Below are 67,924 nucleotides of genomic sequence, written 5' to 3'. Positions count from 1 at the left end.
TCACAAATGACTTCTCAAATCTAACGAACTTAATGAGCTACCAAAACCTAAAAGATCATGTTCATACCTCACCATATATACCATGTATTGTGAGACATCAGATAAGGGGTTTTGATAAAATGTTGTATATAAAGGTTTGACACATCTGAATGTACTTTTCTGATTATTTTTTTTCCTAAACAAAAAATAAAGTGAAGAACAAGAACAGAACACCATGTGAACCAACATTGTTGGCATCAGACGTTTGCAATTTAGCTTGGAGAAAGCTTCAGAAGCTTGGTAACTCCCTTTGTCCTAAATTATGTGCTGGGGTTGGCAAAGAGAAAAGCACTTGCAAAACTCTTTAATTTCCTTTTTATGACTATCAATTACCAAATTTGGGGCAAATCGCTGTTTAAGATAAGACCAAATCAATCACTGTAGCATACACTTTCCTGAAGAGCAAAGATATGGAGGAGAAGGAAAAAGGCAAAAGAAGCACTCCTTAAAAAAAAAATAAAATTATAACAATCTCATCCCTTCAGTTCCCCATTCCCATAACATACAGAACTTCAGGGATATCTGATTTCATAGGAGATTGTACAGAAAACACTGCCTTCCTTTTCTATTCCAACTCACAGCAAATAAGCAGAAGCTGAAGGTTTCACTTTATATCAATCCCTATCGAGAACTGAAGAACCTAAATAAACTAACACTTCTCCCATCTGTTAGCACAGACCTGTGAAAATCCAATCTCTCCTGTAGTAACACCCTTATTTAAAAATATTAGTACAGACATGAAAGTTCAGTAGACTTTTACAAACATAGCTTCCTATATTCATGATTTTTTTTTTCTTTCAATACCTATGGTACTAAACAGCAAAATCCAAATAAATTTTAGCCATTTTTAATGATGTGCAGTGCATAAAAAGCCAAATCAAAGAAAAATCCACATATTAATTGTGTTTCCGTTTCTCTTTAGTCTCACTGCATTTTGTAAGTGGTAGATGTTTTTCTTGCTAAGCTTGTCCAGCTTTCCTAGGAATAAAATTGTGGCATGTAAACAGTGTTAAGCTGTCCATTATGCAAAGTAGAAATTAATCCTTCAACTCTGATCTTGTAACACAAATATACTCTATTATCAAAGTACATTACACTCTTACAACTCCCAGAAGCCTTCTGCAACTGAAAAATGAATGACATTGCAGCATCTTCCATTCTTGAGACTATTTTTGCCCGGATAATAAGATATATATGAATGCACTGGCAAAAAAAGAAACTGATGTACTGTGCAGAAGACCTTGTCTCAGACATTCTGCCAGTATGAAAAATAATTAAGGAAATATATTTTTTTAAATAATAATAAAGAAACCCAGGTAATCTGACACTCAAAACAATTCAGCACATTTTAATCTTTTTCATCCTCACCTTCGAACCTTTGGGAAAAGATGAACAGAAATACAGGTGTGCCTCTAGTCCAGGAAGAAATGAAGATAAATTAGCAACTTGCATGCCCTGGAGCTTAAAAGAAGGTAAATAATAGCTCTCTCTGAATTGCAAATGAAGACCATACATCTCATAAAGAGAGGGCCCTGAACAACACAGAATCTCACAAATGCTGCAGGAGAACAATATCTTCTAAAGGTGAGGTAAATATCAGCCTAGCAAAGATGACAGTTGGTTGTTTGCCCTAGCAGGAATGCTTCTCAGTACAGATAACCAAAAGTCAAACCACAACCTCTCCCATCTAATTTTGTAACACCTAAGGAATCTTCTTCAATGATTCTACGATTCTACAGGCGTGGGAAAGCAGAGGTTCCACCCATGAACAGGTTGTTCTTATTCCTGCCTGCACACCTCCAGAAGTAGGGAGTGTCTGTATATGGGAACCCTGCTGCTTCTCTCCTCTACTTACTGTCCTTCTGTCTGAGGTTGTCAGAGCTGCAGAAGCTACCATGAACAAATGCCTTGTTTTCTAAAGTAGTTTGGCTGTATTTTTACCTTCCATTCCTGAAATCTGGTATCTTGTCTCTCCCATCTCCATGATCCAAAATTTTGCAATTCATCGTTATTATCTTCTTGAAAATTGGCAACAGATGTGCTACCCGAAACTGCACACTGAGCCTTGTGCAGTGTCATACACAGCACACTAGTCCTGGCAGAGCTCTATGGGAGATGAAGGCAGGAACAATTTGAAGAAGCATGAGGAAGTCTTGGTACACGTGGGTCTGCAACATGAGGCAGCTGTAGTCACAATGTGTTTGGAAGTTACACCTTCAACTTTACTCCTGAGGACACAGTTCTTGACACTGAATTACAAACGTACTATTTTTCCCAGCCTCTCAATTAAAAGGGGCAACAGGCTATACGAATTAGCTAGTGTATGTCAAATTATTTTTATTTTGATGTATCAGTTAAAGTACATGCAAAACTATCATTTACCTAGGCTGAAACAGAACTTGGAGGATTTCTACTGTTACGACATATATTGCCCTCTCTGTCCTGTTTATCTTCAAGTCCACCTTTCCCCACAGACACTGTTTTACTTGCATCACAATTGATGCCAAGGGCACTCCAATAATAAAGCACTTCACCACTGTTTCAGAATATACCATCTCTTCACTAGTTAGTGTTCAGATCCCCTGCTGACTTCAAGCATACTTGTATACTCTGAAGGACATTAACCTCCAGTGCTGAGAATCACAGAATGTCTCAGGAAGCACTTCATTGACTTTATGGGAGAATTTGCATATAATCAGGCTTCTGAACTGAAAAACTAACTGAAAATAAATGGTGTTATTAGTAAGTCAGCACCAAAGCAAACAGATATAACAATTACAAATTGTTAGAAAACCTCTCTTCAGGAGTGTCAGTACCAAAAGCGTGTCTGCCTGCAATTACACACACCACAACCATCAAATTGGAAAGAACCAGTACCCAAAGTCGCAAGCACTTGAAAATTAAACCCACTAGATGCAAAACATACAGACAGGATTGTGACAATGTCCCTCCATCCTCTAAATGAGCAGGACCTGAAGGCAAACCCCACGATTTTCTGTGATGAAGAGAAAACTGAGTTTTCCCTGTGACAGTATCTATCTACCAATCCCACCATCAATAACATCAATGTAAACAAACAGAACTAGTACTGTGATGGATGACTACTAGGACAGTAAACCTACCACCAGAAGTGGTCAATGGGTTTTATGAATCTACGAGAGCTCTAGCCACTGCTATTGAAATACAACACTACAGCAGCTGTTGATCTCGTAACACTCAGAGTACTGTAAAGGGTTTTAAGAAAAGAGAGCTACCTTGCATCTCTAGCAAACATTTAAACAACAGATTCTCTCACAACAGACCACTTCAGAGGCATCTGAAGGACTATTTGAATGTTGTTCCAGCAAGAGGTGCAATCAGCAAAGGACTCCACTTGAGATTAAATTTTCCAAAATAAAGACTACACAGAACCAAACCTGAACCAAATCATCTTAAGAGTTTGTTGCCTGAGACACCAGAATCAACCACATTCACTCACAATCTCTGAATCTTACAAACATCTGTTGGGAAATGTTGAAAGCTTGAAAGTTTCTAGATGGATTGAACAAGTTTATTTGGATGTAGACAAGATTGTATGACAAATTTGCTGGGAAAAAGTATTAGCTGGGCTTGCCATAAGAATTATCTTAAAAATCAGTTCAATCCCCTTTTACTTGCTCTGAGCAGCATGTTGGGAAAACACCCATTATCACCAGCCACAGTGGTAACTGCCTATCTGAAAGAGTTCAAGCCAGGAGACTTCACACCTTCCTCCAATTAATTTTCTTTGTTCCTGAGCCTAGGGCAAATCCCTCAGTTCAGTTTTTGCCTTAAGGTAAGAGCAACAGTCTTTTGGAGAGCTCTAAACATTACTGGAGCAGCAAGTCATCATTACTCAGTTGACAGACTGGCAGTTTTAACTGCCCATAAAACTCTCAGAGTCCCCACGCACCACACTTGGGTAACACACTTAAACTTACAGCACCCATCTGAAACTCCCAATTGGCAAAACAATTCTAAACCCAGGGCCTACAAGAAATGAATTCACATCTTACCTGTATTTTTACGTTTTGGCATCATGCAGAAAAGAGAAGACACAAGGCTCTCTAAATGAAGAAAAAAATACATTAAGTGTTTCAGAACACCAGTGGAAGGATTTCATGCAATGTATGGCTATTATTAGAGTCCTATTTTGCTTAGTAGATCAGAGGATATAATCAGCAGACGATGCAGCCATGATTTGCTAAGCACAGCCTTATTAAAGGCTAATGAGATAAACGAGTTAAAATTTACATTTTGCTCCACTGATAAGGTTCATTGGCATACTTAACTCCAACACCATGGTTTGACTATTAAACCTGCTTATTAATTCCTGGTATAGATAATTATAATGCTGAGTGGCGTTAAACAGCAATAACTAAGCAGCATGTTAGAATTGCATCCTATAGTATCACTGTGGCTCTGAAGTGTTCTGCACCTGGAAATAAACACCTGTTGAGCTCATGCTCAAGAAGGCACCAATCTTCAGTGCCTTTTTCCTGACCCTTCTGAAAGCCCAATGCCACATTCCAACAAGGCAACGGGCAAGTAAACATTGCTTGTTACTATGATTTCAACAGTGTCTGTCTGTCTGTCTTGTTGCAGTAACGCTAAGGATTAAGTGACAAGTGTTTTGGTATCAATAATGTATTACATTACACTTGGCATATACCCTCTAATCCCCAACAGAAAAAAACATTAAGGTACTGACAAAAATCAACAACAAAAGCCTGGAGATAGTATTTGGTTTTATTCCCCTTTTTCATCACCTTCTGTCAAAACAACACATTACTATAAAACACCATTTACTGAAAAGGATAAGGAAAATAGAGTTTAAACCTTACACTATCCTATATATTTTTATGCCACATCTATCTAATGTAAGCACTTAAATGAACAACAATTTTTTAAGGATAACGTAAGAGGACAAGAGCCATAAACATTCTTTCCATTTTAACCTCTCCAGTGTACCTGCCCTGTGACAGCAGTGGAAAGAAAGGAAGACAGGGGATTATTCAATGCCAGCTATTAGTGAACCCAAAGAAACCAGTGGTAGAATTCACACATGCTTATCAAAAAAGAATTTCTGGTAAAGTACAAACTTAAGATGCATAGTTCCTCTGGGAGCTCTCCATCCCATCACAAGAACACCAGATCTCCCAGCATGAGGAGAGCCACAGAAGGTACAGGACTGCACAGCAGCCATCATTATCTTTTCAAAGTAAAATAGAAAAAAAAGAGGGGGGAGGGGGGGGGAAGACAACAAAAGCATAAAAACACTACAGATGAAATAACTTCACTTCTTATTTGTAAAGTAATACTCAAGAATTCATTACATGTACAAAAAAGGCACTGCACAACTACCAGAATTTTTTCTTCTGTGGGGAAAAGTGGAAAGACACAGTGTGACAATAAAAGAAATTAGTTGAGCAAATCATGTGTGAAGCATTAAATGCAACTGCTTTTTAGAATGTACTTTTGTTCCTTTCAATTTATCACCCAATTTAAATGTTCAGCTTGTAATACAATCCATTCCACTTCCTCCAGCCCAGCTTTAAAATACAGACATGCTGTCTTTCTGCAGTCAAAGCAAAGAGATGCAGTGGAGCTCAGAAATGGAAGATTTGGCACAAGGCTTGATGTGAAGCATTCTGATGCATTTCTGGTTGTAGGAATCCATGGATACATCCTGGTGTCTGTGCTGTAGCCAGGCACAAATGAGAACAGTTCAGAGGTAGGTTCTAGTGTCGCAAGACCACCAAGCCAGATGATCTCCACTATACCCTTTCAGCTACTTATAGCACAAGTTACATCAAAAGAAACATCTATGATCTTCATGTGGTTCCCATGCAATGCATTAGGTCCTAAAGCCAAACCTGGAAAGGAGTGCTTGAGAACTTAGAGGATCTCTTCCAACAATGTCTTGAAAATGGATACTTGTGACTTTAGAAAAGCAGAACCATCAAGCCTCTTTCTCCAAGGGAAAAACCTGTCAGGCTGATCCCAAAGAAGCTCCTCTCTCCACAGAGATTCTTGCCACAGAAGAGAAAGTGGCTTTTTCCTTCAACATATTGCAGTAGATGTGGTTTTTCCCAAGCCATTTTACAAGTATGGTTTGTTTACTAAAAGAATAATCAGAGAATCTGCTCCTATTACTCTTTCAACTGTGCTCATTCTTGGTAGGTATTCTGAATCTAAATGCTTCAATACTTCCCTGCAACTATAGACAACAGATGCATCTAAAGCATATTTTATTTTTAAAAGAAAGACAGCCTGGAGCACAGTATTCCCACAGGCAGCCTTGTCAGGAAAAGGTGTAAGTAGTAAATAATTAATTTTCCTAGGTGAACTTGAATTCCAGACTAGCATTTGTGAGTAACAGTGCTGTGGAAAGGCAACTAGCAACTCTAGTTTGTATTCCTGTCCAGTAGGGAGCTTTACTTTACTTGCAAGCACTGACAACAAAATTTTCTTGCAGAGGTTAGGAGAAATAGAGAATGAGGCAAACCCAGTAGACTTTTCTGTGAAATACAAAGAACTCAGAACTCCACGCTTGGCTATTGCTGTTTGGTATTTTGGTGGTGTTGGGGTTTTTTGTTTTGGTTTGGTCTGGAGTTTTTGACAATTAATGGGCCAAACATGGACAGCTGCTGAGCACTGATGTCAGACTGCAGCACACAGAACTCTCCAGCATCATCCACCCTACAAATAATCGAAGGTATCATTCACTGTTTCCTATGCTTTTCCCTCTTGTTTCTTGGATGTTTGGCAGGAAGGCTGGGGATAATTCTGAACAGATCAGGGTGGAGCCAAATCTTTTCAACGCTGCTCTTAAGCTCAGCAGTTTAACAAGTAAAGGTTCAAAACAGTACATAAAATGATGCAAACATTACCGGTGGTTTGAAGTGACTGAAGTTTTATATATACTATTGATTGATGAGTATCATACTTAGAAAAAGTGAGTGATCTAATTACTTTCCCACCTCTATTTCTTGCCTCAAAAGTGCTGACAGGTTATAACAGTTCGTACACAGTTCATACAATCAGACAAGACTTTGCAGAAGGCAATTCCTTTTCCTTGGAAATGGTCCACAAAAATGGACTAGAAAACCATCTACATAAACATTTAAGAAACAAACCTCAATAACACATTATTTATGCATTAATTTTCTGGCAAACAAGGGATTTCTTAATTAATTCTACTCCTGATGGTATCATAAATGACATAGAAGAGCTTAGCTTCATTTTCACACCATGGAACTTCCAAATCTGATTTTATTTCTTGTACTTCTAGAACTGCCTGAACTCTGACCAAGACCAAAGCTGATGTACCTCAAGATCCTATTCCCTTTCATTTCAGCCAGATGAATTTTTAAAGGATCAGAATAGAGTTATATATTTCTTTATAACAAAGCTGTGTTACAACCATGATAAAGAAATGGGAGAAATGTTCTGCTGTATTCATGACATTCAATAGATTATGTAGCTCAGTCAGAAAGCAGAAGGAATTAAAAAACAAAACAAAACCACAAGACCACACAAAGTAATCTTTAAGCTATTCATATTTCCAGAACAACTTTTCTTTTAGATACAGATTCCCACCTCACAACGACAGTTAATAATGTCAGAAACCCTGAGTTTCATATGGTCACAATGACTAATATTTACATTAAGCAAATACACTGCCATAGAAACACAGACACCGCAGAGCTATCTACCTGCCACAGCTCACTAAATTATTTAGCATGCCAATACTACAGTGACACTGTGTAAATGATCACATTCATTAAGAGCAGAGTATGCGCTGAAAAACTGAATGTTAGACAGCTACATTTACTGCTGTGAAAAAAAGGCAACAGCACAAGTAAGGAAGAAAAAAAAAAATCAGAAAAACAAGAGCAGAGAAGCATAGAGAAGGGCAATCTTTGAAAAGTTTCACTTAAAACATATTCCCACATCTCCATGCCTGTGCAAAGCAGCACAAACTACAATCTCACTTACAGGATATAAGGCTGTGGCCAGAACAGAGATAGTAGTTACTTTTTGGGATAGTCGTGCATCTTATACTTCCCAAAACAGTATTCAACATTGCAGGATTACAAGAGCTAGTGCACATGAAATATTCAGAACCAACTATGACACACTCTCAGAAACCTGTAGTTCAGCTGTCAACATATTTACAGTTAGAAGAGCTGTGCAGTAGTCTGTGTGACAGTCTGCCACATCTCCCAGTGGGTAGATGCCAATAGGGACCTGAGTGGTTTGTGCAAGTTTCTGTCTTCAACCCAAGTTAAAGCAGTTTGGAAACCTCAAGCACTTCCTGTGCTGTGGATATTTTCTCCTGATCATATGCAATGGTAGAACCTACAACAGGTCAAGAAAATGAAGAGATGGCTCAGGTCAGACATTTTGACCAGCTGGACTTTTTTCCTTATTTTTGGCAGCTGTAACCCTTCTTTGGTTGGGCACAAATCATGGTTTTTTTCACATCTCTCTTTAAACTCAGAACAACCAAGAGGAAACCTAACAGTCATAGCACAAAGTTCCAGGTGCAAAACTAAGCCAGCCCAGCTCAAAAACACTCCTGTTCACTGTGATCTTTGTCATTCTTCAGAGACTCAATGTATAGAATTTCAACACAAGAGAAAGCTTTAACTACTTTTTTCAATTAAATTTTTATGAAAAATAAGCCTGGCATACACTATTTGCTCCTGTCACATGGAAATGCCACAAAGTCTCACTTAAAGACACTTCTATAGTACTAGCAGTAATCAAATCCTGCCTCTAAACAACATATTACCATAACACAAACTCACCTAGAATTTGATCTTGAGAGACAAGCTTTTCAAAATATTGAAGTGTTTGGGCCATGCTTTTCTCCAGGGAAAATACTGCTACAATAACAAGAGTCCACTTTCCATAAACAAGTTGTTTTAATTAAGAATTATTCGAGAGCTGACTTGAACCACCACAAAAGACCATCGGGAAAGTATGGAGAAGAGCATCATAGCTTGAAGCAGTTTTAGAAAGTAGCCTCATGGGACCTACAGATAAAATCCAGATTACTTTCCACTTTCTGCTAAGTATTTTAGATCCTCGAATATATTTCATAGTATATGACAATGTGACACACAGAAGCTCTTGGTTTTAACTTACTGAAACAACAGGTCACATAGCCTACCTCACATGGATACAATTCTGCCTAAATGCTCCATCTGTAGAGCCTCAATCTTCTCCACTCACCAGCTGAATCTTACTTCCCAGACAAAATAAAGATCCTCAAACCAGAGCAATACTGAGACGACTACTTCTTTGCCAAATTAAGGATTTAAACACAGCCACCACAACAAAACACCACAAATTTTTCATTTCATTGTCTTTAGAAGATGACATCAATAAAATCATTATTTTGGCTGCTGCTGTTGAAAATTAGCTTCCTTCTGCTTTTCATCTCAAAGATCCTCTCTCCTACTACAATCTGCTAAAGATACATTTAAGATATATTTTTTTTTCTCATTATACAATATAAATGGTTAGGGCAGTTATTTAGTGACTTCTTTATACCTAGGAAATAGACAGAACGATAGCTAGTAGAATGTCATACTAGGCCAATCTGTGCTTACAATTTTCCTGAAATCCTCACAATTCTTACAGCTGAGAACATAAGATTGGCACTTCAAATAAGTACAGTGCTTTCTAATGCCATCTAGAATATCAGCCTTACTGTTACTAGTAATTTTAGCCAAGCTTCTTGCTACCCTAGATTTATTACAGGAGCTTAATTTGCAAGTTTTCTATAATGATAATAGCAGCTGACAGCTGTTCTCTACTATGAAAACAATGTGTGAAAAGGCTACCTTTACCTGTGTTCTGTCCATTCTTCTGAAGCAATGCTACAGAAACGTAATGTAGAATCAAAACCAAATTCTGAAAGCTAAGCACAGTACAACTACAGAAAGTCAAAAGAATCCATAAAAAGGCATACTTAGCTATGACCATACAGGCAGCTTCCCAATATTCAGACTCTAGTGCCTATAGAGTAGAAGTGCCTCAGATACTGGTACTGGAAAGCACGGGTGTGGGGAAAAAAAAAAAGCCCAAAACGTCGGCTGTTTACAGGATTTGGTTCATCTTCCAAAAGTACTTGGGCAGTACAACTTTTAAACAGTCTCCACTCAGCATGCCACTTGAGATCATGAGGGTAACAGAATATCTGCTGGGTTTAGAGGAATCTTAACCTGTGAAAGATTAAAATTGCTGATAGAACTGTCAAAATAAATTGATCAGATTAGAAGCAATTTATTAGTGGACTAATTAGCAGCAAGGAATAGAATTATGCAAAGCTTCTGAAGTCTAGGAAGAGGTATCAATTACATGTACATGTTACAAATCACCTTGCTGATACAGTGCAAGCTAGAAACAGGAAGTCACCTTCCAAGTACTCAGCATATTAAAGTACATTTTTAACGGATCTAGTGAAGATACCTCCTCAGTACACTGCAATAAATTAACATGCGTGCTAATACTTGAAATGTTTCTATGACAACTGAGCACCCAGCTAAAGTGCCCAAGATAAGTCTGACTACTCCACACAAGAAATACTAAGCAATTAAGAGACTTACCCAAACATTAACCTTAAATTCTACTTAGGTTAAATTTTCTCCTTCAGCTTCCATCATTCAAGCTTTTAAGTTAAACCACTAGAAAAGTCAGTCCTGCAACATAAATCACAATTAATTCTAAGCACAAAACCTGTGTGTTTTGTTTTCAAGCCAACAGGGAGTGGATAAACCCAAAAAGTAACAACAGTCCACAGGAATACTGGCTTAATTTTACCAGATTTGGCTCACCACCACTACTACTGGATACAAACTGTCTCCTGCAGAACAATTTAAGTAACAGCAACACCAAACATTTTGCTCCAACAGGAGTGCTTTATATATCAGTTGTGGTACCATTTCCAAATCAAGTCCACAGTTTTGCCTAGTGCTGTATTACGCACAACCATTTTCCCCCAAATGTAATACTAAGCAAGCTTTAAATGGCATCAGCTTGCATATAGCAGAACCAGAGCTTATAGTGACTGCAGATGAAGCTCAGTTAACTTCAGGCAGAACGGATGTTTCTGTCCTGAGCCTCCCAGTGCTTCCTGTTCAAGGAATGTACATCCAAGGTGATTCTGTACAGAAAGCACTTACTAATTTTGGTTCTGTGTCAGGCAAAACTTGATGCACCATTACCAGAGATGAACTAACTTCTGAAACATTAAAGATGGATTTTCTGTAGTGCTGTGAGATGCTATGCCAACCTCAACACACCTAAGTTATTTTTGCACTTACAGTACGATTAGTCCATGGCCCAGATAATCTGGCAACATATAATTGTGAGCTGACATTAAACATGTACAGTCAATATAGACGAGGAGAATTTTGCACATTATAAATTATGAAATTATATAAGCAGGCATAAAGCACACTGCACAATAAGGAAGATTTCTTTTCAGCTGTCCCAGTGATCAAATAACTGCTGCTTGAACTCACTTAACCAGTACACAGAGTAGCAGGTTCAGAAAAATAAGTATGACATTTCAGTATCGCTTACCTTTAGAAGACTACTTCACAGCAAAATGCTTTTACTGTGGAAGGATTATTCAAATCATAACATTTTTTCATTCTATAAACACAACAGAATCTGACCTGCTTTAAGGGGGTTTGCATCTGATCGCAAATAGACCTGTCATGCACGTCCACAATTAAACTGGATAGCTCAAAACTCAAATGTGTACTCAATTTTAATATCCAAACGACCAAACATATCTTGTGTTAGCAAGGCAAATTAAAGCCTGTTGTGCATTACTGAGTAGTCCTCTACTACAGTTGTTTATGCAAGCATGTGCATGTGCGTGCTAACTGCAGCACATTTGGTCAGCTCATTAAGTATCCTACGAAAAAGAACCAAATAATCAAGATATACTCTTGCTCTGGCTTAGTTGAAAGTTAGACTAAAGCAGGTATAGGAACTGAACAGCAGCTCTACTGCAGTCTCATATATTAAGGTTAGCACACAGCAAGTAGGCTAGCTGCCAGGGATATCACTGGCATTAATTTCTAGTGCTACAGTCACTATTTCACATCAGTGTTTTTACTTTTAACACAGTCATGAATCCTGCATAATCCTTATGCATTATTCTGATATGAGACATAGTCTCACCTAGTAACACCCTGTTCAGTTTAATGGCAACTCAATTCCCCTTTCTTAAAGCAAATTAAATATTTTTTTTTTTAACTACAAAATATTAAATGGTTATTTGTCACTACTGACCTTCCTTACAGGCTACCTTTTTTAACCCATTTTTTCACACACTTACACTAGTGCTTCAAAGCCCTGCACCCTGACAAGCCTACAAAGAAAGGGCATAACATATGCCTCTTAGTGTCATCAAAGTGACATAGAACCTCCATGCCTGAAGAAGTAAACATGTTTAAATGCCTTGCTGAACCAAGGCCAACTCAGTGGTTTGCAGGACCAAGCCCCAAAAGAGCAAGAAGTCTGGAAAGAGGAATCAATTACAAGGCTTAAATTACATGGTTTAAAAGCATTAACTGACACAGGATTAGCCTATATTTGATCAAATAATAATTTGTTTGAGCCAAAGCAGTAGCTCCAGAGATTTCTTTGTTAGTGGTTCAGAACCCAAAACCACAGAGAGGGCACAGAAGACCCCAAAATTCAAATATCTCTCATCCTTTTTTACATCTTAGTCCTCCAAACACTTAATTTTAATGAAAGTGTCCAACTCCTCGTTCCACAGAACACTTTGCCAAAGAACAAAATCACTTCAGACAAAACACAGTTAGGAGCTAATGTTGAGGGCTTTGAGTTGTTTTCATTTGGTTGGGGGGTTTTGAGATGTTGTAGTACCTGGCTAAGTGCAACATCCTAAATATCCAAAAGACTCATAAAAATCCACAGGAAACAGTCAGAGCAAAGAATGTGTAGTTATGGCTGGGGAGCAGGAGCTACTTTTTATTAACTCCAAAATGTCTTTCCACATTCTGCTCTTCCTCAGCCAGGATGGGAACTGAGCCTTCTGTAAAGTCAGCTTAGCCAGTAGCCTCTTTCACATTGGCAGCTACTTTTATACATAGCAGAGAGATCAAAGAGTTAGAGCGAAGCTTAGCATTATCGGCTCAATCCCAGGACTTTAAAAGGAATAAATTATTTTCCTACTTCTCATACCACAACAGCTCTCAGGTGCAACAAGCTATATCCCCTTCCCTCCTGCCCCCACAATGGAAAAGTATCTTTGCCATGCTCTCTAACTGGCAGAAACTTCCAGTTGAGACTGACCAAACAGGATAAATGCAGAAATATTCTGCACATAGCTGACATCCTCTTTTAAATTGTTAGTGACTTGTATGTATGTTTTTCTTCCACTCTTCCAAAACAATGTTCAGGGAAAATCTTCTTACAATAATTCCTGAATAATTAAAAAGATAATTCTAGATATATAATCATTTGGTATCAGCTGATCTCCTGCAGACTACTTGCCATATTGCTAGAGGTATTGTGCAGGTAATAAAATCAAAATAAATGTATAAAGGAAGAGGCCAGGCAGAAATAATTGTCCTTTTTCCAATTCCTCCTCCCTGAACACCTCCCCCCACCCCCCAAAACTCCACAAACATTTCAAATCCCATGACTTAAGTCACAGTAGCCACCAGTGGCACTGTGATGGGACAATACCAGAAAGCTCAGTAAAGTAAGGGGCAACAGCAATCTAAAATCTTTCAGTTTGAACAGGAGAGGTCCTTGCACCACGAATACCCAAGAAGCATCAATGGAGAAGTTGTGTATGAATTCAGAGAATGCAGAATTCATACAAGTTAGGATACAACAGAAGTTAACCAGCAGTAGAACCAGCCAAGCACAGTAGACTTAAATTTTCACTGGAAGTAACTGTGCACCTTCACTGGAAGTAACTGGGGAATTATCCAGTTCTGAAAAACACTTCAGCCATTTCATTTCACCTTTTATTGTCTATTATCCACTATTCAGAATCATATATGCAGTTTAATGAAAAGTGAAGTGCATAGGACCTTGAATCCCCACTACAAGAAATGTGCTGTGACTGACTTGTAACTAATACGCAAAAAAATAGAAAATTGAAACATACAAAAACGTTGGCAGATGTCAGAAGTTATGTTGTTCATATTGGAAACGAAATTTCTCCTTTGACTATGTCCAAGATATATATTCTTTTTTTATTTTTTAATTATGTCTCCATTTTTATTATGCTTCCATCATGGAACACAGATGGTGGTACATGAACAGCAAAAAAATAGTGATAGATTAAATACAGTAACCCTCAGGAGTACAGGAATCTCTATTGAGTACAAACATAAGTGTACAAGCAAGAAAATAATTGTCTATATGCCAACAAACAGTGACAGCACATCTCCAGAGAAAGATTCTTTTTCTGTGTACACCCTCCTGCTATTATTCATATAGGAGTCAGAGTCAGGGAAGGATGCTGAGTCAAACGTGGTGAATAAAAACAATTTAAACACAACAGATGTGCATTTACCTAAGGACTCCTGACTTGCACAAAAGAGGTCTTCTGAAACTTCTTAACAAACAGGCCTGTAATGTTTGTTTAAACAGTCCTGGAGACTGAAAATGTGCATACTGATCTGCTTTGAAGAGAAAGTAGTTGGAAGATGGCAGATTGGGATGCTCTTTGTATAAAATGCTAACCATCCGCCTGGGCTGCAATTTAGAGGCACAGAAGTTGTCACCTAGTCACTTGCACAAACAACATCCTATCTTTGCACTCTCTGCTCCAGGTTGAAGAGAGGGAAGACTGTGGCATCATCTCATTCCTGACAGGTAAGTGGGAACCCCACTCACAGAAATCAGTTGTGCCAACTTCTCCCCCACAGGTAATTTTAAAGACAATTATTCTACATGAGATGCATACTGCTTTTGTATGCTATTTCAGCACTCTTAATAAAGAGGTTCAAGAAACAGGGTATCCCAGACAGGTTTGAGAAAAAGATGTAAATGAAATATCACACAATGCATAAATTCTGTAGTTTGATGGGAGAAAGGGCTTGGGGAGAGGGAAGGGTGGGCTGCATACTGCTCCAGAAGTATCCAGTACTGGGCTGGTCTCAATTAAGTTCAAAGCCCAAATTGTTTCAGAACACTTAAGATTTTATTTTTTTTTCTTGGAAGACAATGGTGACATGGTAAATTAAATAATGTCAGAGTATGTACAAGCTCAGTTGTCTTAATAGTAGTAAGATGCTAGCCAACACATTCTGTAAAAGGAAGAACCCATATCTTAAAAAATTTAGAACAGATGCACTTACACAACCTCCCCAGTCTGCATTTTAGAAAACACAGACAAAGATTCAGTGACTTATGCCAGTTCAGGTGATTTTCTGGAGTACATGTTTGTAAGATGATCACACAAACAATCACAAAATTTCCATTATAAGAGAAAAAACAAAGCATTCATAAAAGAGCAGTAGTAACTCTGGGTTCTTTTCTGTTTGGTATTTTTGGCTTGGTTTTTGTTTTGCTTGTTTAGGGTTTTTTTAAGTTCTGAACAGGGTCATTCATGATACTGATTCAGATGTTGCTTTGCCTTCCAAAAGTGCCAGACCAGTTTTTCTAGTTTATTTTAAGAAAGCAATGCAACAGGACAATAGCTTTACCTCCTGAGTTAACTATTGCTAGGCACCCAGCTCTGGGCAATTGGCTTACCCTGTGTGAGTACTTTATTACTACCTCCTACTTGTTTATATTTCTCAAAATGCAGCATAACATTCTCTACAACTGCAGTTGCTTCCCATATGTTCATTCATCTCAGTTTGTCTCATTGAACAGCCTGAATTTTTCTTTCCAGATGCATGTTAGGTTGACTTTCAGTGAAATTAAGGTAGATTTGTACCAGTGAAAGGAAAACAGACATGCAATCTTAAGATTTAAAACACCTCAAAGCACTATTAAGCTATGAGTTTTAATACTCAAAGACCTTACGATCTGTCCTTCCAAGACAACTGTTATTTAGAGAGTTCCTGAGAGGGTTTTCACTAGAAGCATAGCTCCAAAACATGGGGTGAGCCAGCAGAATAGTTCATTGCACTCAAGAGAACAAGGTCCTAACCCATCCCCACAACCATAGCAGATTTATTTTGTCCTTCCTGTTGAGTTCACAAAGGAAATCACTTTAACAACTGCTCTAACAAGTAGTCAAAACAGAAGGGAGTCAGCCCATATCACTGCACGTTGTGAACAGGAGAAACCAAGGTGGAGCAGAGATGGGTGGAGCTGGGGGGCTGTGCAGCTTCCACCCTTGACAAAGACTGTATTGGCTCTGTGACTCCTAGAATTAATCCCCAGTTTTTATTAACTTAGCTGTATATTTAGAACCAGCAAGTTGTATTCTGAAAATTTACTGTCAATCCCTTTTACTGAGCCAGCAACTAATGGCATGTTAGTTCCAAAATAATGCTACAAGAATTCAAACCCATTAGCAGTAAACATTTTGAAATGTTCAAAGTGTCAAGAGACACTGAATCCCCAGCCTCACCTTATTCCAAACTGATCAGATGCCTGGCCTGGCAGCCACTGTGCTTCTGGCAAGGGACACAAACTGCTAAAGTAGATGTATAGAAATGTCACATAAAATGCTAGCAGAGGTGGACAAAAAACTCATTAGATGTATTGAACATGATCACTAGTAAAAACATTGCCAGGATTAAATCTCTTTTGCAAATAAATTAAGGAAAATTCCTGATTTTCTGGGAAAAAAAATAAATTAAAATATCTTTCTCATCCTTTCCTCCACTGGAAATGAAGGAATTCTGGTTTGTCAAAGATGGCTTTCTTGTTCTATTTCTCCAAGATTAAATCTCCAACTCTGCATTTGTCCAACGGCCATTCTCAGCTGAATGCAACCCTTGGAGGCCAGCAGATTCTCTACCATCTCACCCATCACAGCAACTACGAGTAGTCTCCCTGCCTGGCCACAAAAGTAACAGAGCATCTGCTCCACCCTCAAAGAGTTAGAAGAACTGTTTTCAGAATGCATCTACCAGGATGCACATGAAATGACTTAATTCCCACCTTAAAATACACTTTGCTGTGTAGCTGACAGGAGTTTAGTAAGGGATAACAGGTTGATCATGTTACCACCTTAAAATAAGGAGAGACACAGGAAAGTACGTTGTTCTTCTCAGGCATAATACTTTTTTGAACTGCTCCTGTAATGACAATGACCATTACTTCCTTAATCACAGCAAAATCACATTTCTGTCTAGCAAAAAAACCCCACAGAAAACAACAAACAAACACCACCCACCCCACTATGCTGAAGTGTCTAAGTTGTTTTCAGAAGAGAAGTATTTCAGTTGTGTTGGGTTTTGTTAGTTTTTTCCCTATGCCATGACCTTTGTGGGGCTTAGAACTGAAACATTTCCTTGGTTATCGAATCCCCCTCATCTGCTATCATAATTTGTAATCCTTCACAAATTGATGAAGCTCCAACTTTAGAATGCTCTCTTGCATTCACCAAAGACACTGTGACATTTCAGAAGCAGTGAAATCAGTCCGCACATTTTTCCCAGTATCATATTGTAGCCTACTTACTCACCAGAATCACCCACGGAAGCAGATAACTGTCAGAGTATTTTATGAGTCTGGCTTTTTAAACGAGAAGTAATTAGATCTTTAAAGACTGTACTGTAAGATAAATTTTCAAGTTACTGAATTCACATGTAAAAGCTTCATTACCACAATGTCTTCAAAAGATTCATTTTTCCAGTTGTAGCTGGTTGCTCAAGGGTATACCAAACAATTATTTCAGGAGACTAAAACAAAGGTTTGTCCCCAGCACATTCTACAATAACATCTGCTGGTGGTGTGTAAAAAGTGTTAATTTTGTGTAGGCCACTTAAGAATCTACAACACTTTACAGATCAGCAATATAAAATTTCAGTGCAGAGAGAGAACAAACTCTCAAGAAAAGCTCAGCAGTACTTAATCACCAACGAACCTAGGAATGATTAAATATCAGCATTCTCAGATAGTTGTGGGGTTGTTTTTAAACAATGATGTTATATGGCTTCCCAATATAACGGGGTAGCCAACTAAGTGTGAAAAACAGCTATGAAGTGAGAGAAATTCCATCAGGAAAAAAAATTAAAAATTAAGCAGTACTTACAAAGTTATTTTCTAATATCCCTTTTTATATCTGAAGGATCCCAAACAGCTTCAGAAAGTAATCAGATTCTAATTGTACAGTAATTAAATTGACAAATACCAACCCTTCTGCACTTTAAGTTCAGATGCTAGTAAATTCCAGAGTAGAACCAATTCAAGTCAATGAGTTACAGTAATTTTACCTAGGAGAAAACAGACTTTGGGACAAAGTTTCAGTATTGTTTTGGTTTAGCCTCTTTCTGTGGTAGAATACTCATCAAAGAGTTTTCCATTAGCAAAAGATTCACACACAAAAAAAAGATATTCCCATATTGTTGCACACTGCCTGTTACACAGCTAGAATGCACGAAGAGACTTTCCCTTACTCTTGAATATAAAAGTCCCACGATTGAGGGGCAAAAACTCTCATGTGTCTCAGATAGCTTCTGTGCAAGCTTCAAAAAACAGCTTCAAATCCTGGGACTGAAGTAGTCAGCTGCACACCTTGGTAATGCATGGAAACGGCCTACAATAAAACAGCCTCTGTGTGAGATATACTGTTGCACTTTACTGGCAGGAAGAGGAAGCTTTCAAATTTAATGGACATAAAAAGAGTATTACAATAAATCATTTGCAAGCTACACGCTAGTTTCAGCAACCAGTGCCCTTCAGGAATGTATCATATTTATCTAATCACACAAGCCACAGTTCATTTTATTTAATAGACCCACAAAAGTAGGATGAAAAAAGTATTCTGCTTAGCTTGCATTTTGTTAACTTCAGCACACGCGTGGCAACAGAATAAATTAATTTACTACCCAATTTCCTCATGGCAAACCTCAAGCACTGCCAGCAAAACTCATTAATCCAATCCAAGCAGTAAAAGAGTTTCTCAAAACGTCTTTCTCAGTAACGGTATACCTACAATGTCCAAATCTTCATTCTAGAAGACTTCACAGTATCACCAACGTTGGAAGAGACCTCAAAGATCATCAAGTCCAACCCATCACCACAGACCTCATGACTAGACCATGGCACCAAGTGCCACGTCCAATCTGTTCTTGAACACATCCAGGGACAGCGAACAGCAACAAAAAAATAATCAATGCAACATTTACAACATTCAACCTAATATGAAGCTGAGGCAAAACCCACTACTTTAAAAAGCCTAAGAGTACACCTGAAGTAGGTGACAGATTCCTTTTTCAATTATCCAATTCTATTTCCAGAAAAATAGGGCTTAAAAAACTTCTCCAGATTCCAGGGAGATAAATGATAATGTCCAATGCTTTGAAATATACACTGGAGAGACAGATTCCTTTAAAAAAAAAAAATTAAAAGGAGTATATGATACATGATTTAGACAGCTACAACTCTGATCCTTCATTCACCTCCCTCTGGATATCTCTTTTTCCCATCTCTGTTCCTGGATGTGTTAATATGTGACAAAACATGGCACTCGTTGCTACAGGCCACAGCAGGTACCAAAAGTATACATGTCTTTTAAAAGCAATTCCTATGTACAGAACAGAAAGACTATTAATAAACCCATGGACTGCACATTGCCAGAAAATGCCATAAACTTGGACTATGCATGTATTCTGCACTAAGCATGGGAATACACTGCTATGCTGATGTGCTCTTTGACCTCAGCCAGTACAGATGATCTTGAGGTCTCATTTTAGTTGCAGGTATCAGCACAGCTGGTAGGATGGAACCCAAATCCAACCAACAGGAAAACATGCTGAATTGCATACAAGGCCTTCCGTGGTTTTAAATCACAACAGCATTGGAAAAATAAAGTTAGCTTTACCTGAAAACCCTCTTTGTTTTAAAGAAATGTTCAGATGAAAAGAAAAATTATACATGGGAAAACATTCCATCAGCTGAGAATTTGATCCCTTGACATTTTGTCATGCAGTTTGTTTTGTCTTTTTTCAAATTTATATATCACAGTATCACCAAGGTTGGAAGAGACCTCAAAGACATCAAGTCCAACCTGTCACCCAAGACCTCATGATTAGACTATGGCATCGAGTGCCACATCCAATCCCCTCTTGAACACATCCAGGGACAGTGACTCCACCACCTCCCTGGGCAGCACATTCCAATGGCGAACTACTCTCTCGGTGAAGAACTTTCTCCTCACCTCAAGCCTAAGCTTCCCCTGGTGCAGCTTGAGACTGTGTCCTCTTGTTCTGGTGCTGGTTGTATGGGAGAAGAGACCAACTCACTCCTGGCTACAACCACCCTTCAGGTAGTTGTAGAGAGCAATGAGGTCTCCCCTGAGCCTCCTCTTCTCCAGGCTAAACAACCCCAGCTCCCTCAGCCTCTCCTCATAGGGCTTGTGCTCAAGGCCTCTCACCCACAATTAAAATTAAAACCACTATGTTGATAATGCTCACTTTTATTATGAAAAACAATCACTTTTTCTTCTTTTCCTCGTTTGCTTTTGGAGTTTGGTAGGGTTTTGGTGGGAGGGGAGAGGGGGATGAGGGGCGGGGTGGAAAGAGGGAGGGAATGTTTGGTTGGTTGGGAGGTTTTTAAGACTGTAATAAAATCTTTCCATTTCTAATACTGAGCTTACTAAATCTCCTTTATTCACAAGTCACAATTTCCCTTAGGTTTCATAAGGCTGCTACCAAGCATAATTTATTCTAATTTAATACCAAGGTGAAGACAATTCTGGAAAGGTATCTACTTACTATTTTTATTTTAATGGGACCAAGGTTGAGAAAAACAGTTGTCACTTATCAGAAAGCTAGTCTTAGTTTTCTATTTCATCATACCAATGGCCTCTTCTATCTACCATTGCATGCTGATGACTTCCCTGCACCACACTTAATTTTTCAGAGCGTGGTATGTACTTACCTAATTAGACTCAAGACACAAGCAGTGACAAATGAGTCAGGGTGGTTGAAAAAAAACATTCTTTATGACATATCCTGAAGCCTCACAATGAATAGCCCACATTATGCAATACATACGCAGGTTTTTCCCTTGTTTGTCTTGAGCTAAGAAACAACAAGTGTCTTATGCATTACTAAAGCAATGCATACACCTTTATACTTCTCTAAACTGCCAGGCAGATATGCCCTTTATAGACCTCTTCCTCAGATTCACAGCAAGAGAAAATTCATGGGCTTGTATAAAGTGATGAAAGATCAGAAATAAGAACTATTTAAATTATTTATAGCATATCATTGGCTCCTAAAGAAGGCCAAGCCAAATAGCCTGTAACTGGCCTAAAAAAATCCTATGAAAAACTAAAATAAGTCATGTAATATCTCTTTTCTATTAACATTTTGTGAAGCTCAAGGCAGTTTAAAAATTACCTACATCAGTAGAAGAGAATCTTCCTCTATGATACTTGTTTCAGATAAGAGATAGTAACCAAATTTTTACTGGATCGCTTGCTTCTAAGATCAAACTCAGTACTGAATGAAAAAGACAATTCCTCTCCACAAGCCTGAGTCTTCCCAATTTTTCTACCTTAAAATAACCCAAAAACATCACACACTAAAAACCTTACAAACCTTTCACCAGGAAAAAAACCCAAACACAAACCAAAAACTGAAAAACACACCCCAGACAAACCACACACTAGAAAAAATACAGCTGAAAGGAGGCATGACCCCAAGATCCTTCATACAAACTAAATAGCTTAACAAAAGGTCTTTTTTCATTCTGAAATTCCAACATGAATCTAGGAAAGCTTTCCTTAGAAAAGTTTAATTGGAAAAAAAAATAGATGGGAACATAATTATCTTAAATGCATTACTGTTTTCTGATTAAAAAAACATTATCAATTTTAGTTCCAACTGGTATTAAAGCCTTAATCATAGATACACTTAATAAACTAGATACTCAAGCTCTTACATTAAGAAATTAGGTATTTTTTCATTACTATTGTTAGCTAAATCAGGGAGAATTCAAACATACTTGTATATGGAATAGGAACTGGTGGGAACCAGAGAAAGACTTCACATCACTGTTAGTTCATGTCACTTCCCACCATCAGTGACTGTCCATTAGCATGACTAGATTTTAAGTCAGGGATGGAAGAAACAACTAACTGGAAGCTGTACACTGCTATAAAAATTAGAGAATGAGCCTGGACTATAGTTTAAAATAACAGTTGTTCTTTTGTTTCCTATCAGGAGAGGAAAAACAGGCTTGCCTTTATGCACAACATATTAAATTCTAACACTACAAACATCTGAAGAACTCTTACCTACAGCGACTGATTGAGACATAGTCACTTTGGCAATCAAAGCTGCTGTCATACAGCCACAGAACTGTGAATTTGCTGTAGGTCAGTACATGTAAAAGTTGATATTAATTCGGTTTTAGATATAGTGACATTTGCCTTAGGAACATACAGTTCTTCTGGACAAACACTGCCAGCTTGACATTGAAGAACATTAATGATTTGTATTTAATAAACCAAGTTTACAACTCTAGCAATTAATGCTTCAGGCGAGGGAAACAATAAGATAATAAATACTTAACTTACCAAGGACCAGCATATCTACAGCCTCTCAATTTCCTAGAGATACTTTGATATGACACTTTGGGATCCTGCACAATGTAACAGATGGAAACAGATGTCTCCCTAACCATTACAGAGCAGAACAGGCTAGTACAAGAAGAATATTCTCACTTCCAACTTGAGAAAACAGAAGACTCCCATTCACAGCTCAGTATCAAGAACTGCAAACTGCATCAAAAAGTTGTGGAGGAATAAATGCGTAGCCTTACAAGGGAGGGTAAGACCAGACACACTCTATGTGAAAGGCTGCTGAAAGATAGTGTTCATTCTCATAAAGCAAATGTCTGGAATTTTTAAAATATCAAAAAATACACAAGAGTTCATCATATAGTTAATATTTAGTTATTATCTACCAGATTTTTGTATTTTTATGAGTGTCAACAAAAACCCTGGATATATAAAAAAAACAGGAACTAGTGATTAATGTGAAGTATCATTAAATATATATTTCCCTTTCTAAAGTTATCTGACTGGTGTGAATGGTCTGGAAACCAAACATATTGTCAGATTTCAAGCTTGCCTGTACTATATCCCAGTCTTGTTTCACACCCACACATCAGGCTCCCTCCTACTAGCTAGCTTGGGCATCTCTAATGCACACAACTTCCTTATGTCAATCTTGCAGTTAGCATCCACATCTACCCAAATGATGACAACTCCTCTATGAAGCATTCAAGCTATTAAGACCACACCCTCCTTCACGCTCTTTCATCAGCCCTTTTTGCAACCTGAGAATAAGCTTCTCTTGGGAAGGCAACTCATAAATGTTCAGCCCTTTTCACCTTGTAAAACAGCTTACCTAATAAAAAAGGTACCATGTACAATGTTGCATTGAGAACCAAAAGATACTCCTGCTTGTAGATCAGGTCAGGGAAGAGATTTATCTGAACTTCATCTATCAGCCTTGTGGTTTCACCAGAGTAAGATGAAGTAAAATGATCCAATGACAAATCAAAGTCTAGGAGCCTCTACCCCTTACTTTGTTTTTGTTGTAAAAGGATTTCTAAAGTTTCTGTGCTTTCTTTCCAAGAACAGGTAGAGAAGATGAGTTTTTCCTCCTTTAAACCCTTGTGTATCCTACAGTATACCTATAAAACTAAAACATACACTCTTCACATGACAGGCTTTTCTACTGTTTCACATCCCATAGTCCAAATGGCAGAGACATATTCCGAAACCAAAAAAAAAAAAAAGAGTCTTGCCAAATCAAGAAAATCCTGGTGTATAGTCTGTAGGGTTCTCATCAGCGCACCACTGTAAACTATCATTCACTTATAGGGTATGCAGGTCACATACAATTGTTCTCCAGAAGTTACAGGGCATGAAGAGACAGCTAAAGTGCATTTGCTAATTGCCATATACTGGTTTCATGTGTAAGCAATTACCGTGGTTGCCACAGGAACATTATGCAACTGTCATCCTCTGTGGAGTACAGTGTAGAGATGTGAACAAGAAGAGAACTGAAACACCAAACACTGACAGGATACTTTAGACCCACATTACCTCAATGCAGCTCAGCGCTACTAAAGCCTCTATTTGACATTTTAAACAAGACTGAGGTCTCAAGCTGGCTTTTCAGAGGACAGCTGTCCACACTGCAAAAACAATCATGATGCCCAGCATTCTAAATAGGAAGCTTATGGCTCAGCATACAGACTTATTAATTACCTAATATACATTCACATACACACACTTACATTACCTGCAGTCAAAGCATGTCAATAGGTCAGCAAGGAATAACTTGCTCTGGCAGCTATTCTATTTGGTGGACAACCTATATTCAAAGATTCATCAGTTGACACATTTCAGCAGCATTCAGCTTTCCACTACAAACAACAACAGGCAGAGAAAGTAGAAAAGGAAGAATTATTATTCTCAATTAATAGAAAATAACCACCCAACACTTGAATGACACTTGGCAGTTCAGCAACTGGGGGAAAAAAAAAAAAACAAACAAACTGCACAAACTACCAAACAAACCATCTTAAAGAGAACAAGATGATAAAATCGGAAGTGCATAAGAGAAACAGTATCAAAGCCTATTCCACACCATAAGACAGGTCTGCACAGACGAGATCAAAGCTTTCAGGCTTTCCACCTTTACCTTAGTGAGAAGCCCTTGAAAATACCAAGGCCATCATCACCTATGACCACACACCACAGCAAAAGCAGTCTGTTTCCCTTCCTTGCTGCCTTTTGTTCACTGCTCTGACCCGAAAAAGCTTGCAGCCACCCTGCAGCTCAGAAAAACTGGTGCATTACACATAGAGCAGGTTTGAGCCAATAAAAAAACCGTTCTGGCTAAAATGTAACCACTGGGGAGGGAAAAAGGGGGGTGGGGGCGATGGGGGAAGGAGGCAAAAAAATACAAATGCAGAAAAAAGTGGTGTGACACTGAATGCTAAAGCTGCTTATGCTGCCAAAAAGCAGATTACAAAACTCAATTTTCAGACAGGAAACACAACATAACATCTTGTTAAACAAGCTAAACTAATGCAAAGGCAAAGGAGAAGGAGAAATCCACACCTTCCTGTCAACACTGAAGTAATTTATATTAAATTTATATTTGACATGGAACAAGGCTGCATACATACAAAAAAATGCAAGTATGACAAGGGTGTCTATTCATTTACACAGTGCTTAGCATTCAAAATTGATTTTGCAGACATCCTGCTAACCTGTCTGGCAGAAACTCCTCCAGACTACACATATTAATTCAAAATAAAGATGCTGTCAGTTTTTCTGTCTTATAAGCAAGCAGGTAAAATTCTGAAGTCTTCAGCATGTTGAAGGAAATCATGCAAATGTTGTAAGTATATACATCAAGGAAGGAAATAATTGTTTTGCATAATCATAAGTTTTGACCAAGAACTCATACTTTAAAACAGCTTCTTAAACAACTTTCACATCGAAGTAGCATGAACAAAAATTAGTCCCAAATTAAAAGCTTATGGGAAAACACTACCAATTGTGATCTATAGATCACAAATATAACATGGTTTCAGTACAAGCTAGACTACATGATCCAAGAGATCCCTTGCCATTTTATGCTCCTGAATTTTAGGGATGATTACATCAGGTTCTTCCACAGACCAGAAGTAACCAGTAGTCTCATAACAGTCTTTTAGCATCATTTCCCCCCTCTATTAAAACACAGAGGTAGTCCTAAAACCAACCCAATTTCCTAAAGTGACTTGATACCAGGGTGAATCTCTCCATCCCCCAGATAATCCCTACAACATTCCCTGCCAGTGTCTTTAATGCAGTTCTACTTTTTGCCTCTAAATAACAGATAATATCTACCATGAAAACAAATTAATCCAGACAATGTTATGAGCTAAGGTTTGGGGATTTTCTGTTAATGTGTAAACCTCTAAAAAAAAAAAGAAACCAAACAAAAAAACAACATGAGGAAAAAAAATGCTTAGGGTTGTTTGGGTGCTTTTTGGCTGTTTTGTAGTTGTTGTTTGTTGGATGTTTTGGGTTGGGTTTGGGTTTTGTTGGTTGGTTGTTTTTTTTTAATTGGCCTCTGGTTCAGAAAGATATTACTTTGCATAACTCGCTAGAGATAAAAATTCCAAGAAGACCCATGACAACTCCTCATGATTTTATCTGCCAACACTCCATATGGCCTTTGCTACTCCTAGCTGGTTTCCACAACCTGAGGGTGTGTGTGGCATCACTGAAATAGTAAAATATTAGAATAGAATAGACCAGGTTGAAAGAGACCTTCAAGATCATTGCATCCAACCTATTAACTAATTCAACCCACCCAATCAACTAAACTAAACTAAAATATTGTTCACAAAACGCCAGCTCACTAAACCATGGTATTTTTAATGCATTTTTGTAATACTCAAAATAATTCTGAGTGGGGGTTCTTAAAGGAAATTTCTCCATAATTTGTAATTAATACTCCTGTCAGCTTCATAGATTCATTATGTCTGGTCATAAAAATATGATTATAATTCTGGTTTGTTAAATACATTTTTTCTACTTCTGTTTCACTGTATCACTTATCTGTGTAAATTTGCAGGCGGAGCACCTGCAGTTGTGTTCTTGACCAAGCTGTCCTTTAGCTCAAAAAAATTATTTTCTCCCTTAGATTTAGATTCCTTAATTAGCAGCATAGCTAAAATCTACTGTCAGGCTAACAAGTCCTCATGACTAAGGTTTCCATGTTAATCAACTAGGCATTTTTCTGTCCTTTAAACTACATATGAAATAGTCCATCATAGGGAATAGGAAACAGGAAGGTAAACACTAAAAACAACAACAAAAAATATATTAGAAGTAGCCCTTTCCATAGAAAAAGCTGAAGTCTAGCACAGAAGGTAATGCCAAGCCTCAGTAGAAATCATTGTTTCTAACAGATATTGGAAAGGAGTATGCAAGAGACACCCATGGAGGGGCCTCAAATGATCAGAATTAAGGGGTGAGGGAGGAAAATTGTTTTGTTTTGTTTAAGACATTTAGCACATTTGTTTTAAAGATTTCAGCATGCTTCAATCTGAAAATTTCTTTATCAGAAGCACAAGCCTGAAACTGAAAATTAGTACAGGAGATGGAAACCATAGAACAGTCATACGAGGAATGATCCTGCTTCTCATCTGGCTAACGTGCCTTTTCCATTTCAGGCTTAATAAAGTATCACATATATTCAAAAGCTGTACTGAATTATCCTAACATAATCAGTGTTTCAGCTTCGAAGTATTGCAAGACTGACTCAATCAATCTCTCTTACTACTACAGACACAATCAAGGAAAATAAAGGTCTGTTCTTTTGTAGCCTACAAGAGCATGATTTCTCTATGATAGGCAATTAACATGCAGGTTTTAAGGACAGGGCACTCAGAACGTGAAAAGATTCTGATCACACATATGTAAAAAAGTCTGGATCTGAAACTTCAACATTAAGTTCTGGTAAACTTCCAGAACCAAAGTGCCTTTAGCTTCGTAACTTGTTTAAAAATAAACAAAACCAAAAAAAAAAAAATCACACACAGAGAGGGCAAAAGAAAATTCATTCTAGTATACAAAAGCACAAGAATTTGAATAATTTAAAGAAGTTCCAATTTCCAGACAGAGGTTTGGGGGGGGGGGGTTGTGTTTATTTAGTTTGCATTTTTGTTTTTCATTTAAAAAGCTGTAATTAAAGCAGCAGAGTTAAAATTAAACAGAAAGCTTCCTGTACTCGTGCCCAGGAGACTCATATTAATTCCACAATATTGCCAGTGTGTACTTGCTACCAGCTGTCATTCACCCCCAGACAAAACTCAATACTGCCAGGTAGAAAATACTACATCCTTATCTCCAGAGAGCAGTGACACCTGGATTTCTTTCTAAGCACTGATAAATCATTACTGCCAAGCACAGTTTTGCCTTATGGAACACATTTTTGGAAGAGCAAGTATTTTGCTTTTGCACCAAACATGCAGCTTTGTAAAAGCAAACAGGTAAAAAATAATACACATCGGTATTCTGTATCCTACAGGGTGAGGGGCAGAAGGAGAGAATGCAAAAGGTTTTGCCTTCTGATTTCTGAAAACTGATTCAAATGAGGAAAACAGAAAATTTTAGAGGAATTGCACACACAAAAAAAAATTAAACTCATCTAAAAAAATAGTAATTTAAAATCATATAAATATCAGAGTGTGTGTGTGTATATGCATCTACCTATGTAGGCTCATATTGCTTGGATAGCCTGAAATGCTTCCTCAAATGGGTGTGATAAATAAGCTTTAGAACATAGGCAGCCCATATCATTAACCTACATGAATTAAGATGGTCTGTATTCTACCTTGATATCATCAACATCATAACAGAAAGCAACTTTCAGTGCTTCTTCAGAGCAGTCTGACAAACCTTCTTTTAACAGGAAGTTTACAGCACATCATTAGAACGGCAAAAGCCTTTTCAAGAACTTGTGAGTAGCTGCACACTAGTCATCCTCTTTTACACACTTAATTATGAGCTCAGGATTATACTGCACTTGGAGATGAAAACTCCTTAGAGACTACTGCATCCCATGTATCACAACCTGCACCACTACCCAGGCCAGGTATTATGAAAGATGCAATAGCCCTGTGGTTTGGGAAATTTAAATTGCTTTCCTTATCTTTCCCCTTCATGTTAAAGTCCAATAAAATAACCCCAGTTCACAGATTTATGAATCAATACAAACACTCCCAGTAGCAATATATTCCACTCAAAGTCTCACAATAGCAGCAAATGGACTTTAAAATATTAAAAGGGAAATATGTTTAAAATGAGCTCTGTTTCATACATGCATGATAGTAATTAAGAGAAAGAATACACCATAGAAGTGATACATCCTGGGCAACTTCACTCTGCGAGTTAAAAAACCTCTCCCAAACTGTTAGTTGTACATAAAATTGTGCCTACTTGCTTTTGATTTGAAGATCAGTTGACATTGCAGGACATCCTCAAATCTTTGTTTTACTTCTGCTATTCACAGCTTTGCCAAACAGCATCCAACTGCAATTAAAACCTTTATTTAATGTCCCTGTTGCTATCACTAGCAGTCAGACAAGAACTCTCACATAATGAAGAGCCATCTCTTTTTCTGTGCTGTTACAACAATTAAAGGAAAAGAGCTAGTGCATCCAAATAAACAGGCTACAAGGGCAGCACAAAGAAAGCTGTTTACAACCTACAGTGGATTACACAAAAGAGTTTGCCAAATTATCACTAACACAAGCTGATTAAGTCAGCATGGCAGAGGGTAGACATTTGCAAACGTCTGGAAGCAGTAAAACCACAGTGGCTTGGTTATAATGCCACACAAATATGACAAAACTGCTTTTGAAGCTAATCTTCACATCACATTTCCTAGCACTCCCTGTTCCCAGGATTTGCTCCTGCACAGACAGTGTGGATATAGGCATGCCTGCAGTACTTCTTTTTATGTTTTTTCTTCTTATAGCAGGGAGTTCCAGCTATTTCTCCTCAGCCATAGTGGTATGAAGTTCTATGTGCCACTCATCCACTCCATGCAGCAGAAAAAGGGTGCTAGGGGGAGAGAGGATCTTCTAGATCCTCCCTGTCAGATGAGACATAATAGTAGAAGTAGGGAGAACAGGAATTCTTGGTACTTTACTGCCCCTAGATTTTGGTAGATCATGCTGCACTACAGTAACTATTTCCTATTATTCTTCATAGAGAGAGTGATTGGCCATTGGAATGTACTGCCCAAGGAGGTGGTGGAGTCGCCATCACTGGAGGTGTTTAGGAGGAGAATGGATGGGGTGCTTGGTGCCATGGTTTAGTTGATTAGATGGTGTTGGGTGATAGGTTGGACTCGATCTTGAAGGTCTCTTACAACCTGGTTTATTCTATTCTATTTATAAGTTTAAGGACCAGAAAAAAAAAAAAATCACCTAAAAGTAATGTAGCCCTTTCTTTCTCCTGTGCCAGGGAAAGACATACTATATTTCTGTCACAACTCAAAGCTCGCATTTTTAATATTATTCACAACTTTCCTTGATAAAATATTCCAATGCAACGGTGTCTTACCAACCACAGAAAGTAAGCAACACTGTGACCAATGTGTATTTCATGTTCTCAGACTAATCCTCACACTCTCATTTCTCTACTGCCTCTTTCTCTTTGAAGCTACAGTAACAGCTTGTGGTTCATTCAAATCTTTCCTTCAGACACTGAGATATTCTTCCTACTAATCTCTAGATTGTCTCCAAGTGGTTAATATTACTTTCTAAAAAAATAAATTCCATCTCCAAAACTGAACAGTACTTCAGCACTGACTAGAAAGATTACTTCTTTTAACTTAGTTAAAGAGTATTTTTACTCTCACATAGGTGATACAGTCACAGGACCCCACCACAGGAATTAGCAAGGTCTTAAAGGTTTATTGAAGCAAGCCTCAAGGAGAAGCATTTGGTCCTTCTGGCCTTCTCTGATTACTCCCATCAGCAGGAAGCAATAATTACTTTCAAGCAGCCTCTCTGTACTTGAAGTAAGGAACTGGGCTTGTGAGGCTCATGGTTTTGCTATGTAAACCCTAGCCCCAACCTGAGATCCAACCCTATTTAAAAAAAAAACACCAACAAACAGAGGAGAACAAGTGAACACTTTTCTAAAGGCAGAATTCAATCATTCTGTGACAGTTTTGGGGTATGAAGTCTCTAATTTTACAATTACGTAACAGTGCCGGCTCTTACCGTTCTGATGTAATACCTAAATCCTTCATATATATATATATGAAAAACAAACAAAAAGCTTCCACCCAGAACAATGCCATGAGTCAATTTCTAGAGAAAGTAATGTTTTTCAAGCAGTTTAGCACTTATTCACACTTGATTCCTCCAGATTTTCTTTAACAAAAGCAAAAATTGGCCATTTTCTATCACAAAGATTCAAGTTATCAGAGATAGCTGCTCCTCTCCTGTTATCATTTTGGAGATAGAAATTGCATTAGTCTAACATGGCTAAGCCTTAAAAATAAAATCATGGGCTACTGCTCCTTTCTTTGTCATCTTCTACTGTTTTACGAGGGTTTAATTCCCAGGAAAAATATTGGAAGAAATAATCTAAGTTAAACAACTGGATCTTCAACTGCTCATTTCCACTTCCCCACCTCCCACTACCTGTGAAAACAGACACTATAATCAGTCTTCTCAGTATCACAGTATTACACACATCTTTCGTGAGTTAAGTAACTGCAGCAGCTCAGGGATTACATCAGCCAGCTCTTTCAACAGTGTGTTTTAAAAACTTCAAACTTAAATTTAGCTAAATGCTCTATAACTCATACCTTCCTCAGACCAGCTTAGAGTTTTAGCATTTGCCTTGAATACTATGTTCACTTTCAAGTTCCAGTCTCTTAGAGATGAGGTGACCAAAAAAAATTAAAAGACCTCAGTCTGCTTTGCATTATCTGACCACAACTCCAGTATTTCAACAGCAGCAAACCTTCCCTTTCTTTTTACTAACATTTCTATAACAACTTCTTGTTACTCTCTGTTGTATTTTAATGATATGTGCTTGGGCTTTATTTTTATACTTATTCTTAGTCCAGCCTGGATTCCCTTTCCCTCCTTGTTGTGTTTGATGTCAGAGAGCTCCCTAGCAGCTAAGCCAACCTCTCACTACTTTTCCTATTTTCCTCTGCAGAAGAGTAGTTTTGATTTCTGCTACTGACAAGTTCCTGAAAGTATAATATTGCTCCTAAAACACATAACTAGTGAATAATATTCATAACCTGGAAATTGCTTTTCTAAAAATCCATTGCTTTGTGTTAGCACAAGTCCTTCCTCACAGACTCTCATTTGCTCACTCTCACACAAGCTAAATTTTCTTCTGGTTATAACAAAGCTTGGAAGATCCTATCTTCCGGTTGCCTTGGTCATATTTAGCACCAGGAAAGCTTTACCAAGGTCCTCCAAGAACTAAGTAGAAACACATACCCTGCTGTACTCTCTGATCAGCATACGTAGGTGATTAAAAACCTGTGGTCTGGATGACTTCTAGATGTCCAAACACACCATTACCCAGAAAAATCTCCCCTATTTGCCAGCTTTCAGTCATCTCTGCCAAGACAGTACCAATATGCTTCTCCTTTTATTCACAGAGTTTGGGCAGAATTGTTTAGAATGGAAAAGTTTATTTGCCACCAGTTGCTTTTTCAACTCCCTTATGCCACAGCCACCACTATTCCTGTATTTAAATAAATAGGATGTTTATGTCAGGCTATTTGAACATACTTTTGAATAATAATTGGTTAAGTTGCATTATCTCCAGTTACTGAGCCCAATGCTGAGTGCTCCAGAAATGCTGCTGGCAAGTCTCTTTTAAACTTAAGCTATTGTTACTTTAAATGTTCATCAAAAATCAGTAAAAATGTTACAGCTAGTAATGGAATATGCCCTGTTTCCAATGCAACAAAAATTTTATCACCCACACTTGCTGCTACTTTAAAATCAAACAGCAACTTTCCACCTACTGCACATGTACCTACTACATCAGTGTGACACACAGCAAGTACTGAATTTAAGCTACACAGAATTTCCTACTTCCCAAGCTAGTAGAACTTCCATGGAGTGGAAGTAATTACTATCACTTTGTCATTTTAAATTGTCAGGAGGAAGTTATATAACATTGTGAAAGGACATAGTATTTACCTTATTTATAGGCTATATGGCAATATTACTAAACATATTAATAACCTTTTATTAATACGAAAATTGACAAAACTTATCAAAAGGCTCGATGTACGGTTAGAATATATTTACAATGGGAATGTGCAGTATTTGGCCAACTATAACAATTTAACTATTTTATTCAAACTGGGAGGAGTATAACAGAAAGAGAATATCCTGGGAGCGAAATGGCACTCGACCGCAGTGGGGGGAGACACGACAAAAACCGTTATGCCAAAGAGGCAACGAATTAATTGCAGCTGGTTGTACCCACGTAGGGAGTGCTGCTGCACTGTGTTGGGAGGCTCTGGGACTTTTTGGGACGCTCATGCACCAGGCATGGCAGGTTGCCGGCAGGAATGCCACACGGTCTTCGATGGCTGGTCTGGCTTCAGCAGAGAGCGGACTGTTAACGATGCTTTTCCGTGACGGGCGCTTGCTTTGTCCTGGTCTATTTCCTCAGCTACAGAAGTTGATCTAACAAAGAGTATTCTCAGTTGCTTTGACCTTTGCCCCTACATCCTTAATGTTGGGTGGTGGATGCAATTTACGATTTCTGATTTACCCATTCTACTACAAGTGAGTTTTTAAAAACAACGCCAGTAACAAGATATAACTTGCAAATAGTATGCATCATAAATGCAGTGTTCACTAGACTGCCTTAGTTTTTTCTCTCGAAATAATATCTTTTTAAGACCAGTTAAGTTTCTCATGAAAAACATAGAAAACAAACCTAGCTCTATCTGGCCTAAGAAAATTCTGCAAAACCATCTCAATACTATGTGTTCTGCTATACCAACACCAGCAAGTCCGGAACCCTAACCACTGTGTTGTTGCTGGCAAACGTTACCACTGGGAAAAGCATGCCAGTGAAATGGCACCGAAGGCAGATGTAACCACTGACATCCAGAAATCCTCTGTGTTATATGACACACAGTTCATGGTAATGTTTCCCAGTGTTATTAACATTGCTGGGATCAAAACATTAAGAACAGAAATCATTATGAGGGCAAAGCATTTTCTGCTCTCCATGTTTATTTTCCACCATGGCTAATTTCTTAAAAGTGGAAGGGGTGGGGGGAAATAAAAAAATCGAAGTATTTCTACTTCACGTGCTCCTCATTCTACAAAAACGTTTCAAGGTTCTGATAAAGAACTTCTTTGTTTACCAGAAACCACTCCAAGCAGGCAAGCATAATTAATTTTCATGCAAGTCAGCAATTCAGAAAGGAAATTATCCTGCTACACCTCTTGCTGACTATGTGCTCTATACTTCCTTGTACTGAAAATTTGGTGGCAAATGGCCAAAAAAAACACCAAATCACAACACCACACACCACAAGGGGTAACAGACTTGTTGAATCTGCTACTATTTTGAAACTTGGAATCTCAAGTTCCAATATGACCAACAGTCCCAGTCCTCACCACGGGCATTCCAAGGACATTTGGGTGATTCAATAGTATCAGAGCAAAATAAGGAACAACACACCATTTCCTGCAGGTAGTAACAGTTCGCAGGAAAATCTTTAGCTGCTTAGCATGTGTCATTGCTGTACCTTGGTCAGGCTCACAGGAGAGAGCACCCAGCATAATTCTAAGGAACAGAGCCCTTTCCTCAAAACCAAATCCTCATCTCACTGTGGCTGGGAGGATGCACTTCCTGCACAGTACAGCACCAAAATTCAAAACAGTTCCTCAAAAGGAAAGGTGAGATTTTGTCCTCCATAGGACTTCTTACATGAATAATGAATTTATGACACTGTACTACAATATTTATGGCATCAGCAAAGTATAAAAGTGTCACAAATGTACAAGGAGGAAACAATACAGTTATCTTTAATAAAGCACACATAACAAGGTAAAACTACAAGAAAGTAAGAAACCACAGCAACTTGTAATTATAAAAGGAGCACCTTCTTGTTTAGGTTCCCTTCAGTATTCAAGATATATGCTTGCAGAAAGTCTACTCTTATTGTAATGACAATACAGTAGTGAAGCAGCAAGCCAAATTACTTCTCCTTCCCAAGAGCTGTTGCATTTGGGTAAAAGTCTACACTACTTTTTAGACCTGGCTACACAACAGCAACTTTTTCATCTGGTGATTTTTGACTTGTAGGTCAAAAACCCAAGCATCAGAAAAATGTATATTACAAATATATGAACTGTTAATATCAATAAAACTAGTTCCAAAATACAAAATTATCCTCCCTCCTGCTCAGGTTAGCTGAGTCTTTACAAAAGATTTTATGAATGCATGTGGGATTCAGCAGTTCAAACCTTCAGCACAGTGCAGAAAGAGCTAACAGTTACATTTAAATCAAAATTCAAATGTTTACTGGCCTCTAGTTCTTGTCAATAGCTAAAAGACTTGATTTTTTTTTCCCCAAAAATGTACCTTAGGAAATCCTTCTAGCTGTGAGGTCTTTCAATGACATCACCGTATCAGTCGCCAGGCAAAAGAAACTGCTACTAGAAGAGTCCCTATCTTACATCTTACACAAAAAGAAATTCACATAAATAAATCCTAACTTCCACCAATATGCAATACATGCAACCTGAAAAACTGTAAGTAGAATTACAAGGATGAAGGACACAGGTGTCTTTCTGAAACATTCATGGAAAGAACCTAGCACACGTTTTCACTATCATACAGCTTTTTTGCACACATCCCCCTCTCCTGTTTTTTAAACAAAACCAGACACGTTCCAAAGCATGCCACTGTTTAAACAAATCAAGACTGCATTAGAGGTGCAAGGGGAGATGATGACATTTTACTACACTCCACAGCTAAATGGCAAAAATTACATAACAAGAATTTTCCTAATATTTTTAGCACTAAACCACCTATGTTATTTCCCCACATGGAATCAGATAACATGTCCTCTACAATGCTAATTATGATTAGATCAGAATTAACTGTCATGGTCTGGTCAGGTAGGCAATTCAGTATTAGCTCACAATTTGACCAATTTTTTGGTGAGGGGAAAAAAAAAAAAGAAAAGAACAAAAAAAAGTAAGGAAGGAAAAAAGGAACAAGCCATCATCAGTTTCCCAATTGCCAGAGTATGTAGGGATGCAACAATGAATGGGGACAGACTCTTTCCAGTGGTGCCAAGTAACAGGACAAAGGGCAACAGCCACAAACTAGAATGAAGAAAGTTCTACCTAAACAGAAGGAAAAGCTTCTTTACTTTGAGGACGATAGAGCACTGGAACAGGCTGCCTAGACAGGTTGTGGAGTCTCCTTCTCTGGAGACTTTCAAAATCCACATGGATGCACTCCTATGCAACCTGACCTAAGCAAACCTGCATTAGCAGGAGGGTTGGACTAGATGATCTCCAGAGGTCCCTTCTGAATTCTGTGCTGTTACTTGAAACACACCCAAAAGCAGGACAGACACTGAGAGCAACAGTATTCCTTGATGCCCTCTTTCCTGAGGGCTTCTTCCAATGGGTGATAGGGTATGCAATTTTTTTTTCCTGGGTTGTAGTCAGTCTTACGCTAAATAACTATCTGATCAGATTCAGAAGCTAACAATGCCAAGTCAGCATGTTTGAGTAGAAGAATCTTACGAGTTCTAGTGTCTGCAAACCATAATTTAGTAATAAAATAGAAGCCTTGTTCTCAGCAGCACATGAACACCACAAACACACCAAGTACTGTAGACATGCCATAAAGTGCAAAGAACATCTCTCTCAAATGTTTGAGAGAAACTACTAATCATAACAACATTATATCAGGATGTGAAGATGTACATCTTTTTAGTTGCATAGTATATTTTTTAAACATTAAAGAAGATTTCCATGAGCCTAATTGAAATTTGAAAAGCCCTTGCGGTGAAACCTTCTGCGAGTGTCAAAAAGCAGCATCTGTATAATAATAAATAAATGCAAGGGTGGAGAGCAGCATTTGTGAGTAAGTTCTCTTTTTTAAAAAGCCTTAAAACTTGAAGTAGGTCAAAATATTCTTGATAACTCTTCAATGAGCAGTTTAACATAGAAATTGTTGCTTCAGATGGTACTGTGAGTCTGCAAACCTGAAGTCCTAACAGGCATCAATGCATTAGTATAATCTTTTGGAAAGAAAATACATTTATAGATTTCTAAGCTTCAATTTCATGCCAAAATCAAATAAAACCAAGTCAGCAGCAATTTCTCCAGTTTCAGTTCTCAGTTTTGGATCCCATGAAGTTCTGTACACCATTTAGGGGAGAAAAGCCGACTGAATGCAAAACAACCCTCACAGAAGATAATCAAATTGTTACCATCACCACCATGTAGTTTAGACATCATGTGGATACAGTGAAGTTTAAAAACAGAGAAGAAAAATATGTAAATGAAGTTATGTTTCCTCTGTGGGCTTTTGCAACATGTTTTTTATCATTTTAATAGAATTCACTTATATTTTGAAGCATATATCATCAATCATCATGGCTCAATAAATACATTAAAACACCAGAAGTCTGTTGAAAACATTTGTCTTGATTGAGATGGGTAACAGTAAAAGGCATCTGGATGTTCTATCAGTTTCACAACTGCCATCCTCACACCACTATCTCTCTGGTAGAATCTTGCCCTTTGCAATTATTTATACTTTACAAAGTTGACTGCAAGTTTTTCTGTGTTTTCCTTCTCCCTTTGACCTTCCATGTTGATTAAAGCACAGCAGAGAGGAAGAAACTAATTACAGCATTAGGTCCTAATGCTTAGATTAGTTTCAGATCAGGTGGACTCTTTATACACAGCCCAGCAGAAGCATGAAAACGTGAATAATGTGAAAACACTAATCTGACTTTACTCAGAAACATTGGCCTCGACTGAATGACATTATTAATCATGATATTGGTGTGTGAGAGATCTCTTTGAATGGACAGTTTATTATCACCTCCCTCTGAAAACATAAATAAGATAAAAGCATCACACTTCACTACTAATGAGACAAGGCTACAAATCCTTCTTACAGCTACAAGGAGGAATAAAACTATTGTTGCGCAAATGAAAAATGCAACTATAAACTCTTGCACAGCATCAAAGTTTCACATTGATTAACATAAAACATCTAGGCACAGACAGCACTAACAGATACTGAGGTCTTTTTCGGTTCAACCAGACATAGTACAGCAACATATAAATAACACATTAGGCATTTTTCTTATTATTATTGCTGTATGATGTGTGTTAATGCTAATCAGAAAACCAACCACACACTCCAGGAAAGAGGAGGAAATCTGACTGAAATAATCTCCAAATACTACCAAGCATGCCTTGACATTTCTAAGAAACAATATGCCCCAACCTGGCAAACTGTCCTATACTGGCAGGCTGGCCCTACACACAACCTTCTAATAGGCAGTGTTCATCTGCCTGCACCTAGAATCCCAGATTTGTCCAACTCAAAATCATATTGAGTTGCTACCAACAACCCTAGGTGACAGAACGTGTTCGTATGACCTTGCTAACAGCTCCTCGAGAAAGCAACACAGCAATCACTTTATCAGCACACAGATTTCTCCAGTTACCAGGGCCCTAAAGTTGCAGAGACCTCTACTTTCCTTTGGCATGCCTAAAAATTACCAAAATAGCCTTCAGTGATTCGGTAAATGACGCAATGAGCGTCCTGAAGAAAATAAACAATAGTAATAACAATTTTTTTTTAAATCAATGTTATTAGCCTGTTAAAACAACAGACCCAACTCAACCTGACAACCCAGGCACAGGGTCACACAACTAACAGCCGCAGGTAGAAATACCCAGCACTATGTAGAGAGTCACACTTGTGAGAAAAAGGCCGCTTCTGAAATAAAAGCTCGCATCCCACACTCTCACCTTGGCACTCACCTGCTCCCCGACTCACAGCCCTCCGCGAAGCATAAACCCTCTCCCAGAAGTTTGTGATCAATGCTGTCCAGATCGTCCTACAAACCAGCAGCGGAAAAGCCGAGCCAAAAAGATAAAGGGGATTAGGTAGGCATTACTTCCAGTGACCTATATATTCCCCTCGGCCCTCAACAGCCCCAAGGCAGACAGCAGCTGCTCAGCTTCTGGGGACACCGGCCCGCCGTCCCGCACCACCGACGAGGCGAAGCGGCAGAAAGACGCCTCCTAAACTCTGCGGCTGGGCACTGCCCAACCCCTGGCGGGAGGCGACTGTGCCCGGCACGGAGGCGCCCGCCACCACCCCCTCACGGCTCCCACCCCGGGGCACCCAGCCCCTACCTGGCACAGGCGGTGGCGGAAAGTTTCGACGGGACGGGGCGGGGCGAGGCGAGGCGGTCACCGCTCCCTCTCTGCCGAAGCGACCGGCTCCGGGAGGGAGGGGAGTGAGGCGGCCGCCCAGGTAAGTCGCCGTCAGCAACGGGGTAGCGGGGACCGGCCCTGGTCCCTCCGGAAGAAGGAATCCCCTCAAGCACGCCCTCACCGAGTGCCCCAGAGGCTCCGTCTCCTTAGGGCGGGCATTTCTCTCCCTCACCCTCGCGGCAGGCGGCTCCAAATCCACACCGGCCGCGGAGTTTGTGTAAGACGGGGGCCGGGTCGCTGAGTCAGAGGCGGGGAGGAGCCGCGACCTGGCGGGGCGCGGCCCGGCCCGCGGCGGCCTCTGGCGGGCGGCTGTCCGCGCGCCGCTCAGGCTGCTCTCTCCCACAGCCCGCCCAAGGCGGGATCGGTCGCGGAAGAGGTCGGCGGCCGTCGGTGCCGCCTTTTGAGGTAACAGGTGTAGTTATCTGGTGAAGAGGTCTGGGCCCGGAAAGAAACGCTCCTGGAGCAAGTAATGATTGTAACAAATCAATAAATAAACGTTGAAAAAAAAATAAAATAATCAGGCCCTGTATTTCGGAAGCAAAATGCCGCTGGAAGAAGGTGGCCCCAGTTACGCGAGTCACTAGGTGGCACTGGACAACACATCTGCTTTTAACATTTTTTTGTTGATGTTATTACTCATTTTTTCCCTGTAGATGATACCGCTGCTTACGGGTGCTGTGCCCTCTCGGAACAGACAGCCGGTGCTCCTCGGGGCGGCAGTCCTCTTACCTCAGTGAGCCACACGCAGGCCTTTGGGGCCTGTTTTCTTTGTCTAAGTAGTACAAGTGTGGGAAATCCACTGCTTGCCATTAAGCCTGGGCCCTCTTGGAGGGTTGCTGACATAGCCTTTGTGCATAACCAAGAAAGCTCCCTACAACTGATTTTTTTTTTTTCCTACATGGGAAACTTGTAAATCAGAAGTACCATTTTAAATCCAGCCTATACTAGTTGCAAATTAGAACTAGAGATAATTCCATACTGCTACAAGCTACGTAGTTCTTATTTTAAAATACCCTGCTATAACTGTGATAGACTCCTGTGGCGAATAGTTAAACATAGTTCTCTATGCTGTTGAGCCTTTTTTTCCTTTCTTTGTTGTTTTTTGGTTTTTTTTAGGGCTTCAGATAAATTCATTAGACAGTACAGGATACTGATTGTTATTTTGCTAATGACTCAGGACAAGATGCTGACCTATTAGGGTAACAGCTCATTTAAATAAATGTATCATCTAATTTGCCAAGTGTAATGGTATTCTCTGAGTTCTGAAGTATTCTTTCCAAATAACCTGTGTAATTAAATAATCATTTACTATGATTACTAACTAACTAGATCTACATAAACTGACTTGTGCCTTGATATTCCACAATTTTCCCAACCCAGGACAAAACTATCATCCAAAAATCTAACTTGAGTCAAATTCCTCCACTTTTTCTTTCTAGACTGGAAGAATCACTAGTTCTTGTAAAATATCTTGACACACATTGAACCTAAATCTTTGCTTTAAGGAGGCACAGCTACTATTTCCAGAGACTGTAATTCCTCCCTCTTATGCTGTTGTTATTAAAGATGAAATATTAGTTAAACATAGTTCTTTATTGTAAATATTATGGGTTTAGTGCTCAGCAGAGCTATTAATGTCAGTCCCCTCATAACGTGAATCTGCTTCCATGTGTATCTATTTCATTGGAGAGGTGAATTCCTACACTGTATATGTTCAGAAGGCAGCTTCCATGTGCTGCTCATAGAGCCTATGTACACAGCTGGGTGGCATTCAGTGACTGCCTAAGGATAGTAGAACAGAAGCCAACTTGGGAACGTAGTAAAATTGTCTAGAGGATTTTAGCAGAAACTGGGAGGATACTTCTGTTTAAATTGTTTGGTCTCAGAAGTGTGTGGACTGACAGCCAGCACACAGATGAAAGATGCCCTTTGTGTGAAACATTTCATCGTAAGCAGATCATTAAGGAGTGAGCCTCTGAAACAGTGGCTGTTAGAAATGCTGATATAATCTATTTCACTTTTTCTATGCTGCTTTAAGCATTTGAAAAACACTCCATTATTTTTTTACTGTGATAATTAGGTTGAATCCAAGATAGCTGTCCTTTTATATCCCTATCTCTTATTAGATAAGCTGTTCTATGAGAGTTAGAAGAGATGAAATTGTGAGGATGACTTATCAGAAGCTTCCACTAATCCTCCTCTGCTGGCTGTCTTTGCTCTGAAGGTGTTCTTAGTTACTAAGAAATACTCATCTAGGTGTAAGAGTAAAAGGTGTAATGCTTATCCCAAACAATTAACTGGCAGGCTAGTTGCAAGAAGGTAACTTTGAGATTTAACTGCATTTGCCGGTCTTGGATATTGTGTCATCAGTGTAATTGTGCCTCTAGTGAAGTCTGCTTTCTGTGACCCAGAGGCATGCCTGCCATGTCAGGAAAAACTTTATTCTTGCAGATAAAAATGACCAAGTGTATCTACATATGTAAATCAGACGGTTTTAGAAGAGCACTCTTACCATTATTCTCATGTTACGTATTGTGAAAGTGTATGAGGATTTGTCCATTTAGTGTGCTTTATGCAAAGGATTTAACTACACTCACCAATTACAAATTCAGGTGTACTACAAATAGAAAATCCGTAAGGTAGAAATAGCTTCATTTAAAAACCAAACAAACTAAACAAAACAAAATAATCAACAAACCAGAAAGCTCACTATAAATTAAGTGACCTCTGAGCTACCCCATTTAAGACATATTTTTCTAAGATATGATCTAGATATCATCTCAGTAAAACAAACCTATACTACACTTGCTTCTTAGCAAGAAATCTGGTTTCCAGGAAAGGTGTTAGAAGATAAGCATGTCCTGTGTAACAATGCAAAGGAATACAGAAATTTTTCAATATGCTATGTCACAGCCTTGATTTCACACCTTCTGTGAGAGAGAGGAAAAAAAGAAAGTCTGCTTTTCTCTATACATGGCCTAAACTCTTCCTGTTAAGAAAGAAAAATGTTATACTTTAAATGCTTATGGAAAATCATTACTCCTGCCTAAATCATATTTCATCTGAATGGTATAAACCGCAGTGATCCTTTAATGGTCAAAGATGACCCCAAGCTTTTTTTATACTTGCTTCAACACACAGTTTACAATGTAGTACCATTCTAAAATCATTAGAATGTGAAAGATTCATGTTATATTCACATGGATAGAATCCAGACACTTGGCTAGGCTGGTAACTAATAAAAATATTTATACAGATTGAAAATTGCTATGTTCCTTTTAAGTATCTGTACTTTGATGAATAGAGACAAAATTATTTCATTTGTTGGTTTACCTGTTTCAAGACAGCCCTTTAAACAAAGGGAAAGTTTGTTAGAGAAGTTATGTAACAGGATTTTGTTAAAAAGACTCACTTTGGACCACTGTAAAAATCAGTGATTTATGAAACAAACCAAAATAAGTTCAGTACCCTTTTAACAAAAGTATTTTTCCTCTTTAAAACAAGATTTGGTTATCTATGATACATCACAAGGGCCTGACACTAATTTTGAGAATAAGTTCATTCATTCGGCGCCAAAAGTCAGTCTACTTATAGTCTGTAATTTCTCATATGCTGTAAAAAGGCACAGGTCAGCACTACTATCAAAAGAAGTAATCATGACTTCCTCCACCCATTCTATCCTTCCTTAAACTTTCATCATTCCTGTTGCAGTCCAAGAAAATCTATGCAGCGGTTTAATAAATGAGATCAGTTATCTGATCCAGATTATAATTACTTTAACTGATCAGTTCTTTGATCTGGTTCACCTGCTACCACATAAATCATACCCTGGCACAACAAAGGGAGCAGCATGAGGGCAGGAGTGATCCAGGGCACCATAAATTAGCATAAAGAATATATGAAGCTGAAAGTATGATTCCAAAGATGTCTTTTAATAGATAGCCATCTAGAAACATGCTCTATCCTATTGTCTGTGAGTACTTTTTCTTGAGAGTATGTGTCTAAAGCACATGCATTATCTAAGAACCTACCATTGTCTTCTTCAGATACTCTCTTTTTTCTCTTTATGCTTTGAAAACACAAAGCTGAAGCCTGGATTTGTGCTGTAAATCCTGAGACTGTGTGAGAAGGAGGGCTACTGATAAGTTTTGAAAAGGAAAGGAAAATAAAAAAGCCTCCCTTCTCACAGAAACAAGTGAAAACGTACTTCCTTCTTTGTGCACTGGTGCTGTTGCAGGCTAGAAAATTTTTCAGTCTCTCAGGTTTCTTTTGGATTTGCTGAACCATTCCTGTCAGCAAAGATTTATGTCTGGACCCTGGTGAATCACTTACCTTAAGCATACAGCTGAAGGATATTTTAGAAAATATATCCCTAGAGGATGAGTAGCAGTAGATTCTTTAATGGTTCTGTCTTCCTTTTCTAGTTATGAGCTACGCTCCAAGGTCCAGTGGGAGCTTTGGCCAACAACTGCATAATACACTTCGTAATGAAAGTTAGCTTATTCTGCTTTTCTGGGTATACAAACCGTGATTATAGCAAACAAGGCATTCAAGCAAACAGAACTGGCTGGAGGGCCGAGCCCAGAGAGTGGTGGTGAATGGTGCCACATCCAGCTGGCAGCCAGTCAGTAGTGGTGTGCCCCAAGGATCAGTGCTGGGCCCCATGCTCTTTAACAGCTTTATTGATGATCTGGATGAGGGCATTGAGTCCATCATCAGTAAATTTGCTGATGACACCAAGCTGGGGGCAGGAGTTGATCTGCTGGAGGTTAGAGAGGCTCTGCAGAGGGACCTTGACAGGCTGGACAGATGGGCAGAATCCAGCGGCATGAGATTGAACACATCCAAGTGCTGGGTTCTGCACATTGGCCACAACAACCCCAGGCAGTGCTACAGGCTGGGGTCAGAGTGGCTGGAGAGTGGCCAGGTAGAGAGGAACCTGGGGTTACTGGTCGATGGTAGGCTGAACATGAGCCTGCAGTGTGCCCAGGCAGCCAAGAGGGCCAATGGCATCCTGGCCTGCATCAGGAACAGTGTGGCCAGCAGGAGCAGGGAGGTGATTCTCCCCCTGTACGCTGCACTGGTTAGGCCGCACCTTGAGTACTGCATCCAGTTCTGGGCCCCTCAGTTTAGAAAGGATGTTGACTTGCTGGAGTGTGTCCAGAGAAGGGCAACAAAGTTGGTGAGGGGTTTGGAGCACAAGCCCTATGAGGCGAGGCTGAGGGAGATGGGGTTGCTTAGTCTGGAGAAGAGGAGACTCAGGGGTGACCTTATTGCTCTCTACAACTACCTGAAGGTAGGTTGTAGCCAGGTGGGGGCTGGTCTCTTCTCCCAGGCAACCAGTACCAGAACAAGAGGACACAGTCTCAAGCTGCACCAGGGGAGGTTTAGACTGGATGTTAGGAAGAAATTCTTCATAGAGAGAGTGATGTGCCGTTGGAATGGCTGCCCAGGGAGGTGGTGGAGTTGCCATCATTGAGGGTGTTTAGGAGGAGACTTGATGGGGTGCTTGGTACCATGGTTTAGTTGATTAGATGGTGTTGGATGATGGGTTGGACGTGTTGATCTTGAAGGTCTCTTCCAACATGGTCCATTCCTATTCTATTCTATTCTATTCTATTCTGTAAGCTGCATACCTGTCATATGATAGTCAATAGTGGAAAAACATCCATATTTTCTGTCCCTACCCCCTCAAAAGCCACCTCTGGATTTCATCATGTAATTATGTCAGATAAAAACAAACAATCAAAAAACACAAAAAACCCAGCATATTTACAGTTCACCAGTAGGGAAAACTTTGGTAGACTACAATAGCAGTAGTGAACGCTGGCTGAGATGCAAGGCCTCCTCCCAGCTAATTGCAATGCAATAGATGTAAATTCCTCAGAGACACACTTGCTTATTAATGCCTACACGGTATTCTCACTGCTTTTGTAACATCTTGCTTAGTTTTCAACATTATGTTGCCCTTTCAGAGTTGCACTTCAGTCTGCTTTCATAAAATCTGCTTTTTGCTCCTGACAGACCACCTTTTTTGGTAGACTCTCTAATCCCCAAGCTACTAGCTATGGGAAATAGGTAACCCGCAATACAGGAATATCCTGCAGTCTGTGTCGTGTGAAGCATATCTGCCAGATGTGAAATCAGACATATTCGAATGCCTTTTTTTTTTTTTTTTCCCTGAACTACTATGAATGTTCACCTGCTGGCAGTTGTTACTGAGAGAGGAAAAAATAAAATGTCATGCTATACAAGCCCACTGATCTCTGAATAGTACTGTTGCCCAGCTGCACGCCTAGGAAAATGCAAGACAAAACAGGCAACAAAAGAGCATATAAGTCTGCATGTCTTTCTCACACTACTTAAAATACAAGGAAATACTTAGTATCATTTGTGTGTGAGTATATGAATACTGATTTCCTCTATGAATGTGCCAATACTAGACAGGAGATGAACCATTCAGCTACTAGGCAAAAAAAAAACCTATGCAGAATCAGAGAGTAATTCTCAAGAGTGTTTTGTTCCTCTGCATGTGCATTTTTGTTTCTGGCTTAAGTCTGAATTAAAGTGATTCTTCACCATAGTCAGATACTTTGTGAAGTCAGTAGGTGTTACTTTCTACAGAGAAAATTAGTGAAATAAGAGTTGCAAAGGAGCAAATCTCTGCCTTGCATTCCCTGCACACAATGTACAGAAAGAGTTTTATTTCCTGGAAACTCTGTTGTTGTTATGGTTTACTTCATAGCTTAACATCTCTTCAGAGTTCATGGCTAACCGTTAAGAGTTATAAGCATAAAAATTTTGAGAGAAGTTTTTACTTAAATATTTTGAAAAGTTGTTTCTCATTTTTTGTCAATGATTTATTTATGCCAGATAAATAATCCATGCAAGAGAAAAGCTGGGCACTTATCTTTGTGTGAGATTAATTACCTCAAACTCTCAGAGTTGGCAGTTGCAGAGACTCTCAGCAAGAGAGCGAGAACAGTCAGGGCAATACTTCCAGTATGACTTCCAGCAAAACCACAGATGTAAAGCGCCCTCCTTGTTCTGCAAGGTATTTGATTGGAAGTTTTACTGCAATGCTTAGTAATTTGCTGAATGGCCATTGGAGATATGGGGTTAAATATCAGCACTAGTAAGTGTCTACATGCTTTTTAAAGAAATCCTATTGGAATGTATTCAAAAGTGTCTGGCAGGTGTGAAGTTCTCATAACCCTTTGCATTTAAAAAATATTGGATGAACTGCATAGACGGCATTAGGATCAAAGACCAGGCTCCAAGTCTCTTTCCCTCCCTTTGAGAGCTTGTTCCTGCAGCACGGTAGTCCAGATTCAAATGACTCCCTAGTTTCCCATTTTGTGTAAACTGATGGGTAAGAAGCATTGATGCAAGGAAGGAAAGGTGACTTTGAATTTCTGTGGCTGACTTAAAATTAAACCCTGCTCTTTTATTTTGTAGTCAAGTGAGCTACTAATAAACCATTTCTAGAGCAAACAGCAGGTCCTCAGCAGATGTGGTCTGAAGAAAACATCTTTCAGTTCTTTCTGTTTCTAGATTCTGGGTGTTAATTAGATAAAAATTGTTGTAGCCCTATTTCATACACTGAATTTCCAGAGAAGTCAGGATTGCAGTTACTTCTGTATTGCATAGCTAAATCTAAGCAGCTTCCTGATCACTAGAGACTTCTTGGATGGCCTTGGTAAGGGGCTGATTTTTCCTCTTGCACTCTGAAGGACTTGTAAAGCAGGTTTGAATTTCACTTTAGCAGCTGAAAGTTAGGCAGTGCCACCACTGTTTAATATCTGGCCATTAACTGTCTTGCTGAAGGCAGAACAAGAAATAGTCATAATTTAAGGGAATTTGTATTTCAGCTGCCTTATAAATGGTATTTCTGTTGATTTCGTTCACTTCTCCTATTCTTCCTTATATTTCTGTCCCCAGAATGAGATTCCATAATATTTTACTTGCATTAAGGGAGAATTGCATGTGATTGCTGTCAGTCTATGCAAAGAAAAATAAAACAATGTAGTTAGTGTCCTAAATAGACTGTATAATATAATGAAATGTTACTAATTCGAATCATGGGCTGTTACAGTTCAAGAAATATGACCTGACTGTACAGCATGGGTTATACACTCTTGTCTCTCAGAAACCAGTTTTAGTTTGCACATCCAAGAACTTTATTTACAGAATGTAAACTGCTAGATACTAGTGTCTTCAGATTCTTTATTGTAAGAAATTATTTGTTCAAGTTCAAGCTTGACACCCTTCTTTAAAAAAAAAATAAATTTAATAATTTCTAGGGACTCTGTCCTTTAACATGTATTCACTGGAAATTGCAGTCCTGATGGAATTAATTCTTTTGTTTTTGGCGCTGGCAGCTGTGCATTAGGAAAATAAATAAATTAAATAAACAGCAACATCTGTTCCAGTCACTAGAGGATTATTGCTGGAGTTATCTGCATCAGATGGGGGGAGAAGCTCTGGTAAAGGAGCTCAGCTTTCCAGAGCAGAGATTAGTGGAATCACTAGGAATAAATATGTAGAATTGTATGACCTATGGGAAATATCTCACCTGCCAAATGATGAGGCTAACTGGTATTAAAGCCTAAAGTCCTCTGGCATCTATTCTGCATTATTCATATAAGTAGGAATCCCATCATATTAAAAAAAGTTAATATGGTATCAGTTTGTGTCTTATTAAAAAGAAAATCTGTGGTGTAGTTGAGAACCTAAGCCTGTAGGTTTTTTTTCTTTTAGTTCATTATTCTTAGCTCCAGGATATGTTGTTCTCTGTATGTGTATGAATAGTATACATGTGTATATATCTTTCTGTACATGCACATAATTCTTTGTCTGCATGTGTGTGTGAATGGGACTGGATAACACACATATGACCATACATGCTGTAGTCAAGGCACCTCTCTGTCTTGTTTTGATAAGCTAAACAATAAATATATTGGATAACTGTGATGCACAGAAAGTAAGACAAAATGGTCTAATAATGTCTTGGGATTCAAACTCCATAAATGTCCCCATAATCCTGGGAGAGCAGTCATAAAGTAAATATTCTTATACAGGTATTCCTAACTTGGTATTCCTATCTGATAAGTTAATGAATGCTCTCTTACAATACACAAAATACTTGATCAGCCAGACACATGTAACTTGCCAATTCCATGCAAATAATCTGGGAAAGTAGTATACAACTGTAGAAAATATGTGGCAGAATGAACCAGAATGTTTCACTGCCTTTATTGGAATCTAGAAACTCAAATGGAAGTTGCTTATCAGGGTTGCAACCATAGCCAGAAATACATGCTAATAAATAAATATTAAAATTGGAAGGAAAACAAAGTTGAAGTTGATAGACTTCTTCTGAAGATGCTGCTGAAGTGCTGCAGTTGTATAGTACATGGTTCTCTCAAGTGACAAGATCAGATTCTGTGAAACTATTCTTTATCGAGTCCTTCACAAAAAAGAATTTATGTAGTTAATCTGTTCCAAAGGAAACTTTCTGACAGAAATTGCACTCTTCTGGGAAGGTACTTAGTTCCCTGTCTTCTGGTTCTTGCGAAGACACGTCTTTGGGTCTAATCATAGCAATCAGAGACTCGGAAACAAAATCCTTCAGGTTGAAAGAGGTCTCCAGAGGCCATGTAGGTCAAGCCCCTGACCAGAACAGGACCAAATAAATCAGGTTGCTCAGGACTTTTTGCAGTACACCTTCAACCGCTCTGGGCCCTTGTTCCAGTATTGAACTGCCTTCATGGTAACAAAATTGTTCCCAATACCTCATTGAAATTTTCTATCCTCTGACTTGCATCCATTGCCTTTTGCCCTACCGCTCTGCACCTTCAACAGAAAACAAGGACAGGCTGCTAACTGAAATTCAACTGTTGTCCTCCAGGTCTTTTTACAGAGAGCTGCATTCTATCAGTAGCTGTCAGGGCCTTTTAATGCTTATTCCCTTAATTTTAGTCAGTAGAGTCTATGGTATCATTATTCCCTTAATATAAGCACTAGAGGGCTGTTGATGAAATGATCTGGTTGCAGATTTAAAGCTGTGAGTAAGCAAGAGGTAGTGTGAGAGGCTGCAATTGAAACCTAGGAAGAAGTGCCAGAATGCCTTGTGAGGTCACTGATCATTGCCACACAGTTGTTGTGAGGCAACGGTTAAAATAGGTTTAAGAGGGAGTAAATAAAATAGAGGACAAGGCCCACTGACTGTAACTGATACTGAAAAAAGTACTGCCACCACTTTGTTTGGCTCAGAAAGTTTCTGAACTGCTTACTGCTGAAGGGAGAAGTTAATTAAGCTATTTTCATCCTGGTTCTGTAAGTATTTGCTATTAGCTATTGCAGAAGATGCAATATCAGGTTGGAGAGACACATCTGTGTAAGCCATTTTAGAGCATTTCACTTCCACCTCTTTTCGCATTAAAACCAGGAAAGTATCAACAGGCTAAGTGGTAATGAGGCAGCAAGTTGAAAGAAAGAAGATGGTGACCTTGGTTTGATACCCAGGAGGAAGCCAAGAAGGTTGGAGGTTCCCTCTTTCATCTTGAGAAACATCCATTTATGGCAAGCAGCAGGTGCAGAAAGAGCAGAATATGGACCGTTTTGAGTAATTGTTACAGCTTTGGGAACCAGTTCTCTACTTTAAGCACTGAGTGTCAGCCAAGTAATTCAGATAGGTATGTGTGGGCAAAAAGGATTTGTGGTAATTTGAAGGAATATGAGTATGCAGCAAAGGCTTCTTCAGCTTTGTATGAGGGTGTTTTTAATTTTTCAAATTATACCTCATTCTGATAGGTAATTTTTAGGCTCGATGCAGTAAAAGTTATTCATATGAAAATATAGTGCAGACTAGGTTTGATTACTAATTGGTTGGCATTTATCTCTAGACTTTCCTCAGTTCTGGCCTGCAAAGAACATCAGTAATATGTGGACATCACGGATACGAAAATCAGGAATTGTCAGATGAAGATATTTATTGGGTAGTAGTGAAATTTGATAATTGCAGCTATTTGAAGTCAAATTATATGTGGCCTCCATATATTCATAATGCTGTGTTTAAGGATGAGCTGTGTAATTTAGCAGCTCTGAGAAGTAACTTACTTAAAATTTGCTGTGACTAACAGTTTGGGGTTTATTGTACAAATTTCATGCTGTTTTAAAACTACACCAGCATTAGCAGAGTTAATCCTGATTTTCATTTACATAAATGCAAAGAAAGCTCATTTTCAGTGATTTTTTTACATACTGTTTCAAGTGTGCTTGAAACTGCTAAATCCTGTTAATTCCACATAAAAATAAAGCTTAATGCAGAGAGATCTAACTGTTCTTGTTTCACATGTAACCCTTTATGACAAATAACAGAACAATGATACATTGTTCTTTGACATTTTAGACTTGTGGTACTGATTGAACATTTGAAAGCTTTTTGAGCTGTATTTTTATCAATTTAAAGTCTGTGAAAGCATTTAACTGAAAATTAGATTTTATTGATGTAATCCTGCCCACTAGCTTCCATAGGTGATGGAAGTACTAACTGCCTGTATCAAAGGGAAGAAAAAGCAATGGATTTTTAAGACATAAATTAAATCCTTTGTTTCTTATTCTTTGATCAGTTTTGCTTATGCAGGCACGTACTCTGACCTCCTTTGCCATCTAATATTCAACCTCTTTCCTCACCCGCCGCTTAGTATTGAGCTTTTATTAGGGATAGATTTTTTTTTTCTTCCTCCAGGGACTAGTCATGCCTCGTTCATTTTTCTCTCTAGTGTTTAGAAACTCTGTTGCAATGTTAAATCATTAGGAAATACCCACTTGGTGGAGCATCAAGTACCTTTTTTAGTTTGTTACTAGGCTGCCACTTAATGGCCATATGTATAAACTACAGTTTTCATAACTAGCTTTCTGCATTGCTTCCACTGAAGTAAATTGTATTGGAGGAGTTTCTGGGAATGTGTGACAGAACATCATGCTCTACCAGGAGGATATGATTACCTTGAAAAGGACAAAGGAAAAGGCTACTATTTTACTTGTAGTCACCTACTAGCCTGGTATATGAAATATATCACAGACATTCTGATCATTAATACTGTGCATACTGTAGTACCCTAACATGTAATTTACCATTATGCAGCTTGCCCTGACTACCTATAATAATGTTATTTTGAAATGGATTTTCAGGGAGGATATTGAGTCTTTTATGCCAGAAAACAAAAGGATATGCTGTCTAGAAAATCAAGTAAATGGTTAGTCATGGAATAGAATCAGACTCTTGCAAAAGTAGAGCCTTGTGTATAGCCATACACAGTGGTTCACAAATGGGTTACATTTTATTAAGTTTTTTTTTTCTTTTTGCTTTTGCAAGGTTAGAATATGCTGCATAGTAAGTTATTATATGAATCACTATTTTAACATCTGCTTCTGAATATGGGGATGATTGAAATTTAGCAGATGTGCCTTCTGGAGCACTATGAACAGAATTTGTCTGCCTGTAAGCATTTCTGCTCAAGTTCTACAGCATCAAGACCTTGCACAGCCAAAGCTCATGTTGAAGAGGGTGGGAATGGCACTGTATATGTGTATTATTCCTCATCCTTGGGTAATTTTTCATGCTTGCATTCAGAAAATTAAATAAGAGCAAGCTCGAGATCCATTTCTGCCTTCACTTTTAGCACACACAAGGTAAGAGGAAAACTCCAGGTTTAACAGAGATTTAATTTCTTGTAGGTGTTAACTTCTAACCCCTAGGTGATGTTCTGACAGTGGCCATCAGTTACTAGATAAAATATTGTAAGGGCTTCAGAATGATACTGTTTTCTGTGTAAACAATATCTACTATTTAAAACCAATGTGAAAAAATAAAGTCCAAAACAAAGGAAATTAATTAATTCGGTGACTAGAAGAGGTCTAATTGGCCAGAGAAGCTCAATAACTGAAAAGAAGTCCAAATTTTTGAACATGTGGTTTCCTTTGAATATTTTCCCATCATGCACTCCTGGGTTTGCTGGAAGATGGAGAGGAAGGAGGATTGTTAAAAATTAAACAGCTTGCTCTTACTAAATTAAAAATCTATTGTACAGTCATGATTGATTAAACTAAATCAGGTGCTGACTTCTGATCATGTTATCAACATTGTTCCAGAGAATCTCTACAGCTTTTTAGTATTTTTTTGTTAATGTAGATTAATATTATAACAAGGGACAAAACTTCTTACAGGAGTATTTTCCAGGATGTTCAGCCATAAGGCATCTTTGTCTTCTAAACAGAATCTGCAGTTAGAAGTGTAAATTAGCTCTGCCAAGAAGGCAACAGTGCCTATGCTCTAATAAACCAAAGTGTCATATATATTAGGAGGCTCTGAATGTAGTTATATCCCATTTAGGAATATTACAAGTAACATTTACTATGAATAGAAGGTTGAGAAAGAATTGGAGATCATAAACCAGTATAAAGCAGGAGCTCAGAAAGAAGTTGGATCAGAAACAGCTTGGGTATGTGAACTAAGCACTGGTTAAGAGGATACCTCCTTTTCTGGGGTATTTCTACAGCAGGCAGTGCAAGCAAGAGTAACATGGGAGGTGTGGCTTGAAACCATACACTGAACTTACAAGTGACAATATGGAAGTAAAATAAGATGAGGGGGAATGGATTTGAGCTGGAAGAGGCTAGATTTAGACTGGACATTAGGAAAAGGTTCTTTACAATGAGGGTGGTGAGACACTATAACAGGTTGCCCAGGGAGGTTGTGGATGCCTGGTCCCTGGAGGTGTTCAAGGCCTGATTGGATGGGTCCTTGAGCAACCTGGTCGTGAGGTGTCTCTGCCCATGGCAGAGGGGTTGGAACTAGATCTTTAAGGTCCCTTCCAACCCAAACCATTCTATGATTCTATGATAATGAAAGTATTTTTAAAGAATAGGGATGCTGATGAAATATTTTTAAGTTGGAATGCAAAAGAAAGTAAGCCTGCCTGACACATGATGTAAGCAGCATAAGGTCCTCCTCTGTAGCTTATTTATTGTAGCAGAAACACCAAGGTCCCTGGAGTACCGATCAGTGCTGTGTGCAAACCTAGCAAATGCTGCAGTGCAGCAGTCTTTGACACCTAACACATGCAGCTGAAATACCCAGATTTATCAACAAGGGTAAAGAGTGAAAGCTAGAGTAGCAAACAGAAAACATAATTTTCTGTTGGGTGGCACTATGTGAGGAATATACACAAATAGACTATGTATGCAGAGACATGCAGCCAGCAAAAGCTAGGTTAGCTGCAGTTTTCAAAAATTAATTTAACTGTTGATTTCAGATAGTGAACTGAACTGTAAACCAAACCAGATCCTGTAGCAGTCAACATGGTTTTTGAGCTGCTGTAACAAATGAAATGATTCCTTCACATGGAGATGCTAAAACTGTCCATCTTGTACAAAGTCTTGTATTTTTTCTTTCCCCAGGAATTTTTACACAGCTTCATTTACATAATACCATTCACGATTACATTTCTCCTACATTCTTCCTAAATGGTTGGAAATGCCAGTGCACTGTATTCCAGATATGGCTGCAGCAGGGCTGCAGGGCTATTTATGTTGCTGAATTTCAAATATGATCCATGTCTGTTCTCAAAATGCCACTGTTTAGTTGTTTTTTACCATTGCATCTCTAAGAGGTCTATATTTATTTGCATACTTTTCACCTGTCTGGTCTGGCTCTGCTTTTGAGACAGTAGGTGTCCCAAACTGATATGTTTTTTTAAAACAAAATAAGATGTCCTCAATGTTTTAGAAATGGAGTGATCCTAATCCCTAGAAAAGAACCTTTCTTCCTTGTGCATCTAAGTTACTCATAAGAGGAAAAGGCATAGAAAACTAAATCAACCTTAGTGTCAAGATGTGGGAGTATAAATAACTGCTTTTGCTTATCTTCCTTTCCTATTGCTCTGTTTACTAGGAATTAGTTAGATTCTGTGTATTTATTTTATCATAATGCCCAAGTGATTTAGTTATATCCAGAATCCTGCTATGCCAAACCAAAAAGTGCCGAGAGAACTCAAATGTAGTTTTCGCTGTTCCTTCCCAGTAAAGAACTTGGGTAGCATCATTGAACTATCAAGGATAGAGCCTAATAGATGCAGAGTTAATGACCTGCTTCTGCCACCCTTTGTGAAATGCCATTTCACTTTTCTTTATTTTCTTTATAGAATAGAATAGAATAGAATAGAATAGAATAGAATAGAATAGAATAGACCAGGTTGGAAGAGACCTTCAAGATCAACGTGCCAAACACATCATCCAACAACTAAACCATGGCACCAAGCACCCCATCAAGTCTCCTCCTGAACACCTCCAGTGATGGTGACTCCACCACCTCCCTGGGCAGCCCATTCCAATGGGCAATCACTCCCTCTATGAAGAACCTCTTCCTAACATCCAGCCTAAACCTGCCTGGCACATCTTGAGACTGTGTCCTCTTGTTCTGGTGCTGGTTGCCTGGGAGAGGTGACCAACCCCCACCTGGCTGCAACCTCCCTTCATGTAGGTGTAGACAGCAATAAGGTCTCCCCTGAGCCTCCTCTTCTCCAGGCTAAGCAACCCCAGTTCCCTCAGCCTCTCCTCACAGGGCTGTGCTCCAGACCCCTCATTAGCCTTGTTGCCCTTCTCTGGACAGGTTCCAGCAAGTCAACTTCTTTCCTAACCTGAGGGGCCCAGAACTGGACACAGGACTCAAGGTGCTGAGTACAGGGGCAGAATGACCCTGCTTCTGCTGGCTACACTGTTGCTGATACAGGTCAGGATGCCATTGGCCATCTTGGCTGTCTGGGCACACTGCAGGCTCATGTTCAGCCTACTGTCAACCAGTACCCCCAGGTCTCTTTCTGCCTGGCTGCTCTGACTCCAGCCTGTAACACCGCTGCTCTGACGCCAGCCTGTAACACCGCATGGGGTTGTTGTGGCCAATGTGTAGAACACAGCACTTGGATGTGTTAATTCTCTACATGGATTTTATCTCCTATTTTCTCTATATATATTGTTTGTTTGTTTGTTTGTTTGTTTTTGGTGGTGTTGCTTTGTTTTATGTTGTTTTTTCCCCATATTTGCTCTTAGCTGTAGGAATGATGCATCTAAAGGGCCCTTTCTGAGTTGGAAGCTCTTTCTGTCAGTATAATCACACTAATAAATTTCTTAGCCTAGGTAGTTGAGGTCATTCATCACTTTATTTCACTAGACATAGTTCCTCACAGCATTTTTTCCTTACTAATATTCTGTTTTAGTAGGGAGAAGCAGATTAGGAGGAACAGGACACCCACTACCCCTCTTGCAAAACAGTGGAGGTCATGGTCAGATCCAGTTAAGAACAAGAACTTAAGAGATACCGAAGTTACTATCCTCTTCAGCTGCCCAGTTCTCTAACCTCTCTCACCCCAGATCAAGTTTTGTGTTGAAATAATCTCCTGTCTAAATTTTCCTGCTTTGTTTAATTACCTACTATTTCTCTTTATATCTGTTAACCTACTGTTTCTTTTCCTGTTGGCTTGACTGAAAAAGTCTTATCCTGAATATGCATGGAATCTAGTACAATCTTCTAGTAGTGGTGAATCTCCAATACTGGTTTTTTTATAGATGGTATTTTGTGGACACTATACACACAGTACTAAATTTATTACAGTGTAAAGAGAAAAATTGCTCAATACAAAGCAGCACTTGAGGAACACATTTTGGTGTAGCTCTCAATCACACACAAACATGAAGTTATACTGTCTGTCATAAAAGAATTGAATGTGATGTATTCTGTGAGCAGTATATTATATCTAAGGCTCAGAAAGCTAGCCACTTTACCAGCTCCAGGAAGCTGGCTTGATTTCTTTTTGGTCTTAAATTTAACAAATTGCTGTGAAATTATATGGGTGTTCTTTTATTTTCCTTCAAAATATAGCTTTTTGAAACTTCACTATTTAATGTTTTCTGTTCATATCCATATCTCAGAACTTCCTACAGCTCGCAGAAGTTGGTAGCACTGTTGTTTGTTACAAGAGAGGGAAAGCACTGAAATGGAATGGCATTATTGCCCCCAAATATGATCTCATCAAATCAATCTGCAATGGCATTATTGCCCCCAAATATGATCTCATCAAATCAATCTGCAAGTCTGGAAAATCCATCCTTCTTGCACTGGATTGCTTCAACAGTGTGTGTGTGTTATGGGTAATGTGAGGATTTACGTGCCTGGTCCAAACCCAGATAAATTTGGCAGAAAGATTCCATTGTTCTGCTTGTAATTCTGTGGAGTATGTGTCTTCATCTACTGGCACAGATTAAAATAGGTGTACAGAAATAACTGCCAAGCTCCTGTGTCTACTTCACCACATGAGTAAAACACTCACATTTCTGCTGCATTTTCAGATCAGGAAACCCAGTCCTGATGTGGAAGCAACCTGCCAAATTAAGTAAAAAATACAGCAGGACTACAGGAGAATTTTTACACTGCATGTCTGGAAGCAGGACTGAATTCACAGCCTTTGGGGATTATAAGCAAGAAGCTTTAAACTGTCTTTGTATGCCTTTGATTCTGGGCTGCCTGGCAGTCTGAACTGGCTACTGAAAAGTCCCATTTGCCATATTTTGTGAAGGGCTTTTGAAGAAACAGCTTTTATAGTCTCTATACCTTTATACCACCACTACTGAGTCCACCAATTGCAGAACCCTCGATTAGCAGGTATAAAGCAGGTAGAGTGAAGACATGTAAAATGCACAAGATCTACTTCACTTTTATTGAGATGTTCTAAGTAACTTTTTTAAAGCTTACTTGCCAGAAAGTGCTGCGCTGGTACAGCTCTGTCATCACTGTTCCAGTTCATCACTGACCTTGATCGCCAAAATGACAGGAAAAATACAGAAGAAATAACACCAGAGTCTGTGGTGAAACCTACGCAAAACTTCCTTGCGAGCAGAGTCTAGATCAGTGTGAACAACATAAGCTTATCTTAAATGTGCTAGGATATTTATTATACAAAGAATAAATATATAGACACAACTTTTTATTGCAGCCAACAAAACAGTAATGTAACTGGGAGAAAAGTGAGGAATTATCAACTGTGTGGTTGACAGTACAAATGGAAAAACTGTGATATCAAATATAAGGCCATGATTGTTGTAAAATAACAAACATCTCAGTGTGTCATTTCATTCTTTTTATTTTCTGGATGAAGGTATTAATGACTGTGAGGTGTTTGAGGCATTTAGAAGCCAGAACTAAACAGAATGTGTATTGTAAGTTGGTCCCAATTCTCCCTTTCTTTATTGCTACCCCTTGTTTCCTGGCTCTCTTGCTTTCACTTCCCTGCTCCTTAAAACTGCTTGTCCCAGTTAGTGATCATGTCACAGTCCTCCAACAAATAAGCATCTTACAAGATAGTTGTTCTAGATAGTTTCTGATTCTACCATTTCTCCTGATTCCAGATTTTTGATCCTACCATTTCTCATGATTCCTCACTAGCCTTTAACAAAAGTGATACTTCTAGCAGCCTCAGAATTTCCGCTTAAAATACGATTTCAAGTGTATATTAGCTAGGGTAACTGAAGACAGAGGTAGTATGAGAACTGGGATGCCTTTAAGTTAATATCTTTAGTATAAAAAGATTCATGTGACAAGGGTCAGGAAACAAGACATTAGACAAATCAAGGATCAGGTCCAATGGGCATAATTTTAAAATGTTGTTACTTGGTTCAGTAGAATCTGTTCAGTTTTCTTTCTCAGGAGGGCCATGAAGTTCTGCTTTCCTTCTTGGCCCACTGTTCATATTCTGATATCACTTTGCACAGAAAAAGATTGCCTCTTGGGGCATTCAGTTACACACGCTGTTCAAGTGATCCTGACAGAGATGAATGGCAATAAAACCTGTCCATCCTTTGAATATGATTTAGACTGCACTGCAGAAATTACGTGTCAATATTGGGTGGAATTGTATGCAGGATATGCACAAGAAATATAGGTTATCTGCAGACGTGATTTGTCATTCTCCTCTTGACACCACTCACTCTACATGCCCATACTTTATTTATAGGCAAAAAGCATGCTGACATTTCAATACTCCTTCAGCTCAACAGTGCAGAGTACAGTCACAGCAAGAAAAGCAACATGTAACCATGAATAGCCTGAGATTAATGTAACTGGATTTTCCAAGAATTTAGTTTAAATTGAAAGGTAAGCTACAGTGCTAATTTTGTGGGAGTTTTGAAAAGAGGAAGTCGAATTTTAGGATTAAAACACTGCTTATATGTGAATAGCATTCAGATGGTAATGAAGAGACTAGAAAATGGCATACAAAATTCCCCTTGCATTTTAGTAGTAATTAAAGGAAACAAATGCCATACTGTCATGCAACATGAGGTTTTACTTTTTCTAGTTCTGGGCTTTAATTGTATTATTAGATCCAAAAATCAATATTAGCTTATTTCTGTAACTTTGTTACTGACAGAAACACAAGGATCGTGTATGCACAAACATACACAAATGTGTGACACAAATAAAAGTTGTGCTATTGTAATTAGAAGGATGAAAGAAATGTATGAATTGAATTAGTCTGCAGTTAATTTCATTACCATGCTATGATCCTGTGATCATGAGCACATTAGAAAGTTTTTGACAATGATAGATAGTTTTTGACAATGATGAAACTTCATCTCTCACGACCACTTTGAATATAATTCCTGTCATATGATTAGGATATCATTAACATTTATAGTGGTCCCCTGAAAGTTCTGACCTGGTAATGTTGCAGAATAAAAAAGATATTTCTACTAGTAGAAGACTAAGAATGTCAAAGTATTTCAGATTAATTAAGATGGATATTACATCTTTTAAACACAAGATATTTTGGTATTTTAATTTAGCAAAAACCATTGCACTTAGGCAAAAACTCAATTCTTGGGGAGAACAGGAAGTGCAATTTAAGTCTTTTCACTCACTAAATCTGTTTTTAAACTCTCCAGAGAAATCACGAAAAAATACCTGAAAAAGAAGGGAGACATTCAATCATGTAACTTTTCCAGTTGTTAACACACCCAGTGTAACATTAGCACATGTGAACCTGTCTAGCATTAGTCAGTTACTTTTTTTTTTTTCCAACAAGACATTTTTCATCAGGAAACAAAAATAAAAGTGCTGCTAGACTCAGAAATCTCTGGTTCAGCCAACACTATGTCAATATTATTTGGCTTCAGTTGCTAACAACTTGCAAGCTGGAGAATTAATAACCAGACTTAAGCTGCTACCATTCACTAATGAGGCTGGAACGTGACCTGCACACCTACCCAGCCATGAATAAAAAAGAAAAAGCTCTAGGCTGGTTTACTGCAACTGTCAAACTAATGCATTTTCTTTAGTGCTAATCCAAAGAAAGATGAGCCCTAGTGCTGCAGCAGTATATCAACATTCAGGCAGAGTAAGCACAAGAGTAAAACAAGAGACAATTTACCTCAGAAATTCTCAATATACATTTTCCTTTCTCTAATGTCTTGCCCTGGGACTGGACAATAAATCCATACTAAGCTCCTTGGAAGGCTGTATTTCCTATTATTGTGTGAGACAGGACCAAGGTTTTATCTGCATATTTTACATCCTCCTTTTGCAAATTTCTGCATTCCTTTCTCAGTCTTAAATCATTGCTTTGCCAGTAACAATAATGTAGGCCAGAGCTATCAACAGTAGAAAATTCCATATGTTGGTGCACAGATGAAACACAGAGAAAAGAGTAACTCAAACCTACCTCCTTTATATGCATGCCTCCCCGATCTGGGCAAAAGGGGCAGTGTGCTTAAAATTTCATAGATGAATTCTAGATCAAAACCTGTGTTTTAATTATATGTTAATTGTATTTCCATTTCAATCAGAACATCTCACTTGTTTTCTCTCAGCTTGAAGGAAGTCTGAAATTGTTGTCCAGATACAAATTCAGGGCATGAGCACATCCATGGATTTTCAGAATGTAAAAGCTGTGTTACAACCCTGAAGGCTTTGGGGATAAAGTTGTCTCTGAGAGAGCTGCTTCAGGACTGATAGCTTGTTCCTGGCTCCAGCACAGTGCTGAACACACAGCTTTTGTGAAAGCATCCCAGAAACTCATTCTGACACTGTCTTCCTTATTTTCCAGACCATTGAACTCTTACTGATGGCGAATTGAACACTGTAGAGATCTTTAAACAACTTCTGGCATTTAGACAGCATCAGGAGCAGGGGAGTTCAGAGTAGATAGAAAAGATTTCTTTCTGTGAAGCAGTTCCTGAACTGATAAAAGTTAACCTCAGATAAGCATTTAGAAGATTTTATACATAAAGACAATTTAATTAGTCAATGGGATCAACCAGAAAGAATGGAGAAAGCACAGGTGAGAGTATCTGAAATCGGTTTTGCCTTACTAGTTCTTGGGTGCTCCTTCCTGTCATTGGAAACAACAAATGCCTATGTAATTGGAACAAGACCTTCACAGAGAGAGGAGGAATAGCCTGTACCTCCTCTTGTGGTGTGAAATGCCAGGAAATTCTTCTCAGGCTCTTCTTTGCCTCTCATGCTTTCCACACTATTAAGGCTTTCTGCTCAGCGGCCCCTTGAAGAATGTGGCATTTCCTTTGAGCTAATGAAAATGTGAAAGCAGCTGTAAGATTTGGACTGAGTGGGCTGTTTCTTTGAGATGAAGGAGTGCAAATTCTTTCTGGCTAAAGGAACAAACATTGTGAAGAATAAACAGTATCAGTAGCTGAAGTCTGGGAAAGGCTGAGGTTTGGGGAAGGCTAGAGGACTTAACATATATACGCATTGGGGAAAATCCAAAGTTGCTTTAGTTTTCAGCTGAGACCTGTTGTGTACAGATCTCTCTCAGAAACTGGCTAGTGCAAAGCTCTGAGGCAAGGTGTGAGTTTTCTGTCCATCCAATTCAGGACTTTGCCAACAGTATCTGGCCAAAGCACTGCTAACTTGCTTGACTGGGAGCTCCAGACATTTGGTGTTCACTTACGTTACTAAACCAGAGGAAATTTAGTTACTGTTGTGCCATCACATTATAAACTTTAACTTTGTGATTATTTAATCACATGAATCTTCTTCTTTAGAATAACACAATCCTATGATTATACTTGATAAATATGGAAAAAAAATTCCAAACACAGTGAATGTGTGTATGAATATGCAAGTAATAAGAAGGCAAGCAAATAGGGTAAGGCCTCTGTTGTTGGTCTACAGTGCTGATATCAAAGAGGGTCATTGACACCAAATTGCTTTGTAGAAGCAATGTATGAATAATATGAAAATGTTTCTAGGATTTAAGAAAAAGAATAGTTCTATAGCTCAGTTTTTCATCAATCTAAATAGTATAGGTGTCTCCTTGATTACTGAGTGAACTCAAAAACTACAGCTATTTAAATAAGTATCTATAATGAGGGTGCAGGGCCCCTAAAAGCCTAGCAAAATAGATTCTTGCAAGCATGGAGTGTAAAACACATAAACCTTGTAGTTGACGTCAAGCCTTAAGCCCTTTAATACCAGTATGGAAGCCCTGACAATGAAGATCATTGTATCATAGTATCAGTCAGGGTTGTAAGGGACCACAGGGATCATCTAGTTCCAACCCCCCTGCCACGGACAGGGACACCCCACACTAGATCAGGCTGTCCAGAGCCTCATCCAGCCTGGGCTTAAACACCTCCAGGGATGGGGCCTCAACTACCTCCCTGGACAACCCATTCCAGGGCCTCACCACTCTCATGGTGAAGAACTTCCTCCTCATGTCCAGCCTGAATCTCCCCACCTCCAGCTTCATTCCATTCCCCTTAGTCCTATCACTGCCTGATATCCTGAGAAGTCCCTCCCCAGCCTTCTTGTAGGCCCCCTTCAGACACTGGAAGGCCACAATTAGGTCACCTCAGAGCCGTCTCTTCTCCAGACTGAACAGCCCCAACTCCTTCAGTCTCCTCCTTCAGTCATAGGAGAGGTGCTCCAGCCCTCTGATCATCCTCATGGCCCTTCTCTGGACACGTTCCAGCACATCCATATCCCTCTTGTAACAGGCGCTCCAGAACTGGATGCAGAACTCCAGGTGGGGTCTCACCAGAGCTGAGTAGAGGGGGAGAATCACCTCCTTTGACCTGCTGGCCACACTTCTCTTGATGCAGCCCAGGATCTGATTAGTTTTCCGGACTGCAAGTGCACATTGAGAGCTCATGTTGAGCTTCTCATCCACTAGCACCCCCAAGTCTCTCTCCTCAGGGCTGCTTTCCAGCCAGTCACTGCCCAGCCTGTATTTGTGCCTGGGATTGCCTCGACCCAGATGCAGGACCCTGCACTTGGTCATGTTGAACCTCATGAGGTTGGCTTGTGCCCACCTCTCCAGCCTGTCAAGATGCTTGTCATCATCTATTCCACTATTGGAGTCTGGTGATTTGAGTGAGGGTTGTGGTATGAAATTGAAAAAGACAGGACTGATACTATCATGTAGGATTTAAATTTTATTTTTCCCTTAACTGCTGCTGATGTATGCAGGTCCTTCCTTCTTATCAGATAAACTGGAAAATAAATGTTTGCGAAACGCTGCTGTATCTTGCATGATGTTTGACTGGCTGGCCTAAAGTAACCAGGTGTCATCCAAAATGTGTCAAGGGTCCTAGCCAAGCACTCAAGAAAAGCTATCAAATTATTTTTCTATTCTTCAGCTTTAAAAAAAAAATATTCTGAGAAGCTGAGTGTTGTGGATTGTATAACTGAAAGATGTCTGCAGCAGATAAAAATTTCAAGTTGAAAACTCATTTTCTTTGTAATACTATACTCTGATTTTTAAAAAAACTTCCACATTAGAGAAGTGGATTTTATTAGCAAACACACATTAATGTAACCTGGCTGTTATAACCTCATTAACATTAAACTTTTCTCCACTGAGATAATGAATCAATAATTACCATAAAAATATTTTATTTTAGGATTATCCTGTTGCTGAATATTAAGGTACTTTTGTGAACACTTCTGGTGAGTATGAACTGTGTCAGTGCTCAGCACAAGAAAATTGTGACAGAATGCCTGGCTGCTCACAGGTGGTACCATGAAAAGAAACAAACAACAAACTACTAAAATAAAACCCAAAACAGCAAAACCCTAGGAGACTTCAAATTTTTGCATTGAACTGTGAAGATTATCCACCTGCATGCCATGTATATTTCCAGAACTCCGTTTGCTGTCTTCTGTAAGATTTTCCCTTGGCAGCTCTTTGCACTGCAGCTGAAAAGCTGGGCCCTCATCCTGGGGACATTGTTGTATATTCTTAAGTATTAGGCTCACATGTGTCCAGTGTTGCTAGCTTATTTAGCACAATATCAATACTGTCCACTGATAACAGCGGTAAACATGAATACTTAAGGACTGCAAATCGATTTGGCCTTGACAGTCTCTCTTTCCAAGAAGCATTTAGCTCTGAACCAGCTCTTTTCCCTTACATATTCCCTCACATTTTTTCTACTTATTTTCCTTACTCTCTTTAATCATGAAGGGCAATAGAAACACATATATTTTGAGTGAGAATACTTATAAAGGAGAAAAATACTGTGGTAAGAGATGTTTGTTAACAGAAAGGGGGGGTGGAGAGGGAGGAAGTGTACTTTTAGTCAAAAAAACATTGAAAACCAGCAAAAGTAACCAAAGTTATTTGTTTCCCCCACTTGGCAGACAATTTTTGATCTTTTAAAATTATTGGATTTGCTGCTTTCATGCAGAGATCCTTCTCATTTTTGAGAGCAGTCTCAAAATCCCTTGTTTTGCATGAAGGTTATTTCTCAGTGTTTCAGTGAAAAAGGTCCTTATTCAAGGAAATCAATACTCTTCTATTTTAGTCATCTTCAGTCATCATAAAACCATCTACCTTTAGACGGTCATCATGCTGCTATGCTGTGAGCCACAAGCAGTTGTAACAATGCAAGCAGAAGGCACACTTAGCTGGAGACATTTCAGGAAGCCTGCAGGCTCCTGATATGTCATTCTCCAACTACACTAAAACCCATTGGACCAGCTGAACACAAATGGAGATCAAATTATCAGATCTTGGCCCTCAGCAATGTCAGCTTCCTATGCTGGCTCTATTGCCAATGTCATTCGTCTATTGAACGAGACCCTTGTTATTTTCACTCAGAACAAAAATAATGTTGTCATGTCCAAAGGCTACATTTTCCCTTTTGAAAACACTGTTTTTCATCCTTTGCATTTTTTTAAAATCTTTTGTCTGCATTCTTTTGTGATCTGAGGCTCCTGTATCTCAGCCAAACACTGATACATTCATTGCAGGCATCAGCTGCTTTGCAGAACCTGAATAGACATTGAGGCTACACGGGCGACTTCAATTAAACAGTTCTATGGAGCTGATATTTTTTGTCGAAAAACAGTGTCTTTTTGCAGGGCTAAACAAAGTGGCAATTCCATGGATGCAAATCAGAATAAAATACTTAAAAAATAATAACTGCCAAGGCAACCAGTGTAAGCATTCATCTGAGAGTACAAAGACCCATTTACTGAGTTATTTCCATCTTTTACCGTTGTGAAATTTTAAGTATATACTTTACAGCAAAGGTGCATATGACAAAGTAAAATTTCAGTGAGAAATTTTCAGATCTTAACAACCAAATTATAGCCTTTTTGAGACAGTAAGGTTTGTTTTCTTGGAGAAACCTAGCTATGAAAGTAGACAGAAGTCTTTTTATTCCTACGCACACATACACAGCAGAGATTCCCAGTGAAGTACAAGAATGCAATTATTTTTCCTTCACCCTGCTTGTAAGACACAAATACATTGTACTTCATGAAGGGCTTTAGAGCAGCATATGCCACATGCTGATGTGTTCCTTTCAACTACCTGAGACGACAGGAAATACTCTGCTTTTTTGTTCAGTTTATATAACATCTTTGAAACTTGCTTCTGCATGTAATATTTCTTCCCTTTTTATTTCTTTTTTATCATTTTAATCAGTTTAGATGCTGAAAAGTGAAATAGGAGCTTCATTCCTTGCCTTTCTGGAGAGAATTTCCCACAACGCTTTAGTTCTTGCTGCACTTCAAATTGTTGAGTCCAACTCATCTCCTCCCCCTTTTGTTTCCTTCTTCCCCTTGGCCCAGCAACCCAGCAAAAATATTCTTTGTGTGTGTTTCAATCTAAGCCAAATTATCACACATTATCACAAATTACTCTGTCTGGTCTAGACTATTATTAGACCAGCCAGAAACTCTGGCATTTTTTATTATTTCAACAGCTGGTTTTGTTGCTTGTCTAGAGATCCAAAAACACATCTCTCTCCTCCCCCTAGGAACTGCTTACCCAGATAAAGGACTGTGTCAGGATCTGATCCAAGACTGAGGTCAATATGCCATTGCTACTCAGGAGCACTCTGTCAGAGCCCCATCTATTTCAGGCAGACGTGTTAAAGCCTACCTCCTTCCTATGTACCTCCATTATTTACACAGCTTTATCAGGTATCAAGCCAGTGATGTGATACTGCATTTGACAGAGCAGCCCTGAAGCTGTTGATCACTTGAAAATGCCAAAATAAACTAGAAGTGAGGCACAGCTCACAGTCAGAGTATGGATGAGTGCATCTGGCAAGTGCTCACTAGAAAAGAATTACTTCTAAGAAATGGAGCTCTATACATCTGCTCTCTGTCTCTACTCCCTTGGAATCCCTGCATATTAGAATTTGCAACTGAAAGAAGACTATGTGAGCATGCTGCCGTACTTATTCCTGTGTGTTACCCTCCATACACTTGTTCTAGAGAACATCTTAAAGCTTGAGTATTTGTAGCATTTTACACAGGCAGAATGAGTGTACATACAGACAGCATACTTCAGACACCTCTGGCTACTGGTAAGCAACCTTCTTTTGGAGGCAGCATGCATGGGTTTTTTGGAATAAATGTTTCAGAAATATGATTCAAGTATTTCATGCAATGCTGCCTTGCATTTTAATTTTTAATGTTGGGAATTTTTGTTTCCAGTAATATTGATTAGAAACTGTTTTCAGTAGTATATTTGTTATTAGAACCTGAATCTTGTATCCCCATATTAATTGTGTCATAGTTTGATCTCTTTCTTTCTGGTAAAATTTGTCCTCTATCAGTTCCAGGTATTTCTTCGAGAAGGACAGCAACAGCTAACATACTACTGGAAACAGTTTCCAATAGAGGAGCTCTAAAGCTCAGTCTCTGTCCCAGATGTCTTTCCTGATGTCAGAGCTTGGTATACAGCCAAGCGATTGCTTCAGGAGCTTCATCACTTTGTACAATTTAGGTATTGCACTTTCATTTTTAAGAAGGACTTCCCCTGTGAATGCTAAGGAATGGTTGTCAGCATTAAATATTTATGAACCTTCCATACTGTTTTATTTGAGATCCTTTGGAATGTGGTCTTAGTTATAGCTGCCTCTACTCTGATCATCATGTTTTTCTTAGGCCCAAGATCTCTCCAAATGTATTTTTCAGTTTTATATACTTGGGAGCTTCTGTGTTAATTTTACCAACAGCAACAAAGAAAGGTTTAATTCAACATTATGGGCTGTTTGAATCTGTGTTACGTTCTATGGTCTATTTCTGGGTTTTTCCTTCCTTGGTAAATTTACGTAATAGCAACCTTCCTTTCCTTCACCCCTCAGCAGTAGCGAAATACGTAATATAAAAAGAAGACATTCAGGACATGGAAAATAGATGGTTGTTGGCACTCTTTGTGGTTAGTGGAGTTTAGGTGCTAAATGCAGGTGCTGTGATTTGGCTCCACAGTGAAGAATCAGAATACAAACAATGTGTACTGTTTTCTTTATGCAGGAGGTTCTCCTCTGTCTCTTCACATACACATATGAGCAATTTCCTTGTCTTTCTTTTGCTGTTCTTCCTCATACCTTCTACACTGGAACTTTATGTGTTTTTCCTTGCAGGTGAGACTTTGTGGCACAACCCTATAGCATACCTGTGATCGCAGCGCACCATTGAGGAACTCATTAGCCATCTGATCATCCTGTACAAGGCACACTGGTCTTCATTGAAATTTGTGAGGCAAGATCCTTTGACTACTGTGCAATCCACCCATGCAGAAGATGTCCAAAGCATAAGGCTTTTGAGAACACATCCCTGTAATGGGTTGTTTGATTTATAGTTACATAGTCCTGATGAGCATCCAGTTTTATGCCTGGCCTCCTGTCCTCTTAAGAGGTGTAGCTATTACAGTGCTTGAACACTAAATGTTCCAGTGAAAAAAAACTTCTGTTATGGATTAATCATTGTAAAGTCAAGCACCAGAACACTAGGAAATGCATAGAGAATCATTTGTATACCTGCAGTTTTTCTCAGTTTTGTGATCACATAGTTTTCAACTGTGACAGTCTGCTTTATTCAGTGTACAGGGTAGGTGGTGATAATGAGTCTGCACAGATATTACTCAATGTTAGGATTACTCAATGCTTTGTTGTATCTTCCTGGCCTAATTTGTAATCTTATACTGTATTTATTTACCGTGCCTTATTCACCTGTTCCGAAGCTGAAATTAACTTCCTAATATGCCTTGGGGGTTTTTTGTGTGTTTGTGGTTTGTTTTTTGGTGGGACCTAATCTGGA

General features: G+C 38.9%; 2 long non-coding RNA genes across 2 annotated transcripts; both read left to right on the top strand.

The window, feature by feature from the left end:
• The first annotated feature begins 39,632 nt into the window (after nucleotides 1-39,632).
• Nucleotides 39,633-67,641, top strand: LOC128897834 (uncharacterized). The gene is made up of 3 exons (XR_008462606.1): nucleotides 39,633-39,699; nucleotides 39,948-40,027; nucleotides 67,249-67,641. It is a non-coding gene; the product is annotated as an uncharacterized LOC128897834 (long non-coding RNA).
• LOC128897830 (uncharacterized) lies at nucleotides 57,503-61,186 on the top strand. The gene is made up of 3 exons (XR_008462603.1): nucleotides 57,503-57,570; nucleotides 58,365-58,504; nucleotides 60,453-61,186. It is a non-coding gene; the product is annotated as an uncharacterized LOC128897830 (long non-coding RNA).
• Nucleotides 67,642-67,924: the final 283 nt, after the last annotated feature.

The sequence above is a fragment of the Dryobates pubescens genome, chromosome 1 (genome assembly GCF_014839835.1).
Source record: "Dryobates pubescens isolate bDryPub1 chromosome 1, bDryPub1.pri, whole genome shotgun sequence".
NCBI lineage: Eukaryota > Metazoa > Chordata > Aves > Piciformes > Picidae > Dryobates > Dryobates pubescens.
The sequence above is the reverse complement of the archived record's forward strand: the minus strand, read 5'-3'. Positions and strand labels throughout refer to the sequence as shown.